Source organism: Calliphora vicina, chromosome 3 (genome assembly GCF_958450345.1).
Source record: "Calliphora vicina chromosome 3, idCalVici1.1, whole genome shotgun sequence".
Taxonomy (NCBI): domain Eukaryota; kingdom Metazoa; phylum Arthropoda; class Insecta; order Diptera; family Calliphoridae; genus Calliphora; species Calliphora vicina.
Window position 1 is genome coordinate 23,848,400 of NC_088782.1, and position 72,089 is coordinate 23,920,488.

Sequence of the window (72,089 nt, forward strand, 5' to 3'; positions counted from 1 at the left end):
CATTATATAACGAATTCCAAAGAACAATTAAAACTGCGGTACTTCTCGAAATATGATTTTGAAGGTTAAAGTTTTAAAAAATTATTAACAAAAAAAAAATAGTTTAAGAGCCAGACCATAGAAGGTATTGTAACTCATAACAAATATTTACTAATAAAAGCGTAACCACTATTTTTCTTACAGATTTAATTGACCCATCAGTTAAGCAAATAGTCAATAAACAGCAGAGATGAGTGATCCCGTGATTTATAAATCACTGTTTTTTAAACAGTGACCGTGATCACGTCTATGTTTAGCAAAATAACATTTTTGTTAAGAAGAATATATTATATATTATTTTCATTCTTAAATCTGCTCGTATGTTAACCAAAAAATAATATTTGCTGATTAAAAAACGTCTGTTAAAAAACATAGGAAAATAACAGAATTAAGCTAATGCAACAGAATTTTAAGAGAACTAATTGATATGGTACTTAAAATTTTATTTTATTTTATACACTGTGTTGGAGATATATCGAGCCATAACCGCCAAAAAGACGTAAGCGCCATGATTATCAATTTTCGTTTTTTGATAAATATCGATAGTTCTCGATCATTCGCATCATCTCATAAAATACCATCGCTGTATAATGTACCGTTATGATTTAATGTACCGTTATGAAGTAACTGTGCATACATACTCAATTTCACGGTAATACTTAGACTTCAACCAAGGATATTTAAAAAAAACCTTCCCCTATAAAATTTTGTTTTTGGCGCTTACGTCTTTTTTGCTGTTATGACTCGATATGTAGCAGTGTTGCCATTTCATAAATGAAGAAAAGCGTCAAGTGTATAATAAAAACTGGTAAAATGGGTAAAAAAATTACGAAAAAAAGGAGTAAAAAGCGCCAAGAGAAAAAAGTAAAATTTTAACAAAAAAATTTGAAAATATATTTTTTCACTTGCAAATAACACAAACAAAACGGGTAAAAAGGGTAAAACTGGCACTCAAAACAATGATAAATTTTTAATTAAATTATTTATTTTATTATTTAGTTAGGAGTAAACAAAACCTTTAAATAAAATAAAAATAAAAACGAAATAATACATTTCAAATATATCTTTTAAATAATTAACATCATCACCGGACCACAAAACGATTTTAATGAAATACTCAGGGGGCAAATTGTCCCACTAGTAATCGAAATAAATTTCGAACGCAATCATTATAACTGTCTATACATTTTATTCGATATCAAATAAGAGAATACCAAAAATTAAAAAATGCACATTCGAATAAGTATCTGTAATTAGCATAGTTGGGGGTAGTGCACTAAATGTTGATTGAAATCAGCATTGCACTATCACTCACTAAAATTGCCAAAAAATTAGTTTGCACTATTTTTTATCAGCTTTAGTGATAATGCTTATTTCTTAACTAGAACTAAAAAAAAAATAGTGATAGTGATAATTTTTTAACTATCACTAAACGAAGATTTAGTGCAAAAATCTGCACTACAATTAATTAGTGCAAAATTTTAGCCTGCAATCAAAAAAGGCTGCATTAAACATACTATCACAAAATTTTCGAAAATGAGTAGTCATGAAATTATTGAATCCAAATTCGAAAAATAAAAATTTTAAATATTTTTTGTTATATTTTGTTATTTGCTGCTAATTTTCAACTCAGCACTAAATATGAACAAAATGATTGCACTTATTTTGCACTATCACTAAGTATTAGTGCAAACTGCAAAATTAGTGCACTACCCCCATCTATGGTAATTAGCCCCCAGATCTTTTATAAGTTTGATTTGTTACAAAATCACATGGTTTTAACAAAAAGTTCCAAACGCGCCACAAAATATGGAAAAAGCGTCAAAAAATGTCCTTTTTTAAAAAAGGGTATTTGGAAAAATAAAAGGGTAACGAGACCAAAAAAGCGTCATAAAATACCCGAAAAGCGTCAAAATGACAACACTGATATGTAGCTATTTCATGCATTTATGTATAAATAAAATTATGCGCCTAAAATAGGCAGTAACTGTTGTTACCAGTGAATGTTGAAAAATATAAAAGAACGACATTTAACAGTTTGTTGAAATACGTAAAAGAACGATATTAAAAGTACCTGTTACTTTATCCATTTGTTACCAGTGATTTTTTAAAAACGTTACCAATGAATGTTGAAAAATATAAAAGAACCTAACATAGAAATTCATAAAAAAGTATGTTGCCTACATAACAAAATTTTTATAAATGTAAATAACAGGGCTAGGATAATTCTCAGCGAATTGTTAAATTTTCCCTAATTAATTTGCCACGTAAAAAACATAATGTAGACATGTTATATATCAATGGATAGAAGATTTTGTCTACTTTCCAATAATGTATATAACTTTTGACAATGAACAAATTCATGGAATATTTGTTTGAAAAATATGACAAAAAATGCTTTTTATTGAGTTTTTGCATAGATAAAAATTTTTCAAATTGAAATTAAATTTTTATTTATGAATATTTTTTAATGAAATTTCACAGTTATGTACATGATAAAAATATAGAAGGTAGTTTCAATCAAAATTTTTTTTTCAAATAAGGTTTTTTGAAGTTTCCTTATTTTGTGAGCATTATAAAAAGCGTTGCCACATTCCTAAAAATTATTTTTATTTTAGAGAAATTTTTTACAAAAAATGTGTAATTTATAATTTAGTATTTAAATAAAAATGTATTAAGTATGTTGTGTTGGAAGTTAATGATTTAATTCCTAACATTCGCTATATAATTTGGGCTACCTGACAAAGAATTTTCATTAAATTTTAAAAAAAATTAATTTAAACGTTCCAAAACTGGTGTTTGGTTTGTATAATCCACCCTCTGACAAGTTTTACATACATCCAGCCACTGTTGAAGTTTGTTAGGTAATGTAGGGACTTTAAAAAAATTTACATTTGAATTTTTGCAAAAATATTTGGTATTTTCGCAGTTGGGGAAAATGCAACTCATGTTTGTTAAATCTTAAAATAATGTTCACAAATTAGCTTTGAAATATTTGAAAATGAAAATCTTACCTTTGATCCCAATTTGATAGTAAATATTTTTTATATTTTTTTTAATATTCTTCAAATTAATGAAAATTATGTATTAATTTTTTCACCAACTTCAAAGAATATATGGGAAAATTTTTAATTAATATGGTATTACTATTTTAACGAAAACGTCAAAATCCTTAAGCATGTCAGACGTAGAATTTTAAAAAATAAAGAGAGAATGAAACTACCTTCTATTTTTCTACTATGGTTATGTATATTTTTCTATTTAAAATGGAAAAATAAAAACAAATTTTGAAATTTATTATCAAGTATTCCGCAATTCCCAAAAAAATCTTGAAAAATCCCAAAAATGGGTTTTTTCGTTTTTTGGCTATAATATCCACACAAGGGGCGGGGTTATCGAAACCCTTTACAAAATAATTAAGAACATATTGGGCCATCGAAAGTGGGTTACTATATTTTGATATCGACTATGCGATTTGAGAATTTTTGCCCTAAAGTTAAATTTTACATAAAAAATAGGCGTTTTTTGAATGGAACTGGTCCCCTCGGTATCAAAAATTATAATTTTTTTTCATTTAAAATATTTCTTTATACATCCTCTTAGAAATTTTTTAGATAACTTAAAAATAATAAAAGTACTTTTTTCCCAAAAAAAAATAGCGAAAAATCGCCTTTTTTATTTTTTTAAAATTCCAATGGATGTAACTTTAGAGTCAGTCATGATTTTTAAAGAATTCTTTCTTTATTTCATATATACATTTATTGTTAATCCTACAAAAGAAAAATGGAGAAAATCGGGAATTATTTGGAACCGCGGTCATCAAAAAACTGGATTAGGGTGGGTAAAAATTTTGAAAATTTAATTTTCAAATGCGAATATCCCCTAAGCTATAAGAGCTACGACGATGTTTTATATAGTGCTCGTTTATAAGATTCTATATATGTTTCATTTATCATTTTTAAAATTGAACATACCCGAAGTGTCCTACTTTGGGACCCCTGGCCCAGCGCCTGGTGGGCTCGTGAGGTCCAAATTCAAAACACTTCCTCTTTGCGCATGTGAAATTTCATTCAAATCGGACTAAGGGTTTAGAAGTTACAGATTTATTTCCCTCTTTTTTTTCTCATACCACTGTGCGATATTTTACAATATGTTGAAAAATGTGAAAGAATTATATTAAAAGTACCTGTTACTTATTACAGTTGTTCCAGTGATTTTTCAAAAACGTTACCAGTGAATGTTGAAAAATATAAAAAAACGACTTAAATGTACCTGTCACATGCAATATTCAGTAACTGTTGTTACCAGTGATTTTTCAATCACAGTGATTAAATCACAGTCATGGAAATATCGCTCATCTCTATTAGACAGTCATTGTCACTAATGTCTCATCACTTGGCTAACACAACTTGATATGTTTTGGGGTCATTTGTCACGTATGTGCTCTTTATAGTGCAGAGAGAAGACAATTGGTTATTTTATGCATCCCAGGTAATCTAACGTGAAGTCAATTGTCACTTTAGTGTCTCCAAGTAAACTATAGAGTAGTAACTTTAAAGGTTTACTTTGTACTACACTTTAGAAAGTAGTTATTTTGCACACCAGAAGTTATCTATTGGAAAGTAGTCCGAGAAAAGTTTGTTTTACAAGCTATCGGTTATTGGAATGTCTATGATATGTCGTTTTAACAGACTATTTGAGATATGATTTTCTATGGAAAGTACTGTTATACAGCTATAACATTATTTAAATCAAAAAGGGTAAATTGGCATTCTGCTTAGGACATACACGTGTTAAAATAACTGGTAACGAAGCTAGTTATGTAACTAGTTGTTGCTCTGAATTGGTAAAATTACTAGGTCGGGACAGCATCCTAGAACAGCTAGGAAGTGTTTTGTAAAAGCAAACATCACCAAATAAAATAAAACTAAATATTTGTTGTTGCCCTTAGTAGTTACGTCTTTTCGTCAAATATATCACAGGAGCGATCGTATCTAAAGAATAAAACTAATTAAATAAAGTAGAAATCAACTCAGATTTTGAGAAAAAAATTACGTCATAATAGTTACTAAAATTAAAAGGAACTACCATATTTATTTATTGAAATTCATAGTAATATAAAAAGTCCCTTTGGAACAAAATAACATAGTTAAAATACCTGAATAACAAAATATTTATAATAATTTGTATGCAAATAAAATTATATTAGATTTCACTTATGTATAACTTAAAAATACTCATCACATTTTAATAGGAATGATTTAGACACGAACCGGATGATACACGTATGAAACTATAAATTAAATAGAGAAAAACTGCGTTTTCAGTTTTTCATTTCGTGATCCTGTTTCCTTTTAAAAGGACTTCAAATTTTCAGAGGAGTACATTTTTAAAAATATATTTTAAAATACTTCTGATCATCGTACTATGCCAAATTTAGTGTCAAATGGTCAAGAAGAGTTGTAAAATATGTATTTCGTATTATTTTTATTTTATCCAGTAAGGATCAAAAGATGCCAAAAATGTCCTTTAAAATTTTTATCCTCGAATATATAAAGTTCAAATTGAAATATTAAAAAAAAAATATTAGTATACAAAAAAGTTTTATCAAGAAAAGTGCATGTAACCTACACCACCATAGTGGGAGAGGTATAATGGGTTAGGACTGATGTTTACAACATACAAAAACATGGTCCCAATACCCACCATAAAGCATATCAAACTGCTCAGGATAACTTTCTGCGTCGACTAAGCGATGTCCGTCCGTCTGTCCGTCTCTCCATGTGAACCTTGTAATCAAACTACAGGTCGCAAGTTTAAAGATAATTCAACAAAATTTGGCACAAACCTTTATATTGCCCCAAAGCCTATCGAATTTGGTTAAAATCGGTCCATTATTTCTCCTAGCCCCTATACGATTGCAGTATTTAAAAATAGTTAAGCTCTCATAAATATCTTAAAACCAAATTCAGCACAATTAAGTTTTATATAAGCCGAACTCTCACGACCAAATTTTGTGACGATCAGTCAACATTGTTCCATAACTCCCATATAAGCAACATTCTCGAAAATGTCATTAATATACATAAATATCTGAAATATTAAAATAAAATATAAAAAATCAAATTTAAAATATTATTTAACACTTAAGTAGTGAAGATAGAAGGATGGAATTTTGGCATGTGGTATTCAATATTTGAATTTAATTCTTTAATTCACTATTTTTTGGAAAAATAATTATTGGAAATCTAGAAGGATATTCAAGGATAAAAATTTGAAAGGACATTTTTGACATATTTTGATCCTTAAAGGATAAAATAAAAATAATTCGAAAATAAATTTGGCATAGTAGGATGATCAGGAATATTTTAAAACATTTTTTTAAAAAAGTACTCCTCTGAAAATTTGAAGTCCTTTTAAAAGGAAACAGGATCACGAAATGAAAAACTGAAAACGCAGTTTTTCTCCATTTAATTTTTTGTTTAAGACGTATATATATATATATATTAGACGTTCGTGTCTAATATTGAGTGTCGTATGGTGTAATCATATTAATAAACAAATCTTTCCAAGTAAATACGAATATTTTCTTAGGAATTTAGAGAACATTTTTTGAAAAAAATATGGGGAATTAGGATCGTTTGGTCCTTATCAACAGCTTGATCGTCTTAGAATTTTTCGATATGTTACAAAAGGAATGACAAAATATAAATATTAAAAATAAAAGTTGTTAGCAGACTTTTTGCTTATACTGTATGTTTACTTTCAGTGTAAATAAGTACAACTTTGTTAGTCAAACACACACGTATAAAATGTGTGTAAATATTATAAGGAAAACAATAAATAAATTAACTAAATATTAAACAAAAACAAATAAAAACAAATCATTCATGCTTGAATATAAATTAATAAAGAATAAATTTAATCAATTAAAAATAAATATTTAAAAACTAGCTGAATTCTCATTGTTTTCGCATAAGTTTTAGATTTGATGTGTTTCCGATTTTGATTTTGAGTCAATACTTAAAAATGTTTACCGCTCATAATTGTTATAAATTATTGTGTAAATTGAGTGATCAACAGCTAACTGTCTGTAGAAGATCCGTCAACAAGAGACTAGATTGTATGTGACACACATAATAAATATGACAAAAAACACAACACACACATAATTACGTTTAAACATTAAATTATAAAAAATTTAAAAAAAAAAACTAAACTTACGATGAACCAAACGAAAATACAAAAAAAAAAATAAAACTATAACGATTGGTCATTTATATAAAATGACTAAACGAAAATTCCATTCTATATGATATTTTGTTTTCGTTTTCCATAAAACTAAGAAGAACTCTACAAAAAAATGTGTTAAAAAATCTGAAATAACAAAAAAACCATTTTAGTTAAATTTCTTGGTAAATGTCAACAATTACATTGAGATAAAAAAAATATTACAATACAAACTGCAAACACTTAATTTATAGCATATTAATTGATTGTTTTTGAATTAATTTAATTACATGCACAAGGACGTGTGGGCATTCTATAAATAAATCGATGAAAAATCGTGAATACTTATTATTAGAAATAAATTCATATGGAAACTATAACACTTGTTTTATCAAATGGTCTATAACACTATGCAACAAATGAAGACTTTTGGAAAAACACAAGATCATTATAGTATAGGTTCGACTCTACTACCAAAGGGTAGTAAAACCCTATACTCAGTTTGTCCATTTTGGTGACCGATTTTTTTTTATGGGCCCCCAAAGTTTCTGAAAATCAGTGGGCCCTCTAAAAAAGGTGTCATCAGTTTTGGGTTAACAGCTAATTCAGACTTTGTGTTACGGCTTAACTTTATATGCCAATAATATAGCTAAGAGTCCGCCAAATAAATTTTGTTAAAATCTGTTTCCAAAAAATAGCTTTTTCGTGCACTTTTGTTGAAAAAATATAGGAAGAAAAATTTTTTTTTTACTTTTTTTAGAATAACTTCCAGGGACTATTAATTTTTCAATAACAATATTTTGCAAAGTTGTAGCTCTGGTAAATCTGAATAACTCTTGTGAACATATCAATGCAATCCGAACATATCTAGGCATTCTAAATAGCTGTCAAAAATCACTTTGTAGCTTAAAAATTTTAGTTTTTTACTATTTTTCGACTCTAAAACTAAAATTTTTTGTTAAAAATGTATGCTCGAGTGTATACTTCTCTATTGTGCTGGAATAACGAAGAATGGGTAAATCATTATCGGTATAATTCGGGCGCATCACTTTATCCAATCTTGATCACGCAAGACCGGCTTGATACAAGATATGAAAAAACATTAAACATTTTTAAAGTGGGCATGGTTTGTGGAGCTTCTGAAGAGTAATTATATGCTTTTTATATAAGTTTTTGATATCGGTGGAAACCTTGTGACTTGGAGATTGACATTTTAGTGAAATGAATTAAGTTTGATTTTTTTCGGACGTATTTTACCTTAAAAACTAACTATATTATAAAATAGTGATTTTCCATCAAGAAAAATAAAAACATTGAATTAATGTAAAATTTGAACAGTTACAGACATCACAATAAAATTTGGAAGTAATGTAGATCTAAATGATCTTAAGTCAATGGCATCACTACTGTTGCCATTCTTTGTTTTCAAACATCGAAATTACCAAAACGGGGAAATGTGTTCCAAAAACTGAGTTTTTTTTAAAAATAGCCCACTTTGACGTTATTTACAGTAAGATAGTAAAAACGTTTTGTAAGTATATAAACAATATATATGGCTATACAAATATGACGAGCTTTTGAGGATCGGTGCTATGCGTTTTTAGAATTTTTTACTCAAACCTAAAATTTTGTTTCAAAATTTGCCAAGTTTGGATAGGGCTGGGGGGTACAATGTCCGCTTAAGTTAGTCAAATTTTACTTTATACGTTTTTGCATTAAGTTCTCTTTCCAGATCATAAAAAAATGTGTATAGCCACGAAGAAAATTAGTTTTTTATAAAAGAAAAAATATGGGGACTTTTTTGGGAAAAAACTTAAAAAACACACGCCTACAAAGTTGAAATATATAAAAAGATGCTTCAACTTTGGATGCGTGTAACTTTTTATAGGGACGAAATAATTGTTATCAGGTTGATTTTATTTTCTTTAGAATTTTATCGCAAATATACGTCGTATATAAAAAACAAATTTCGACCTTTCGTAGGCCCATCATATATAAAATACAAAAAAAAAGATCGAGCAAAATTTAAAAAAAAAATTAAACTTAAATATCTCTTGAACTAAAAGAGATACCTACAGCTAAAAGCATATTTTTGTAGATCTTCTCAAGGACTATCTACATTTTAAATTTCAGCTCATTCAGATCATAAATGGCTTTTTGGCGATTTTTTTTTAAATGTGTGACATTGAGGGTCCACTCACTGATCCCCATTCCGAACACCTCAGCCGAGAAAATAATACAGCACAACATAGAAGTGTGGACTTGATCATACTTTTTTAATAAAAAATCTTTGTTTTAGCGTAAAAAAATAGTAAAAACGAAAATTGTTAAGGTACAAAGTGATCTTTATGTGCTATTTAGAGTGACTAGACACGTTCAGAATGCATTGATATGTTCTCAAGTGTTGTTCAACTTTACCGTAGCTACAACTTTCCTAAATAGTGTTAATGAAAAATTAGGAGAACCTGGAAGTAATTCTAAAAAAAGTAAAAAAAAAAATTTTTTTTCCTATATTTTTTCAACAAAAGTGCACGAAAAAGCTATTTTTTGGAAGAAAATTGTAACAAAAATTATTTGGCGGAATCTTAGTTATATTATTGCCATATAAAGTTAAGCCGTATCACAAAGTCTGAATTAGCTGTTAACCAAAAACTGATGACACCTTTTTTAGAGGCCCAACTGATTTTCAGAAACTTTGTGGGCCCATAAAAAAAAATCGGTCACCAAAATGGACAAACTGAGTATAGGGTTTTACTACCCTTTGGTAGTAGAGTCGAACCTATATAGTCATGATCGTGTGTTTTTTTCACTGTTGCACTGTGTAATTAAATGAGAAATATTAAAAAAAAAACAATTTATCGTAATAAGAAACAGTTTAACTTCCCCCCACAGAGGTGAGTGTGTTTAAAATTCTTTTCCCTTTTTTGAATTTTAGTTGAAATAAGTATGAGTATTATTTAGACCGGATTTTTAATAAATGATTTATGCCGTTAATTGCTTTAGAAATTATACAATTTAATAATTTGTGTGAATTAGACAATTTTGTTGAGAAATTTTTGAGGTGAGTAGCTAGCTGTAATGTTTTTATTGGGAAAAGGTACTTTACATTATTAGAAAGTAAAATTTTTACGCAGTTGTTAAATATTTGAAAAATTCTAATAAAAATTTGTGTTAGTTAGAAAAAATAGTTTTGAAAATGAGTTTAAATTTTTTAATAGTGACGAATGTTGTACGATTGTGTACTTTAATCTCAAATTGGTTTTAAATGTCTCAATTAAATGTTCACATTATTTAATATGTTGAAATTAAAAATTTTTACTGATACGCAATGTGTTTAGAGATTTATCTAATAAATTTGTAATAAACAGCTATTTTTAAATAAACAATTTTAAATTGTTGGATATTTATACCCTGTGGGGAGGGTATAATGCGTTTGTGCAGATGTTTGTAACGCCCAAAAATATTAGTCTAACACCCACCTTAAAGTATACCGATCGACTTAGAATCACTTTCTGAGTCGATTAAACGATGTCCGTCCGTCCGTCTGTCTGGTCGGCTGGCTGGCTGTCCATGTAAACCTTGTGCGCAAAGTACAGGTCGCAATTTTGAAGACATTTCGATGAAATTTGGTACATATTATTTTTTCGGCTCAAGGACTAAGCCTGTCGAAACTGGCTGAAATCGGTCCATTATTTCACCTAGCCCCCATACAAATGTCCTTCCGAAATTGGACTTTATCGGTCATAAATGTTTAATTTATATATGTATCTGTGTTTTACATACACAAAATTCATGTCACCAAATTTTGTTACAATCGGTCCATAATTAGTCATAGCTCCCATATAGACCCGCTTCCGAAAATCACTTTAACGTGCATAAATCTCTTAAAAATGTTGGTATATACACAAAATTCCACATAAATAACTTTCATATAGACATAAATCACACGACCTAATTTCATGGTGATCGGTCCATAATTGGTCATAGCCCCCATATAAGGCCCACTTCCGAAAATCACTCAAAAATATAAATTATTGAAATTTTTAAAGAAAAATGTTTTTGCTCTTTTACTTAGTGTAGGGTATTATATGGTCGGGCTTGACCGATCATACTTTCTTACTTGTTTTTTAATATTTTAATGCTTCTGAAAGTGAAGAAACAAATGTTTTTGTTAATTTTGGCCATGATTAGTTTTATTATATTCAAGTTTTACTTTAACCATTATATTTCTCAAGATATTCTATTAGAACTATTTTCTTTATATGAGAGAGGCCTGCCACTAAGCCGATACCGACCATTTTCAATCAAACTATGTATAACGATAAAAGAGCTATTCGGACAAAGTTTGAAGAATCTTGCAATTATAGTTCTCAAAATATTAAGAAATAACTATTTACTTTGTATGGGAGATGACTCACCCCCTGGTTCCATCCCACCCATTTTTGTTTAAACTTTATGCAGTGATATGAAATTGATTCGTATACAGTTTGAAGACTGTAACAATTACAGTTCTGCAGTTATTCGAAAATAACTATTTACGTTGTATGTGTGGTGCCACGCCCACTTATCCACTCATTCCCATTTTCCGTCAAACTACGCACAATGATACCAAAGTAAATCCTGCAAAGATTTGCGGCTTTCACAATTTTATTTCACCAGATATTCCATAATAACTATTTACTTTGTATAGGAGGTGCCACGCCCTCTTAAAATGAAAATTAGCCTATTGTTCCTTGTTCCTTACACATATAGAGGAACAAACAGTAAAAATTTCATTACAAACAAATAAACAGACATATGAGGAACAGCAGAACAAAAGGTAATTTTTCGAATTTTTTTATAAATTGATTTTTTGGTATTTTTATAATATTTGGGTTGAAATCTTTTAGAAAAAATTAATTTCCTAAAATTTTTAAATTTTCAAAAAAGTACCTTTTCTTTGTGGCTTCTCATATACATGTATTATTTTTTGTATATATAGAAGGGAGATCTAAAAGAATAATTCACTATTGAATGCATTTTTGGATCATTCAGAATGAATTGTAATTATACCCTGCGTCACCATAGTGGGGAGGGTATTATGCGTTTGTGCAGATGTGTGTAACGCCCAAAAATATTAGTCTAACACCCACCTTAAAGAATACCAATCGACTTAGAATCACTTTCTGAGTCGATTAAGCGATGTCCGTCCGTCCGTCTGGCTGGCTGGCTGGCTGGCTGGCTGTCCATGTAAACCTTGTGCGCAGAGTACAGGTCGCAATTTTGAAGATATTTCGATAAAATTTGTTACATATTATTTTTTCGGCCCAAGGACCAAGCCTATTGAAACTGGCTGAAATTGGTCTATTATTTCACCCAGCCCCCATACAAAGTCCTTCCGAAATTGGACTTTATCGGTCATAAATGTTTAATTTATATATGTATCTCCACAAATTTCGCTCCAAATAAGTTTTATATATACAAAATTCATGTCACCAAATTTTGTTACAATCGGTCCATAATTAGTCATAGCTCCCATATAGACCCGCATCCGAAAATCACTTTAGCGTGGATAAATCGCTTAAAAATGTTGGTATACACACAAAATTCAACATAGTTACTTTTAATATAGATATAAATCACACGACCTAATTTCATGGTGATCGGCCCATAATTGGTTATAGCTCCCATATTAGGCCCACTTCCGAAAATCACTCAAAAATATATTATTGAATTTTTAAAAGAAAAATATTTTTGCTCTTTTACTTAGTGTAGGGTATTATATGGTCGGGCTTGACCGACCATACTTTCTTACTTGTTTTTTGAATGCATTAATTTTGGCAAAAAATACGAATTAATTTTGAATTAATTCATCTTTAATTAAAAAATGTTGAATGCATTAATTTTAACAAAACAATGAATTGAATTAAAATATGAATGAATTATCATCACAGTATGTCAGATGTAAACAAGTTTGATATCAGATGACACAGTGTATTTCAATTAAATTACCATTACGCTTTGGAAATTAATTTCATTGCCCACTATAACTAAGAGATTTTAGCTGATATAGAACCGAAGCATTAATCTCGATGGATTATAATTATTAGCTCATCTCATGCCCGTAATTGACTTTAATCTCAAAACAATATCTGCGGGTGAAAATTACCAAATATTTTTACTCCATAAGTAACAAAGCACTGATATATATTAATTTGTTGAAATTACGGGCATTAGTCAATCGCATCATAAACCTATTGAAGACTCCCTAATAAACAGGTAAGTGTGTTATATTCGGCAGTGTCGAATTTTATACACCCACCATCAATATAACGGACAACGTTTTTCATATATTTGTATCAAAACAAAAAAAAAAAAAAACAAGTAAGAAAGTATGGTCGGTCAACCCCAACTATATAATACCCTACACTAAGTAAATGTGCAAAAACATTTTTCTTTTAAAATTTCAATAATTTGTATTTTTGAGTTATTTTCGGAAGTGGGCCTTATATGGGGGCTATGACCAATTATGAACCGATCACCATGAAATTAGGTCGTGTGATTTGTGTCTATATAAAAGTTTACTATGTTGAATATTGTGTATATACCAACATTTTTAAGAGATTTATGCACGTTAAAGTGATTTTCGGAAGCGGGTCTATATGGGAGCTATGACTAATTATGGACCGATCGTAACAAAATTTGGTGACATGAATTTTGTATATATAAAACTTATTTGGAGCGCAATTTGTGGAGATACATTTATAAATTAAACATTTATGACCGTTAAAGTCCAATTTCGGGAGGACATTTGTATGGGGGCTAGGTGAAATAATGGACCGATTTCAGCCAGTTTTAATAGGCTTGGTCCTTGGGCCGTACCAAATTTTATCGAAATATCTTCAAAATTGCGACATGGACAGCCAATAGCCTGCCAGCCAGCCAGACGGACGGACATCGTTTAATCGACTCAGAAAGGGATTATAAGTCGATCGGTATACTAACGGTATTAGACTAATATTTTTGGGCGTTACAAACATCTGCACAAACGCATTATACCCTCCCCACTATGGTGGTGTAGGGTATATTAATAAGAGGTTTATGCATATTTAAGTGATTTTTGGAAGTGCAAACCCCAAAATCTTGAGTTGCCCGTAACTATGTTGAATAACAGTTGATTTTAAGTGGATTTAGAAAGTAGAAATTGAGGCCTTTAGAATGTTATATATTCTTTGTAGGTAACCTTGAGAAATCTGAACGCATTTTAAAGCAAACATTTTTATAGTTTTTTATAAAATAATGTGTAAAAACCTCTCCAAATTGGGAATATTATGAAAAAATTACAGAAAAAAATATTTCTTAACCCGTTTCAATTCAATTATTTGTCACATATTGAACTGGTTTCAATTATTTCATAATTAAATCAAGTATTCATTTGCTCAAATTTCAACAAAATTTCTTGATATTTTCTATTGAATTTTTAGTTTTGAATTTGATTATTTTGACAATTGAATAGATAATTTTCGTAATTGAAACACAAAAAATAACAAAAATGTGTTTTCAATTACGAAAATTATCTATTCAATAATTTTTGTATTTGAAATTCAACCAATAACGAAAATTGTATATTCAATTGTCAAAATAATCAAATTCAAAACTCAAAATTCAATAGAAAATATCAAGAAATTTTGTTTTTGAGCCAATGAATACTTGATTTAATTATGAAATAATTGAAACCAGTTCAATATGGGATAAAAGTTTGAATTGAAATATAATTGTTTCTGTGTAAAAAAATAAGATTTTGATCTATGTTCATTTTTCAATATTGGCTGCAATAAGTAAATTCGTGTGCCCGTTTTGTAATTTGATATGTAAATTTCCATAAATAAATTGATTTTAACATCATGTCCTCATAGCCCAAATAATTGCTGCAATGACCGAAATGTATTTTGTTAAATTTGTGATGAATACACAGTCAAAAGCTTTAGAAAACATATAACAGACTTAGCCCTATTTTTTCAATCTCTAACGATATACTAACAATTAATAAAATTTTTGTATGAAAACTGTTAGTATATCGTCACGATAAAATATAACCAGAAATTGAGAAAATGGAGCTTAGTTAGAAACACGTTTGAGATAGAGATTAAGGCCCTGAATAAGCCTTGGGAAGATTTACGTCTGTAAAGTGTGCTGTAAATATTTGAGACAGTGGAAAAGCGGTAAAATTTGTCGGACACAGAAAGAAAAGGCATGTTTTGCCCTTTTTTCGAGAAAGTTTCCAGGTTTGAGAACAGAAAAACTATAACTATTACTAAACTATAAATAAGACTTTTAATACATTCTATTAATAATTTAGAAGCAGCGGCTTGGAAATCTTAAATCGTTCAGTGAAGAACGTAAAGAATAACGTTTCCATCAAGATTTAAAACAGATAAAAGTATCCTAAGGACCTCCACCGTAAAAATTTAAAAAAAGAAGCCTCTAATAAAATGCTGCAAAATCGTTTTTTCGAGAAATTATAGGGTATCGAAGACACAGAGAAAACAGATTTGTTTAGCAACCGATAGAATGCTTCGGTTGTACACATAGAATTTTTCGGTTCTATCAACAGAAAGTTTGTTGAAAATGAAGAATTTCGGTTAAAGTAACCATACTTTTATTATGCCTTTTAAAATTTTGTAGCCACAATTGTAAAATTCGGTCCCTAAGGTAGAGTCATTCGATTGGAAACAAATTCGGTTGCTATGACGAATCTGTTTTCTCTGTGTATATTTAAAATTAGTAGACCTGTGCTATTAGAATTTCTATGTCTATTTTAAAATACTTGTAAGTTTTATATCTTTTTAATTACAAACATTAAAAAATGAAATACATATTTAAATTAAAATCCTACTAATTCTAACGCACCACAAACTTAGTATGTACCAAGTGGTGCTTTAAAAATAAAACAATTTTTTTGTTAAAAAATTACGTCTATCAATGTTATCTGATAAATTTCAAGGACATTCTCATGTTTTGAATTTTGATTACTGCAAATTTTGAAAATTGTAACAAAGCCAAAATTATTTTGAATTGTACTGAAAAAATAATTACGTTTATAATTCGCAAACAATAGTCGTTTCATATCTATATTCAAAAATATTATTTGTAGCGGAATCATTATTTTGGAGGAATAAATCTTTAATACTGATAAATAATACTATATCATATACATATATTAGACATTTCAATTCATAAATTGAAGGTATAAGTTAAAAATGCGGGATTCACAACAGATGGCGTATCATATGAACACGGTTTTTGTTTTTAATAACATTTTGAAGGGTGTATATCTGTCATTTATTCTCACTTAAGTAAGAGATCTATATTCGGCTATGCCGAATCTTATATACCCTTCACAAAATTATACTTCAAAATAAAAATTTTAAATATTTTTAGGTGAACAAAATTAATTTTTTAATTTTTTGCAAAAAAAAAAATTGTTTGAATTTTTTAAAATTTTTTAAATTAAAATTTTTTTTTTTAAATTTTAAAATTTTTTTTTTAAAACAATTGTTTTTGTTTTTTAAATTTTTTTTTGGGGGAAAAAAATTTGGATTAAAAAATATTTTTTACGATTTTGACCCATTATAGGTCCAATTTACTGTGGTCTTATATACGTCGTTGCAAAGCTCTTTGAAATATCTAGCATTAGATATCTATATTGTCTATATTAATGACTTAGTAATCCAGATATAGGTCAAAAATAGGTAAACAATCGAGGTTGTCCTGGTTTTTTCCCCATATCTCGCCATTTGTGAGCAGATTTTGCTGATTTTAAATAGCAAACTTCTCGAAGGCATGTCTGACAGAATTATTGAAGATTTGGATCCCGAGGATATCAGGGGTCTTCAGAAATTGATTTCAACAGACGGACAGACGGACAGACAGACAGGCGGACAGACAGATAGAAAGACAGACAGACATGGCTTATTCGACGCAGCTATCTATAAGGATCCAGAATATATATACTTTATAGAGTCGGAAATGAAAAATGTAGAAATTACAAACGGAATGACAAACTTATATATACCCTTTTCACGAAGGTGAAGGGTATAAAAACAAAACTTTCTTTTTGCATTTAAAATGTCGAATTTTGTACCAAGAAAGCGAAGTTTTGCTTTTCTTCTTTAATTGGAAAAAAAGTGTCACTGAAGCATACCGATTGCTCACCAAAGCTTATGGTGAATGTGTTCTATCGGTTTCAATGTGCGAGATAAGATTTATTAGGTTCAGAAGTGGTGGTTTTGATACGAAAAACAAAAATCGCCCAGGCCAGATAAAAAAGTTTGAAGACCAAGAGTTGGAGACATTACTCCATGAAGATTGTCGTCAAACTCAAAAGAAGCTTACAAAATCTTTGGGAGCTACTCAATCAGCAATTTCAAGATGTTTGAAAACTGTAGGATTCATCCAAAAGCAGGAAAATTGGTTAACATACGAATTGAAGCCAAGAGACCTTGAAAGATGATTTTTCATGTCTGAAATGCAGCTTGAACCACATAAAAAAGGAAAATAATTTTTGCTACGAATCATTGCTTGCGATGAAAAATTTATCCATGAGTATAACCCGAAGCGTAAGCCCAATCCACACCTAAGCCAAATATCTATGGCACTAAGGTAATTGTTTGTATTTAGAGGAAGCAAAAGGATCCTATATATTATGAGCTTCTGAAATCTGACCAGACCATCACAGGGAACCTCTACCGAACACAACTAATTTGTTTGAAGCGACCATTGGCCGAAAAATGTCCAGAATATGCGGCCAAATATACTCCATCATGACAACGCCCGACCACATGATGCCTTATAGCCCAGACCGTGTTCCGTCCGACTATTATTTGTTTCGATCGATGCAAAACACTTTATCTGGGATACGCCTTACACAGAAATAACTATTTCTTAAACCGTTTCAATTCAAATATTTGTCACACATTGAACTGGTTTCAATTATTTCATAATTAAATCAAGTATTCATTTGCTCAAAAACTAAATTTCTTGATATTTTCTATTGAATTTTGAGTTCTGAATTTGATTATTTTGACAATTGAATATACAATTTTCGTTATTGGTTAAATTTCAAATACAAAAATTATTAAATAGATAATTTTCTTAATTGAAAACACAATTTTGTTATTTTTTGTGTTTCAATTACGAAAATTATCTATTCAATAATTTTTGTATTTGAAATTCACTCAATAACGAAAATTGTATATTCAATTGTCAAAATAATCAAATTAAAAACTCAAAATTCAATAGAAAATATCAAGAAATTTTGTTTTTGGGATAAATGTTTGAATTGAAATATAATTTTTTCTGTGTACAGCTAGGTACTCTGTTCGTGCGAAATGCTGTCAAACTACATATAAAATATTTGGAATGAAATATATGCGAAATAATTTCGCAAAAGTTGTACTCTGATTTTATTGTGAAAAACATGTGAAATACATCTGGCAACCTTATTTTTCCACACGAAATAACATACGCAGCACTTCTTTCGCACGAAATTAAAAGCAACAGCTAGCTGTCAAACAGCATATAAAATTTTTCGCATGAAAAAACCATGATTTTTCGCAAATATGAACAGAGTACTAGGCTTACTTTGGAACATAGTATCCGAAAATTTCTTTATTCGTTCTTGGCCTCAAAAGATGAACAGTTCTTTTGGCTCGGAATCCATATGTTGCCAGAAAGATGGAAAAAGATTATAGCTAACAATGGCAAATACTAATATACATATTTATATTGTACAAATGTTTAAAAAAAGCTAAAATTTTTAAGAAAAAAACCCATATTTTTTAAATCTAATTTCTAATATTTTTTTATATTATCCCCCTACACAGTGCGTGTGAACTGTAGCTACTCCACCCACAAACGTGAGCTAAACCTACAGTAGCCGCAATATGCAAATTATTCTAAAAGTTATGCAAAAACTTCCCTTAATTAAAAAAAGCGTTTTAAGTGAGAACAGTGCAAAAAAAAAAACAGCAACCAGTTCAATTAAGATGTTCATATAAAAAGCTACAGAACTTAAATAAACGTTAGTAGTAGCACGACACAACAGCATACGTTCATACGTACTTAACGACGATACAGAAAATCAAACAGAAAAAAACGTGTTAAGTTTAAAACAAACGACTACTAGTATTTGCTCTACCACCACTAATAAATACTTACTTGTACTACAAATACAAATAAAACCTATTCGAGTTTTATTTTGGCCGTCTAGCAGGCAGGCAGGCAGGCCACACAACGCAAAAAAGCTTCTTCTTAACTGATGTGAGAAATTTGAAAACAGTTTCGAAATAAACGCGTGCATGACCACAACGAGAAATATAAAACACGGAAGGATTTCAAACAAAAAATAATTTTATTTGGCCTAATATTTAGGGAATTGTGATATTTAAACAAACAAAAATATATATAATACTCGTAAAAAAAGCAAAGTGTTTTAAGAAAATTTAATCAGAAATTGAAATTCAGCAAAAAATTTAATTATCTTTAATTAGCACTTCAAAGTGAACAAAAAATAAAATATTTATAAAAAAAAGAAAAACATATAAATAAAACAAAATGAATTTATATATAAGTTTGGCGGTAATTGTTGTAGCGTGTATTACAACCCCCGTTTTGCCACAACGCTGGCAACGACAGCAGCAGCAGCAACAACAGCAACAAGGTAAAAATCTAAAACAAACAACTCGACTTCAAACTTTGAGATGCTTGTTTTCTATCAAACTCATAACATCGTTGTTATTCAAGTGAAATTATAAAACAAGCCATAAATAAATAATATGATATGATATTTGCTTTAAAATTATACACATGTTTATTCTCAAATTATAAAACAAACAACAGCAAAAAAAAAAGTTCTTAAAAAAAACAGATAAAAAAATCAGCTAAATTAATTAACTTTAACTTTAGAACCGGTTTAATTTCATCTCATCATCTGAATAAATAATTTATGACAATTAAGTGTTTAACTAATAAAATTTGTATTTTTTTAAATTTTCAAATTTTGTATTGTAACTGTGACTTTTTGCTAGATATTCAATTTGATTAAAAAAAAAAATGATTTTTGTACATTCGCCAGCATGTGTTCTAAATCTTTTGTTTTGTATGTCAGAAAATGTGACTTCTTTTATAGCCACCATCAAAAAAGATGGGGGGTTTAATGATTTTGTCATTTCATTGTAATATAGGGAAGTATTGGTCGCAGACCAGCATTATTAAATATTTGTTGGATCCTCATGAGATTCATCCGTCTCCCTGAATGCTGAAAATACGATAGGGCCCAAACGAAAAGAGCTAGCTGGCTGAAATTTTTCAAAAACACTCTCTGTTTATGAGATTTGTTTGATACTGATGGGTAATATCTTTCCATGATTAGTGCACTATCTTGACATTCAGGAAAAACTAGCTTGATTGTGAAAAAAATATCTTGACAATTTTAAAATGCATTTGCATTGGTAAAAAGTGAATTTTACTGCATTAAAAAAAATAACAACAAACAATGCATTAAAAGCATCAGTATTCTTGCTGTAATGTATCTTATCAGCATCGTAAAGTTGATTCATATTTTTCGAAACTTATTCAGTTCAAATATGAATAAAAACTCCGCGGGAGTTTTTACCCTTTTCCCATTTTCAACATTGAATTTGAATAGGAAAAATGGGGAAAGGGAAAAAACTCCCGCGGGTTTTTTTATTCATAATTGGGCTGATTGAAAACGTAAATTGTTTATATTTTTTCAAACATATTAACCTTGTAACCAATTTTAACAGTTTATATATTGTATTTCTACTCCAATTAAATTTTTTATTGAGTGTGTGACTTAAAAGTGCGGGATTTTTTCAAACTTTTAGCTTTTATTTTGAAACATTTGTACAATATAAATTTAATCATAGTATTGACCACTGTTAGCTATGGCCTTTTCCCATCTTTCTGGCAATATATGGACTCCGAGCAAAAAGAACTGCTCATCTTTTGAGGCCAAGAACGAATCAAGCCAATTTCGGATACTCTAACTATTTCAAAGTGAAGCATGTCCCAGAAAGAGCGTTCTGCATCAATCGAAACGAATAGGATGGACGAAAAGGTGGGGCAAAAAAAAATATTTAGCTCATAAAAAATAACAAAAATGTGTTTTCAATTACGAAAATTATCTATTCAATAATTTTTGTATTTGAAATTCACGCAATAACGAAAATTGTATATTCAATTGTCAAAATAATCAAATTCAAAACTCAAAATTCAATAGAAAATTTGCTTTTGAGCACATGAATACTTGATTCAATTATGAAATAATTGAAACCAGTTCAATATGTGACAAATATTTGAATTGAAACGGTTTAACAAATAGTTTCTTCTGTGTACAATTTTACTGTGATAGCTTGGCGGCCATATTCCAGCAGCTCATAATAGATATGACCTTTTTTGTCAGAGCATTACCGTAGCGCCATGGATATTTGGTGTCGATTCGGCTAGTTGGCCTGGCTTCACCTACGATCACCTACGATCACTTACGCTTCGGGTTATCGTAATAGATCCATTTTTCATCGCAAGTAATGATTCATTGATTAATGCTTCTGCAAGCTCATGTTGAGTTTGACAAATATTTTCATGGAGTAATGCCTCCAATTTTCATCTTCAAACTTGTTGGGCTAGCCTGGGCGATCTTTGTCTTCCATGTCAAAATCACCAGTTCAGAAACTGAATGAATTGCATATTTTGAAGATTATTTCTTTCACTTTTAACTTTATTTAACGGATGCATGAATGTGTTATAGAAAAAACTAATGATGGAGGAAAGTACATATTACATTTTTATATGAAAATCACTCAGTTTTCAAATAATTTTTGAGTGTTTTTCATATAAAACTTTGAAAAATTGTTTTCCGGCGGTGTTTCCAAATCAGACCCATAATTCTGTTTTACAAAACCTCTTTTTCATTTTTGGATTTCCTCCAATATTCTCCATATAGCTGTCCCAACACAAACATTGTAAACATTTTTTTTCTCCATTACGCCTCTTGGGAGCATTTGGCTTCCACAAAGCATCTTCCATCTTATACGATTTGTTTGCAGTTGTTTTTCGCATATTTCCCATGTAAGATTGCACTCCTTGTTATTGTAGTATCGTGAGTCTTCATGTAGAACCAGACTGTTGTTATTTTTGTATCAGTTTCGTTAAACGGTTCTTGTTCCTGCTAAGTAGGTGATTGGTCTGCTGTAGCGGGTCCAAGGATATATGTAGAATGTTGCCATAAGATCCAGCCTATTGCTATTTTTTCCAACTAAGTAGATGATTGGTCTGCTGTAGCTGGACTAGGATAATTGTGTTGCCATCTGTCGTGGCCTAAAAACAACGCCCTCTGTGTATTTGGTGTAGTGGTGGGGAACCTTGCTAATTTAATACTTTGATTCCTACCTTTTTTTCCCAGGGGGTGGTGGTGATTTGCCTGACCTTTATCATGATGTTATCCTCTTTTCCAGGCGGAGGGGAGGTCAGGGTCTTCTTGGATGAATTGTTTAGAGGGGGGTTAATTTTTAATAACTCGAAAACCATGATGAACATTTTTCGTCCTCTGCCAGGGATCGAACCTGGGGTGCTTGGTTTTGTAGGCAAGCACTTTAATCACTACACCATGCCGCCACTCATTGTAAACATAAAATCAAAAATTTAAATATGACAATTTAATTTAAGGTTAATTTGGAAATGGAATTATTTTCTTAAATTTCTTACAATTTCCTAAAGTTTCAGTCATCAAATTAAAAATATTTCCAACTTTTATAGCCTTCACCTTCGTGAGAAGGGTATATATAAGTTTGTCATTCCGTTTGTAATTTCCACAATATAATTTTCCGACCCTATAAAGTATATATATTCTGGATCCTTATAGATAGCGGAGTCGATTAAGCCATATCCGTCTGTCTGTCTGTGGAAATAAACTTTCCGAAGCCCCAAAATAACTTACATACACGATTCATACATCAATATCTCCGGAATTCTTCCGGCTCGATTGCTATTTGAAATCGAAAAAATCGGTCCACAATGGGTCAAAATCGGAAAAAATATTTTTTAACCAGATTTTTTTTTTCACCAAAAGTTTATTTTCCATAAAGAAAACACATAGAGCGGAAACTCTCCTGTCAAAGACCTAACTCAGTTGTTAAAAACCTAAGTGGTGAAAATGTATTAGTAAAAAAAAACTATGTGAAAACAAAAACAACACTCGTATGTGTAACTTTTTTGAGTAATTTTTTTGTTTGAGTTTTTTTTCGAGTTTCCGCTCTATGTTATTTTCGCTAATTATAAAAAAAAATTTAAAAAAGTAAATTTTTCTTTTTAAATTAAAAAAAAAAACAATTCGAAACATTTTTTTTTACAAAAATTTAAAAAAAATTGGAAAAAAAATAAATTTTATTTACCTAAAAATATTTAAAATTTCTATTTTGAAGTATAATTTGGTGAATGGTATATAAGGTTCGGCACAGCCGAATATAGCTCTCTTACTTGTTTTTTTTTAAATATTGTTCTATCTTTAAAATATCTTAAAACATGACTACAGTAAGTGAGAATTGAAATCATGAACATTTTTTCTACAAAATTTCTATGAATCATATACTTCTTGTTATTTGTTTTGATAATTTATTAAAAATTTAGCAATTTTGTTTTTAGTGAATTTTTGAATACTAGTTGTTTATTTTTGTATTTAAAATATTTTGTGGTTTTGGCCATTACTGCGGTTTTCTAGATTTTGTCTTAGAAACAAAAGCAGACTACTTCTGGTTGGTAAAATAACTACTTTCGAAATTGGAATACAAAAATGTTTAAAGTGACTTCACCTTAGATTACTTAGAGACTATAAAGTGACAATTGACTAAACATTAGAGTAGTGTTTGCATCAAATATTTTTGTAACGTGCAAAAATATTATACATCCACCTCAAAGTATACCAATATGCTCAGGATCATTTTCTGAGTCGATTAACGTGTTATAACGATCGGTCTATAATTATTCACATCTCCCATATAATGCCCGCTAGATTTTTTTAAAAATTTTGGTATTCAAATAAAATTCAACACAAATAATTTTCGTATATACAGAAGTCATGCCACCTAATTTTATGGCGATTGGTCCATAATTAGATTGGTATAGGGTATCATATGGTTGGGCTTGAGCGACTATACTTTCTTACTTGTTTTTTTATTCCAATTATGTACAAAATTGTTTCTGTGTAGAAAAGTTATCTCATTGGAATTTTTCCAATATTATATGATAAATTTATGTTAACTTAGACGCAATTAAAAAAACCGCAAAATAAACTTTATTAATTTCTTTAAAATTTAAATAAATATTTCATAGTTATCACCACAAATTTAAAACAAAAGCGGGTATTTATTGTTGTTATTCTAAAATAGATTTATTAGCAAAGTCTTTTGTTATTTTTTTTTAGCATAATTAATGATGACACATACCAACTAACTAATACGTTAATTTTTACGTAGTTTTGAATTAAATTAATGATGGCTTTGTCTCTTTGAAAACTTTATTACAAAACAGATAATAAAATTGTTCAAATTGTATAACAATAAAAGGGATAAGAGAGAGTAAATGTTAACTACGAGAGTTAATTATTTAAACATTTTTAGGAGATAATTACATAGTTTTTGTCAGACATCATCAAAAACCATTTAACTTTATAAATGTCTGTTCAAAGTAGAATTTTTTTTAGACAATTAAGGAAAGACATGATAATTATTGAATTGTTTTGATTTGTAAGGGGAATTACCTAGACAATTGTTAAATGTTTGCTTAATTACAATTTTAAATATGTTTTTTTTTGTTTACTAAAATTTTGACAAAATTTTTAAAAAAGAACTCTGTTTTATTGAACTCTGTGTTAATTGGTTTTATTATTGAATTGGGTGAATTTTTGATTTAAAGAACCTGTTATTTTTATTGCAAAATAATTGCAAATAAATATAGAACTTCTGTATTATTACGGCCATCTGTATAGATCATTGTATTTGCGGGAGTTTTTCAAATTTTTAGTTTTTATTTTGAATCATTTGTACAATATAAATTTATTCAAAGTTTGGGCCATTGCTAGCCATGATCTTTTCCCATCTTTGAGCCAACAGAACTGCTGAGCTTTTGAGGCCAAGAACGAATCAACCTAATTCCGGATATTGAATTGAAGCATATACAAGAGAGGCGGTAATGAATCGATCGAAACAATAGTAGACGGTTGGGTCACAGTCTGCACTCCCAACCACTCCATTCTAAATACATTTTAACAGGTATTGCAACAGAAAAAATTATATTTCAATTCAAACATTTATCACATATTGAACTGGTTTCAATTATTTCATATTTTCTATTGAATTTTGAGTTTTGAATTTGATAATTTTGACAATTGAATATACAATTTTCGTTATTGGTTGAACTTCAAATACAAAAATTATTGAATAGATAATTTTCGTAATTTAAAACACAAAAAATAACAAAAATGTGTTTTCAATTACGAAAATTATATATTCAATAATTTTTGTATTTAAAGTTCAACCAATAACGAAAATTGTGTAATCAATTATCAAAATTATCAAATTCAAAACTCAAATTTCAATAGAAAATATCAGAAAATTTTGTTTTTGAGCAGATGAATACTTGATTTAATTATGAAATAATTGAAACCAGTTCAATATGTGACTAATATTTGAATTGAAACGGTTTAAGAAATAGTTTTTTCTGTGTGGCAGATCCTTGTCATGATGGAATATTACGGTTTCATGTCTGGCCGCATATTCTGGACATTTTTCGGTCAATGCTCGCTTCAAACGAATTAGTCGCATTCGGCACAGGTTCCCTGTAATGGTCTGTTCACATTTCAGCAGCTCATTATAGATAGGAATCTTTAGGTCCCACCAAATACAGAGTTACCTTAGCGCCATGAATATTTGGCTTTGGTGTCGATTCGACTGGTTGGCCGGGCTTCACATACGATATCTTACGCTTCGGTTTATTGTAATGGATTAATTTTTCATCGCAATTAATGATTCGATGTAAAAATTATTTTCTTTTTTAGCGTTCAAGCATTATTTCGGACATGCAAAAGGTGTCTCAGCTTCAATTCGTATGCTACCCAATTTCCCTGCTTTTGGATAAATCCTGTTGCTCGCAAATGCTGCTTTGAGTAGCTCACAATGATTTTGCAAGCATTTGTTGAGTTTTACTACACCAATTCAGCACCAATTCCTTCAAACTCTTTTGGCTGCCCTGGGCAATTTTTGTCTTCCGTATCATAATCACTATTTATGAATCGCTTAAACCATCTCTCGCATTTGTTATCAATTGATGTGCTTTAGCGGCATTTTTTTAAAATTATGTTGATACAAAATTCCACATTTTCGAAGCCAAAAAAAACTTTCTATTTTTCACCATAATAATCAATAACTAATTGAGAATAAATGACAGATATGTACCCTTAAAATGACGGATAGGACCACAAAAGATCTTCAAAAATCCTTATAGCCTGAGAGATTGCACAGCTATCAAATTGAAAAGAGTGCAATTAGTTCTCTTTTACGTATGAAAACAAGTTTTATATTTTAACACAATTATTATCTTAATTTCCAACCACATTATTTTTATAAATCCACTCTCATTTCTCCTTATTTAGTCATTCTATTACGTTTTGACAATTACTTTCTCTCTCTCTCTGCCAGCAAATGGGTATTTTCAATAAAATGTCGGGCAAATCTAAATGTTTGCCTATCAAAGTCATTTTTAATGCAATATAAAATTAACTAAATACTTAATTGATATTCTTAGCACAAAATTATGAATGATGTGAAAAAAATTAACTCATTTTATTCAACTAGTTTTAATGATAACAAATTTTTATTTTTGCTTTGATGACCATCAAATGGTATTAATAATTACACGTAAAACTTTTACTTACTATTTGTAATTTGCAATTAATATTCTCTACAGTTATGTATGATCTTCATAGATCAATGATCTCTATGGGGAATAGTGTTAAACATTAAATTTAGCAGGTTAGTTTTCAATGAATTAATTTAGAATTCTAAATACATTCAATTGCTGATTTTTTAAACAGGGTTTTTTATAAAGAAATTTTAATATTAATTACAAAATAATGATGTAGATATTACAATTTATGATTAATTTTGTAATACTTAAGTCATAGAATTTTAAATATATTTATAAAAGTTAAATGGGGGATTTTATAGTATTTTGAGAACCCATAGAGAAGTAATGAGTTCATGAATTAAATACTTATCATTAGTACCGATTTAAGAAGTTTTTCTTAAATTTCCAAACCAGTATTATAAAACATAAAGGATTAGAACATACACTTGAACATATGGACGAGTTTTTTTATTATTATTTAGACAATTATTTCCACTGTGTTTAATTTGTTTTTTGCTCTATTATCCATTGTTAAAAACGTGTATGAAATTATCAATTAACTTTTTTACAATCATTTAAAAAAACATTTAACAAATTCATTGCCAAGGTTAGATTTTAGTCATACAGCTACCCAGAAATTTGAGATTAAAATCATTAAATGCAGCTTAAATTTATAATTTGTAATAAATTTAACAAATTTAAATCTATATTTGTTTACAATTATGACAAAATTAAACAACATCTGTTATATATAACAGTATTTATATAATTTTTAGAAAATCATAAAAAATACCTGTCTAAATACATGTTTTTCTGTTAAAATGTTAATTTTATTTCATAAACCCAGCTACTCATTTAAATTTCTTTAATAACACGGAACACTTTCAATAAACCATATCGACCTTGAACACATTTAATGTATAAAATAATTTACAAGTGCTTCTTGGATTTTAACTATTGTATTTAATCCAATAAAAAGCTGTTTTTGCAAGTTGCCATATTAATATGCAAGGTGGTCAATAATAATATTAATAATAACAGAGAGTTGAAATACAAACAACACTCAGTTCATTGGTTTTGTAAATATACTCAATTTTATATAATCAATACACAGTTTTTTTTTCTTGAGAGTGTTTAATTTAAGAGAGCAAAACAAAAAACTGAAGAACTAAACTTTGTTTACAGTTTTAGGTTAAAATAAAAACAACACAAAAAGGTTATCAAAACAAACCTTTTTTGGGAGAGTGTCTCACTCACTCATTTATTTAAAGAACTCAATTTAAAATACTAAACTTTGTTGTTGTTTTTGTATAAAGGTTGTTAATAAACCAAAATAAACATTTCAGAGAAATTTAGATTCTCATTTAATTGAAAACAAAACAATAGAACTAAGAATTGAACTCTATTTAGAGTCTAAATAGAGTTCAATTCTTAGTTCTATTGTTTTTTAGACTCTAAATTTTAGAGGGTCACATGTTGTAGAAGGCTGTATTAGATTTTGTTTAAAACATTCATAGTTTTTGGGGAATTCCACTTTGTTTAAGATAAAACAAATATGACGTAGTTTTCAAATTATTTTTACAATAATTTTTTTTTTTGTAATTAGTTTTTTTTTAAAGAATACAACAATGGAATTTAAATAGTTCAAATTAATAATGAAATATTTAAGTTTTAATTACTTACTAATTAGAGAAAATAATGTATATGAGAATTAGTGTAATTATAAAAACAATAATGTATAATTCATTATATGGTTTGAGTTCAATCAGACTAGTAAAGGAATAACTTAAACATTTTGGTGTTTTTTGAAATTTTGTGCTAAAATTTTGTTTTATTTTGTAATTTTATAAAATTTAAGCCATAAACTATATATAGTTGTCCAATTCACAATTGGTGTCATAGCGTTGTATCGTTGTATGTCGTAGTTTTTTTTATTAAGGTTTTGTTTTTGTTTCGAAAAAATTGTTTGAAAAATATTTATGACATACAACACTACGACATCAATTGTGATTTAGGCAAATATATCATCTGTTGACAAATTTCCAAAATGGGTATATTTTTAAGCAATTTGGCAATTCAGTTTTTTTTAGATTTTTTTGCTAAAATTATATTTGACTAAAATTATTAATTTGAAACATTTGTACCATATAAATTTATTCAAGATATTGGCCATTATTAGTTATGATCTTTTCACATTTTTCTGGTAAATTATTCCGTTTGAAGTGAAGCGTATCCCAGAGAGATATGATCGAAACAAATACTATTCGGACGGGGCACGGTCTGGACTATAAAGCGGTTGAGGCAAAACTTCCCAACCACCTTATTCAAAATAATTTTTAACGGGTATTTTGCAACATGTGATCGAGCGTCATGATGGAATATTACGGTTTTATGTCTAGTCACAAACTATTCAAACGAATCAGTTGCGATCGCTATAGGTTCCAGATTCCAGCAGCTCATAATAGATAGGACAATTTTGCTCCCACCAATTACAGAGAATTACAATAGTGCCATGAATATTTAACTTTGGTATCGATTCGGCTGGTTGGTCGGGCTTCACATACGTTACGATCTCTTACGCTTCGGGTTTTTGTAATGGATTAATTGTTCATAGCAAGTAATGAATGATTCGGTTCGATTTTCTTTTATAACGTTCAAGCGTCGGACGTGCAAAATCGTCTTTGAATTTCCCTGCTTTTGGATGAATCCTGTTCCTCGCCAACTTTTTGAAGTTTCTGCTTGAGTATCACCCAATGATTTTGTAAGCTCTTATTGAGTTTGACAACAATCTTCATGGAATAATGGCTCCAATGCTTGTTCTTTAAACTTTTTTTTCTGAACCGCACAAACAAACTCTCGCACATTGATACCGGTAGAATACATTCACCATAAGCTTTGGTGAGCAATCGGTGTTCTTTAGTGGCACTTTTTGCAAATAAATGAAGTAAAGCAAAACTTCCCGCATATCTTCTTATATATAAATAGGCCACACGTTTTTTTGTGGTACACTTTTAAGTATGTTATTGTCCACCAATATTGATGAAACATATATGGTTTAAAAGGTTTTTTTCTCTAGATGTGCACAAAATAAAAGTGGAAAAAAGCATTTTTAAAGTGGTCGAATTTCGGCCACCAGGCGATTCTAGTGATAATAATTCCGCGTTCAAAAGATACTCCATCCAAATTCCGCATTTTTAAGTCATACACCCAATATTTTGTAATTTTATGAAATTTTGAGTCTAAACTGAATCATTTGACAGGTTCTAATTCCCAAATTGGAATTTTTTATACCTAATTTGGAAAATCAGTTTTTTGAGATTTTCTGCCAAAATTTGGGTTTATTCTGGAATTTTATAAAATTTTGAGAAATAACAATGATATGTTATGATTTGCTGAATTCCCAAACTGTGCATTTTTTATACCCAATTTTAATGTGTAATACGTCGTGTATTGTTTGAGATTCTTTTGAGATTTTTGTCAAAAATTTCATTAAAACTATGTATGTAATTTTATGAATATTTTTTTGGAATCCAAAATGTTAGTTTAGTTTAATCCCAAAATGGAATTTTTTGTCGCCAATTAGAGAATTTAAGTTTCTGATATTTTTTGTTTTCTTTAGTAATTTTCAGCCTAAACTGTATAGTTTGGGAGGTTTAGTCATGTGCATTTTTATACTCAATTTGGGAATTTAGTTTTTTGAGATATTTTGCTAAAATTTAGTTTTATTGCGAAATTTTATAAAATTTTGAAAAACACCTAAATAAGATGTCATGTTTTCTTGAATTTCCAAACTGGGTATTTTTTTTTTTTTATTTTGTTTTTATTTTGTAATTTTATTGATTAAATTTAAACTTTCAAACGATTGGGGAACTAGTGTTCAATATTTCAAGAATATAACAAGAATTTGCTATACATTTGGTCAATTCACAAGGTCTCTTATCGTTTCATATTTTCATAATGTCCTAATATTTCACAATGGTTTTTATTGTTTTTCGAGCAAAAAATGTCCTAAAATAATACTACTCTGTATGCTATGTTTATTGTGTTATCGTAACCAACCAGCAGAGACCTGCGCCGAATGCCTAAGAGTCGGTTGAGCCGAGCTGCCGAGTCTTGATATATTAGAACATTATGACAATATGAATGATAAGGTACCTTGTGAATTGACCAATTGTATACAAAAGTGCTGAAAACTAGCCTCAAAAACAATCACTTTAACACAGGCTTATCTTATAATGGACATTCTTTACAAATTCATTAGATTGTAAGTGGTTTTCTTTATTTCAAACAAATTGATTTTTAATATGTTTCCAAATAAAGATGTATTTTTAATTTTCCTATACAAACTAAACATAAAAGAAACTTTTTTAAAATTGTAGCCTAAAACATTTGTCTATTTTTCTATTTGCAGCTCAATATTGTGTTACACCCGAAAACTACTATGGCTCCTGTGTCACACTCAGCTATTGTCCACAAATTGCCAATGTATTGCAAACAGGCAATCAACGACAAGCCCAACAATACATAATACTGTCACAAAGAGCCTGTGGCACTAGAAGCGTTAATGGAGATCCTGTGGTGAGTTAATTACTTTATTGCAATACCTCTAAAACACATTTAAAATTATTATAAATTCCTTCTACTTAAAGGTCTGCTGCACCCGACCTCTAACAGTGCCACAAACCACATCGCGTCCCCAAAGACAAACACAAAATCCTTTTCCACCTCAGCAACAAACTACACCCAGCAATATCTTCTTTCCTAATACACAGACTCAGACTAATCCCAACAATCCCTTCCTTAATCCAGCTACCAGAGCTCCAGCGCCACAGCCACCACCAACTAGTGCCCCCACCAGGCCACCCACACAACGTCCCACTACCAATGCCAACATAGTAGAGAATAGAGCCACCTATTGTCGTGGTCCTGATTCACGAGAAGGCAGCTGCCTACCCATCAAAGATTGCCAACCTTTAATCGCTGAGCTGCAAATCAAACAAACCGATGAGACATTTGCCAGATTCCTAAGAGCTTCGAATACAATTTGCGGCGGTGGATCAACAAATGTCTGTTGTCCCAGCACAAATTCTCAGCAACGAACCACCACCAATGCACCTTTAATTAGAAACTCAAATGAAATTCCCAGACGTTTGCCCACGGTCGAGGAGGGCTGTGGTTTCAGTAATAATACCTATAAGAAAATCGTGGGCGGTGAAGTAAGTAAGATAGGAGCTTGGCCTTGGATTGCTTTGATCGGTTACGATGATGATTTCTCGGCATCGCCTTTTAAGTGTGGTGGCGCCTTAATAACAGCCAGACATGTCGTTACCGCCGCTCATTGTTTGAGAAGAGATTTGTAAGTGTAAAATAGTTAATGCTCAAGAGGATAATGAGAGTGATTTTCTATATAATTTTGAATTGTTTGTTTATTGCAGATCTTTTGTGCGTTTGGGTGAACATGATTTAAACACCGATTCGGAGGCTCGTCATGTGGACATCAAAGTAGTTAGGGTAAGTTTTATTTGCAGTAAATGTTAATCGAAGTTAATTTTTTATTTATTCTTTTTTTAGAGTGAAAAACATCCTGATTATAATACCCGCAATGGTCACAGTGATATTGCGATTTTGTATTTGGAACGCAATGTGGAATTTACAGGTGAGTTAAACATACTTTCATCATAATTTCATATTATAACATTATTCTGGATTTTGTTCTTGAAAAATTCTGATACAACATGTTCAAACATGTTATTCTTAGTTAGTACTTTCCCTCTTATTTTGTAAAACATTTCGCACAAAGTGTCGTAAAGGATTTACCAAATAACCCCTTTGATATGGTTTGTTCCACTACTAGTCATATTTGCTAGTTTTTTAGTCAGAATTCTGATTGAAAAAACAAACAAATGTTGAAATTTTAACTAATTTTCTCTAAAACCTGCAAATCTGGCAAGTACTGGATCTATAAACAAAGCTATTATTATGATTTTTAAACTAACTTATTATTAAGTGTTTTATTGTCTCTAGAATAGAGCTGTTTATAAAAGATTTATACATTTTAAAGTCAACAGCGATTAAAAAAAAAAACAAGAACGACTATATTGATTATAATATACAGTTTAAAAATTAAATAGAAGTGATTATTAAGACAGGTTTTGAAACTATGTACTTAAAATGAAAACAATTAAATGTTTTTGTTATAAAATTAAGGCTTTTTTTGCATTTTAGTAGAAATATTCTTAATTTAATGTTATTGAATTTGAAAAACACAAGTGAATCATCTGACAGACACAGTACCTCAATTTGTGGTATCTTACTCTAAATCAGTTTTAGAAACATTTTAGTTTTCATTGCCTTGGCTTCAAAAGATACCGCAGTAGCTTCTCGACATATTAAGTACATTTTCATTCGGAATTTAAAACTTTTGAAAAGCATTATCTAAAACAAGTAAGAGAGCTATATTCGGCTGTGCCGAATCTTATATACCCTTCACCAAATTATATTTAAAAATATTTTTTTTAATATTTTTATTCAAACAAAATTAATTTTTTTTTTAAAAATTGTTTTTAAATTTTTTGTTTCAAATTGTTTTTAAAATATTTTTTTTAATTTAAAAAAAAAAAATTCGGAAAAAGAATTTAGGAAAAAAATATTTTTTTTGGTGAAAAAAAATTCGGGTTAAAAAATATTTTTCCCTATTTTGACCGATTGTAGGTCCAACTTACTATAACCTTATATACATCGTTGCAATGAACTTTGAAATATATATCATAAGATATCCATATTATATATAATAATGGCTTAGTAATCCAGATATAGATCAAAAATAGGGCAAAAATCGAGGTTGTCCCGGTTTTTTCCTTATATCTCCATTTTTTTTCCTTATATCTCCATTTGTGGGCCGATTTTGTTGATTTTAAATAGCAAACGAGCCGGAAGAATTCCCGACATATTGATGTATGAATCATGTATGTAAGTTATTTGTCTGTATGTTGATTTCTACATACAGACGGACATACGGACATGGCTATATCAACTTCGCTATCTATAACGATCCAGAATATATATACTTTGTGGGGTCGCAAATGAAAAATAAAGAAATTACAAACGGATTCACAAACTTATGTATACCCTTGCCAGTCATGGCGAAGGGTCTATATAATGATGTAACGTAATTGATACATCAACATATCGAGTATAGTCCTGGTTCGGTTGCCATTTAAAATCGAGAAAAACGGCCAACATAATGCTGAGATAAAAGCAATTCCGTTTGAACCTTCTACATTTTTCATTTACGAACTCACAAAGTGTATTGTATATATTCTGGATCGTTATAGTCAGCTACATAGCTATGTCCGTTTGTCCGTCCGTCCGTCTGTATTTTGAAATCTACTTTCCTTAGCCACCAAATTACTTACATGCATGATTCATACATCAATATATCCGCTATAGGCCCGTTCGAAATTCAAAATCCAGAAAAATCTCAATTTTTTCCTATTTTTGATCTATATATGGATTACTAAGTTATTCATATAGACAATATGAATATCTAATGATTGATATTTCAAGACCTACAATGGAAAATTTTTTTTTTTTAATTAGCATTTTTTTTTAACAATTATAATAAAAAGTTTTTGGACTAGGTGGTCCTTTTTTAGAAGGTACTAATTAATACCTTTCCACAGGCCGAAGTTCTTGACAGTTGGTTGGAGTTGCCTTATACCGTTATACAAAATTGATATTATTTTTTGAATGCTATTAAAGGTATTTATGGACAGCAATACTGATTATTAATATTTGTCAAAAACTCAAGTATCATAATATAATTCTGTGGAGTTTGGACAAAACATCTTAAGTCGAGATAAGAAAATATCTTAGTTTTTTTTTTATAATAAAACTAAATTTTGAAAACGCTCCGTTTACACTAATCTGCTTCTTCTTACGAATATTAGTTTCTGAGATATCATAAAAAAACAGATCAACTTGTTTGGAGTTGTTGTTGATTTTTTTTACAAAGCAACATAATTCGCAAAAACTGTTGAATTTATAGATAATTATTTAATTATTTATCCTTTGTATAATTCTTTGAGACAAATAATAAAGTTCTTCAAGGACAAATAATAAAATATTGATCGATAAATTCAACAGTTTTTGCGATCTCCAGAAAAATTTTAAAATTCGACATAAGTTGCTTTGTCAAAAGTTCACAGAACTTTATAGTCTAAACAAAAATTGTATTAGGTTTTCAAAAAATACCGTAAATCAAAAAAATCATATTTTTTGAAAATCTAATACAAATTTTGTTTAGACGAGGAAATGATACTTGAGTTTTTGACAAATATTAATACTCAGTATTGCCGTCTATAAATACCTTAAGGGCTTTTTTCCATAGTGGCATGATGCCAAATCGGGCTAGAAATATGAAGGTACTTTCTGCTGTTTTAAGAAAGGTAAAAGGACACTCTGTAATACATATATATTTCTATGTTTATAGTGTCTGATGTCTCGAATGAATGGCTTCTTTTGCACAGCTGCAAATGCCTTGCCACACAAGAAACTTTTTGGGGAATTTTGTTTGTTCTTTTGTCTGGTATTGATCCTGAACATTTCCTCGTCCATTTTTTTTCTCCATTACCCCACTTGGGGGCATTTGGCTTCCACAAAGCATCTCCATCTTATACGAATTGTTATTGTTTGTATCAGTTTAAACGGTTGTTGTTCAAGCTAAGTAGATGATTGGTCTGCTGTAGCGGGTCTTCGGATACATGTATGATGCTGCCATAAGGATTCAATCGATTGTTATTATTGCCTTGTGTCAGTTTCGTTAATCGCCATCTGCCATCTGTCGTTGCCTAGAAACAACGTCCTCTGTATATATTCGTCCATTAGCCACATAAAAATCTTGAAAATCGGAAGTTGTGAAAAGTCTGCCAGTACATAAGTTTCAACATCTATCACACAACAGATGTAAATATTTTTATATAAAATTTTAATTAAATTATTTCACTCGTTCTTTTGCTTCTAAGTTCTTTACGGCATTGCGATCAGGTACTTTCTGAACTTTATACGACTTCAACCCAGCATTAGCTTTGGCTCTGCGCTGCTTTCTGATATAATTTTATGGTGATTTAGCATTCCAAATTTCTGTTAGACCTTATTTTCCTCTTGATACATGTTTTCTATCATTGTTCAAGTATTTCATATACTGTTTAATGGCTTTTGAAACATTCTGATCTTTTGCTATTTTTTTGGTAGTCCATATTGGTTTTTTTGAAAAGTTTTAATTATTTGTTCACGTACTTTTTTTCGGCGACAATTTTCACCGAAATATGAGTTGAAAATTAATGTAGAATATTATAGTATAAGTTTCGTAGAATATTTTAATCCTTAAATGTCCTTTTTGAAAGGACTTTTTTTGATTTCTTCGAAGAAAGGGAAAAATTGAACCATAGATGGTTAAGATCTTCTACAAAAATAATCCTCATAAAATTACACAATATAACTCGGACAATAAGAATTCTATCAAACATTAACTAACAATCTTACAGTCTTAATTTGTTGGAGAGTGAATAATTTAAACAAATTTATTGAATAAATTAAAAGCTCTGGATTAAAGAAGACAGTTTCATTCATTTCATGCAACACATTACTTATCAAACATTCATTGAATCAATTAAAGTTTTTGATAAGAAACCTGAATTGATTAAATTTCTTTAGCTGATAAAAGAGTCTTTTGTCCAGAAAATTAATATTAATTGAAAAATGTATTTAAATTAATTAAAAGTTTTTGCTAAAAACCATTTCTCGCATTCTTATGTACCAGAAAAGTATTTAAAAATAATTTTTCTCTCTCTTTTCCAGAATCCATTTCTCCCATTTGCATACCCACTACACCAGATTTAAGGCAAAAATCCTATGTACGCTATACACCATTCGTTATTGGTTGGGGCAAGACTATGGAGGGTGGTACCTCCTCGAATGTGCTGCAAGAACTACAGATTCCCATTTATGAGAATCAAGTGTGTCGAGACCGTTACAGACAACAAAACAGACTCTTTACCGATAATCAATTCGATAAGGCAGTATTGTGTGCCGGTGTGCTATCAGGTGGCAAGGATACCTGTCAAGGAGATTCTGGTGGCCCTCTCATGATACCAGAGGTAAGTTAATTTTCTTATATTAAATATAGGCAAATAAAAATTAAACTTTTTATTTTGAATTTCAGCCTTATGGCAACAATGTGCGTTTCTATTTGATTGGTGTGGTGTCGTATGGTATTGGTTGTGCCCGTCCCGAAATACCCGGTGTCTATTCGAGTACACAATATTTTGTAGATTGGATTAATCAAAAAGTAGCTGATACTCCTTAATTTATATTTTAAGAAATATTTTTGTAAATGCGTGTTTTTTATTATTAATTTTAAGTCTTAATTGTAGCACCAACAATAGATTGAGAGATTATTTATACAGTTTTATGTTTTTTAATTTTGTTTTCATTTTTATTTTTTTCAAATAAACCATTTAAAAGTATTTATATGCAATTATGTTTTACTAAGTACAATTGTTTGGTTATTTCTTTTGAAAAGGCAAAAAGGGTTGTTCTATTTGATTTGTTGTGGTTGATTAACATCTAAATATTACACTTTTCTTTCCATGTTTAAGTTAAAGAAAGTAAATTTAAATCCTTTCACCTTTATGTGTACAGATGTTGCATGAAATTATGCAAATTTGTGGCTTATAGTACCTTAAAGAAAGATTTTGTTTAAAGATTGTTGAAAATCTGTATTAAACAAATGTTTTGTGGTGCAAATATTATAATATGCTTTAGAAACGATCAAAAGCAGATCACCCGCGCTTTATATTTATAAATCTTATTATTGTGATCTCTTGAAGATTTTAAAAACATTTACTTTTTTGGTGGGGGGATTTCTATGGCAGATGTAATTTATTATTCTTTAGCATCTGTGATTTGTTGTGCAATGGAGCCAAGATGTGGTAATATTTACTTGTGAATAAACAATAGATAATATTTACAAACAATTTGAAAGTAGGTACATTTCTATTAAACACATTTGAATAAATAACAAATGGAATCCTTTGGAAATGTCCAAAGGACTCTAAATTACCAAAAATTCGCGATTTTATTCATGATTTAATTTTTTTTTAAAAATCAAGAAAGTTTGATTGGGCTTTAACTTTAAATATTCGTATCTTACGAAACTGATGTCCGATTTGATTTATTTCGGATACATTTGAAAGATATGTGAAGATATGAGCTGTTTGCTGCGACCGTATATTCGAATTCAAATATTCAGTTAAAGAACATTGTAGAAAGTACACCACAGATGACGTATGTATTAGTAAGATCTAGAATATTCGAGCTTTGACAGTTAAAGAGCAATCTAGAGTGCAGATGGCAGTGTTATAAATAGTGGCAGAGGTTGCAGTCGTCAGCAGCGTTGCCGTTTTGGGCTTTTCCTACCAAATTTGGTAGGATTTTTTTCGTTTGGTAGGAAGGTAGTTTAAATTGATTTTTGGTAGGTTGGATCAAAAAGTATTTATTTAAAAGATAGATTTATCGCATTATTAGAGATCACTAAGGCAGATGCAGTTTCAATTTTCCAACTTATAACAGATTTCTTTTCGGCACATAACTAGGGTTTTTAATTTCCCGACCTTTTTTGATTCCCGGGAATCGGGAAATTTTTTTCTACATTCCCGGGTACCCGGCTATTCCCGAAATATATAATGATACTGTAAATTAGGAGTATTATAGCCAAATTTCATATAAAAACTTAGTGTTATAATTATTAAATATCAGAGCTTCGAATAATTAATAAAATTTGAGCTTAATTCACTAAAATCTTAATCCGTAATTGAAAAATGTCAGCCTTTTATTCCATAAATCCCTTCCTAATATTTAATTTTTTAGATTCATTCCAAAGCCTTTGTTTAAACTGAATTAAATTTAAAGTTAATTAATAAGAGAATTTATTCAAACTTTGAATGATTAAATTTTTGTTAAATCAAATCATTTACAAAATTAATTGAAACAAATTTTCTTAAGCCTTTTTGTACTAGATTTGAATTGAAGAAAAATTTAATCAATTAATAAATTTGAGAAGCTATTTTGTTATGGATTTGAAGAAGAAATTTAAAGGAATTAGAATAATTCAATAAGAAATAAATTCTATAAATAATGAATTCACTTTTTAAATTTTCATACGAAAAACCACAAATAAATAATAATAGTAAGCGATCTATTATTGCCGAGATATAAGCAAAAAACTGTAAAAAAAACTTTTCACTGTTTGTTGGCGAAAAAAATGGAGTTCTTAGTTGTTTTCAATGTATTTTCGTCAGTTTTTAATTCCCGGGATTCCCGACTAAAAATCCCGGGAATCGGGTAGTGAAAAATTGGCAAAATTCCCGGGAAATTTGTACCCGGATAAAAACCCTACACATAACGTTCCTTTGAAAAACTTGATCGGATTGGTAACAGACGGTGCTAACGTTATGGCTGGTGACGTTACTTACTAATGAAACTGACTTGTTTTACATTAAGTGCACATGTCACTCACTCCAACTCTGCTCCAGTTATGCATGTAACTTGTTGCCAAAAAATATTGAGCTTCTTTGTGGTAATATATATACTTTTTTCTCTCATAGTCCCAAAAGAATTAACGAGCTTAAAGAATTTCAGGAATACTGTTCTGTAAAATCTCATAAAATATTAGGTGTTTGCCAAACAAGATGGTTATCTTTAGAAGGTGTTATTGCAAGAATTATAGAACAATGGGACAGTTTAAAATTGTATTTTATATCACGTTTTTATGACGTAAATGGTATAAGAGCAGCAGAACTGGCAGAAAGTATGTCTAATAAAATCAAAACTTATTTTTTATTCTTGACATACATATGTAGGTTTAAAACGATTTTGGTAGTTTTTTGACAAAAATTTGGTAGGAATAAGATTTGTTCAGTGGCAACGCTGGTCGTCAGTGAGTTTATCAGAGACGCTTTTCGAATAAACATCAACTGAGTGCTGTGTTTTTCAACTGAATTCGTGTACATTATAAAGTGGTCTGTATTTCTGCGAATTTATAAACGTGTATAAAAAAACATTGAGTGAATATTTAATTCTGTTGTTGTACATTTTAAATAAATAAAGAGTTGTTACAATTTTTATTTGCAATCAAAAGTATCCGGTTTATTTAAAGGAAATAAACCAACGTTTTGAAAAGGTTAAAACGTAACAATACTATGGGAACTCTGCACCATAAATTTCAATTGCAAAAAAGGGCTTTATTGAATTTCGTTGTGGCCGTACAAGAACGGAATATGCAGAATGTTCTGGACTCTCAGTTGAGGTCTCTATAACCGAAACAATTGAACAAAAATACGATATGGTGTTGGCCGATCGGAGATTGAAAGTACGAAAGATCATGGAAGTCATAGGCATCTCACATGGCTTAGTGGTTTCAATTTTGAATGATCTCTTGGGTATTTTCTTTCAAGATTGAAAAATTACCAGAATATGCGGCCGGCTAGACATGAAACCGAAATATTCTATCTTGACAACGCTCGGCCATATGTTGCAATACCTGTTAAAAATATTTAGAAAGAAATGGTTGGGAAGTTTTGCCTCACTCACTTTATAGTCCTGACCGTGATTCATCGGACTTCCATTAGTTTCGATCGATGCAGAACGATCTCTATGTGTTACGCTTGATTCGTTCTTGGCCTCAAAAGATGAGCAGTTCTTTTGGCTCGGAATCCATATGGTGTCAGAAAGATGGGAAAAAAATAGCTAACAATGGCTTATACTTTAAATAAATTTATAATTTTACAACTGTTTCAAAATAAAAGCTAAAAATTTGAAAAAAAAACAACCGGCACTTTTAATTTATACACCCAATATGTACGTATTATTCCTAATATTTTCTATATTATTCACCTACACTGTCAACTGTAGCTGCTCCACCCACAAACCTGTGCTAAACCTACAGTAGCCGCAATATGCAAATTATTCTAAAAATTATGCAAAAACTTCCCTTAATTAAAAAAAGCGTTTTAAGTGAGAACAGTACAAAAAATCAGTAACCTGTTCAATTAAGATGTTCATATAAAAAGCTACAGAACTTAAAACAACGTAAGTACGTACATACGTACTTAACGACGATACAGAAAATCAAACATACAAATAAAGATGTGCTAACGTCTAATATTTTTTGCTCTACCACCACTAATAAATACTTACTTGTACTACAAATACAAATAAAACCTATTCGAGTTTTATTTTGGCCGTTTAGCAGGCAGGCAGGCCACACAACGCAAAAAAGCTTCTTCTTAACTGATGTGAGAAATTTGAAAACAGTTTCGAAATAAACGCTTGCATGGCCGCAACGAGAAATATAAAACACGGAAGGATTTCTAACAAAAAAATTATTTAATTTGGCAAGAAATATAGTAAATTGTGATATACTCGTAAAAAACAAAGTCTTTTAAGAAAATTGTAGTTAAATTTAAACAGAAATTTAAATTCAGCAAAATTTAATTAGCACATCAAAGTGAAAAAATAAAATATTTCAAAAAAAAAGTAAAACTTATAAATAAAACAAAATGAATTTATATATAAGTTTAGCGGTAATTGTTGTAGCGTGTATTATAACCCCCGTTTTGCCATACAGCTGGCAACAACAGCAACAAGGTAAAAATCTAAAACAAACAACTTGACTTCAAACTTTATGATGCTTGTGAAATTATACAAAAAATATTGGCAAAAGAAAGTTCTTAAAAAAACAGATAAAAAAATCAGTTAAATTAATTAACTTTAACTTTAGAACCGGTTTAATTTCATCTCATCATCTGAATAAATAATTTATGACAATAAAGTGTTTAACTAATAAAAAGTATATTCCAAAAAGTATATATATTCTGGGTCCTCATAAGATTCTAAGACGATCTAGCTATGTCCGTTCGTTCTGTCCGTCTGTCTGTTGAAAACACAAAGGAACTAGCTGGCTGAAATATTCAACAAACACCCTTTATTTATAAGATTTGTTTGGTATTGATGGACAATATCGGTTCATGACTAATTCGATTAGTGAACTATTTTGACATTCAGGAAAAATTAATTAGATTTTGAAAAAATATATTGAAAAACCTAAAATGCATTCGCTTTGGAAAAATGTAAATTTTACTTCATTAAAAACAAACAAAATAAATTTGTTTAACTGTGTAAAGCATTAAAGGTATCAGTATTCTAGCTTTAAGGTATCTCATCAGCATCCTAAAGTTGATTCATAATTGTAAATTGTTTGTTTTTTTCCAAACATATCAAACATGCGACCAATTTTAACAGTTTCTATATTGTGTCGACAGTACATATCGCTCAATTGCTGCAACTTCGTCATTACTCAAAAAAAATTATTTATCAAGAGACGCATTTTTAGTTTTTAAACCGATATATAGATATTTCAAATTTTTTAAGGAAAATAACATTATGGACAGAATTGATTAGATAACATCTGGTTAAAACGTTAATATGAGCACACAAAAGGTGTCATGTGACTTAAAAATACAGGATATCTTTTAAAATGTTTAGCCTTTATTTTGAAACATTTGTACAATATAAATTTACTCAAAGTATTGGCCATTGTTAGTGATGACCTTTTTCCTTCATTCTGGCAATATATGGATTTCGAGCTCATTTTTTGAGGCGAAAAACGAATCAAGCCAATTTTGGATACTCTGTTCCAAAGTGAAGAGTATCCTATAGAGAGCTTTCTGTTTAGATCGAAACAAATAGTAGTCAGACGGTGCAAGGTCTGGACTATAAAACGGGTGAGGAAAAACTTCCCAACCACTTCATTCTAAATACTTTATAACAGGTATTGCCACATGTGGCCGAGCATTGTCAAGATGGAGTATTACTGTTTCATGTCTGGCCGCATATTCTGGGCGTTTTTCGGTCAGTCCTCGCTTCAAACGAATGAGTTGTGTTCGGTACAATTTCCCTGTGATAGTCTGTCCATATTTCGGCAGCTCATAATATTAAAAGTTTTTTTCCTAGCATTTATATCTGGAACATTTTTGTTTAACGTTTGATGTTATTAGCTTGACGGCACTAAATTGAAGAAATCAAAGACTGCCTTTATCCCTCGTATAATAACACTAATCTTTGTACACAGAAAAATTCCATATCTGTAATGAATTTCTACATAAACTGTATGAATTGAACATGTAAATTTATTCACAAAACTTTTTAATTTAGAACATGAATTTGTACATACATAAGTATTATAAAATTAAACATAAGGTAGTTTTTGCATGTAATTTTTATTCGCATTATGATTTAAAAAATTTTGTTTCTGTTTCTTTAATCGGTTCTTAATTTTTTTCTATCTGGAATTTCATCAAAATTATATAATAAATTTATCTTACTTAGACGTAATTAAAAAAACCGCAAAATAATCTTTATTAATTTCTATTTGAATAAATATTTCATGGTTTTCACCACAAATTTAAAATAAAAGCGGCTAGTTATTGCTGTTATTCTTAGAAAAACATTTTATTTTTTTTTTGCATAATTAATGATGCTATGACGCAGACCAACTAACTAATACGTTAATTTTTACGTAGTTTTGAATTAAATTAATGATGACTTTATTTTGAATACTTTATGTCAAAAGAGATAATAAAATTAATTAAATTGTATAACAATAAAGGGTTGAGAAAGTGAGTGTTAACTACGAAAGTTAATTGCTTAAAGAGTTGTGGAAGATAATTAAACTGTTTTTGTCAGACTATAAAGCGGGTGAGACAAAATCTTCCAACCCCATGATTCTAAATGCTTTTTAGCAGGTATTGTAACAGCTGCCGAGCGTTGCTATGATGGAATATTACGGTTTCATGTTTATTTTTCAAATGAATCAGTTGTAATCGGTACAGGTTCCCTGTGATGGTATGCTCAGATTTCAGCAGCTCATAATAGATAGGACACTTTTGCTGTTACCAAATACAGAGCATTACCTTAGAGCCATGGATATTTGGCGTTGGTGTCGATTCGGATGATTGGCCGGGCTTCACATATGATACGCTTTGGGTTATCGTATGGATCCGTTTTTTATTGCAAGGAATGATTCGGTGCAAAACTGATTTTCTTCTATAGCGTTCAAGCATCATTTCGGACATCATTTCTTTCAAGGTATCTCGGCTTCAATTCGTATGGTAGCCAATTTCCCTGCTTTTGGATGAATCCTGCTGCTCGTAAACGTTTTGAAATTTCTGCTGGAGTAGCTCCCAATGATTTTGCAAGCTCTTGTTTAGTTTAGCAACAATCTTCATAGAGCAATGCCTCCAATTCTAGGTGGTCTTTAGCGATACTTTTTCCAAATTAAAGAAATAAAGAAAAACTACCTGCATATGACGCTTTGTTTGCACAAAATTCGACATTTTCGAAGCAAAAAAAAACTTCCTAGTTTACACTATAATGTTCAATAACTAAGAGAATAAATGACAGATATTTACCCTTCAAAATGATAAATGACGGAGAAGGCCGCAAAGGATCTTCAAAAATTCTTTGAGTCTGAGAAATTGCACAGCTATCAAATTGAAAAGAGTGCGCTTAGTTCATTTGTACATTTTGAAAACAAGCTTTATATTATAATATATTTTTTATTTTAATTCCCACCCACATTTTTTTTTTAAATCCACTCTCATTTCTCCTTATTTAGTCATTCTATTTAAATATATATTACGTTTTGACAATTACTTTCTATCTCTCTCTGCCAGCAAGTGGGTATTTTCAATAAAATGTCAGACAAACCTAAATGTTAGCATATTAAAGTCACATTTATTGCAATAAGCAATTATCTAAATGCTTAATTGATATTCTCAACACAAAATTATGAATGATGTGAAAAAAATTAATACATTTTATTCAACTAAGTAGTTTTAATGATAACAAATTTTTATTTTTGCTTTGATGACCATCAAATGGTATTAATAATTACACGTAAAACTTTTACTTGCTATTTGTAATTTGTAATTAATATTCTCCACAGTTATGTAAGATCTTCATAGATCAATGATCTCTATGGGGAATAGTGTAATAGTGTTAAACATTAAATTGCTAAATTTAGATTTCAGTGAATTAATTTCGAATTCTGTATACATACAATTGTTGATTTTTTAACCCTCCGTTAGTCGCAATCATTTTCAATCTAGACTAGTCGCAATGTATCAAATTGATATCCTTAAAAAAAAGGCGCGTTTGAAAATAATCTCTTCACTTTTTATTTCGAAAACATAAAAGCAATATTAAATGCAATGTATTTAATAGGCTAATACAAAAAAATTGCAGTAGAAATATTATTTTATCAAAAAATAGCTTAAAATTTATGGTGTTTAAAAAAATTTACAATAAAAAAATGTTTGCCTGTATCAACCAGATCAGTTGCGAGTAACGGAGGGTTTAACAGGGTTTTTATAAAGATATTGTAATATTAATTACAAAATAATGATGTAGATATTAAAATTTATCATTAATTTTGTAATAAGTTATACAAATTTATATACAACCTAAATGGAGGGTTTTTCTTATTTATAATACTGCTAAATACACAGGTTTTTAACATAAGCTTGAAAATATGAAGATTTTTTTATTATTATATAGACAATTGTTTCCACTGTGTTTAATTTGTTTTTTGCTCTATTATCCATTATTAAAAACGTGTATGAAATTATCAATTCACTAAGAGGGTTTTTACAATCTTTTAAACAAATATTTAACAAATTCATTGCCAAAGTTAGATTTTAGTCATATAGATACTCAGAAATTTGAGATTAAAATCATTAAATGCAGCTTAAATTTATAAATTCTATTAAATTTAACATATTTAAATCAGTATGCAAATATTTGTTTACAATTATGAAAAATTTAAACAACATCTGCTATTTCTAGAAAATCATAAAAAAATATCTGTCTAATGCAGGGTAACTTATCAAAATTTTAAACGTAGTGTTTAAAATTTTGATAAGTTATCCGGCCTAAAAACATGTTTTTTTTAATATTAATTTTATTACATAAACCGAGGTACTCAGTTAAATTGTTTTAATAACAGGGAACACTTTCTGCTTCTTGGATTTTAACAATTATATTTAATCCAAGCTGTTTTTGCAAGTTGCCATATTAATTGTTAAAATAATACAAATAAACTCAATAATATATTAATAATAACAGAGAGTTGAAATACAAACAATACTCAGTTCATTGGTTTTGTAAATACTAGGGTATTCAATCGATTAACCGTTAATCGGTTAACCGATTAATTTTGGACGGTTAACTGTTCGAATAATTTGAAATTGCCGATTTTCAAATAACAAATAAACCGATTAATTTGTGTCGATTAACCGATTAACCGAAATTCCTTTTTTTTGCACTTTAAATTTTGTTTGTATTTATTTTTCCATTTCAATTCAAATACAAATTTCAAATTAAAATTAGATATTTTTTCAGCATCCAATAAACATGTTTAGTGAGTATATGTAACAACTGACATATTTAATTTACATGTATTTGAAACTTTGTTTGTATTTACATGTAAACTTTTTTTTTTGAAATGAGTCTTTTATCATAACTGAACGAAACTATTAAATTAATCAATATCCAAAAAGGAATATTCTTGATTTCTCCAAAATATACAATCAGCGAGAGAGATTTTTCCAAGAAAAGTTTTATAAAATCTAAAGAAAAAAATCGTTTAAATTATATTCTTTTTATAAAGGATTATTTCAGAAGATCTCACTAAAACTACAAAAACTCACACATCGCTCATTTGCTGCAACAACATCATAATTCAAAAAAAGTCGTTTCGAGAAAATCATCTTTGAATATTTTATGACATTTTACTATTTCTTAAATAAATTTTCAACAAGTCATGCGATTTCAGAAATTTAAATAGGAGATTTTAATATCTTTCTAACCTGTATTTAACCCAAATTTTTACTTATAAAATATACGAGAAAACATGAATTTTTACAATGTTTACAACAAAAAAACTCCCTCACACAAAAAATAATTTTTTTTTTGAAAACTGATAAAACTATATGAAAGATTATAGAACAGCGCATATTTTGTATTACTCAGTTCAATAAACACTAAATAGGCGATATGTTTACAAAAATGATCTCAAATACCTTATTTGCCATTTTTATGTTTTTGTATACAAAATTCGTTGTTGTATTTTCAATTTGAAATGAAAATATAAATTATTCGGTTAATCGAATAATTTCAAATTAACCGATTATTAACCGATTAAATCTAAACCTCGATGAATTATTTGAACGATTAACCGATTAAACCAGAAACCCGATTAATTGAATACCCTAGTAAATACACTCAATTTTATATAATCAAAACAAAGTTTTTTCTTAAGAGAATTTAATTTAATTACTACTCGTTTTAATAATGAAAACAAAACGAAAAACTGAAGAACTAAACTTTGTTTACAGTTTTAGGTTAAACTAAAAACAACACAAAAAAAGGTTATCAAAACAAACCTTTTTTGGGAGAGTGTCTCACTCACTCATTTATTTAAAGAGCTCAATTTAAAATACTAAACTTTGTTGTTGTTTTTGTATAAAGGTTGTTAATAAACCAAAACAAATAGTTCAGAGAGATTTAGATTATCATTTAATTGAAAACAAAACAAAAGATCTAAGAATTGAACTCTATTTAGAGGGTCATGTGTTGTAGAAGGTTGTATTACATTTGGTTTAAAACATTCATAGTTTTGGGGAATTCCACTCTGTTTAAGATAAAACAAATATGACGTAGTTTTCAAATTGCTTTTACAATAATTACACGGTGCTACGATGGAAAAAAACTTGGAAAACGGCCTAGCGTGGGTTATAGGTCTTGCTGAGTACACTACAAATTGTCTCTAAAAATTTCAGAAACACCCTCAAATTCAGAAGTTATTCTGAAAAAACCGTTTTCAGTGATGTTCGTCGACTTATCGACCTGTAGCTTAGTGAGTTTTTGTCCGACTTTAAATTTTTTAACGGTTTTGTGAAGAAAACTGATTACGCATTTTTTGATACATTTTTAAGTTATAAGTAGGGGGCGGATTTTCATGCATTTATTATTGTAAAATATGCGCCTAAAATATGCTTAAAAAAAATCAAGATATGACCTAAAACTTAAAATTTATGCGCTTATATTTTAGTACATAAAGTAATTAACTATGATTCGCGCAATGTTCAAAAAATACACAACGGTGTTAACAACTCTTTAAATTATAGCAGGAATTAATATGGCTAAACTTTAATAATTGTTCTTCTGAGAAAACGACAAATATATTAATTAATCTTGGTGTGAATGAATGAATAGATCCTGATGTAAAGTAGCATCCAATCTTAATTTTGATCTCAGTTAAGAAAGTAGTAAATGTTTCCCTTATAGACAGTAATTGTCACTAATGTCAGCCAAGTGATCAGACTCCAATTTATATATTTTGGGTAATTTTTTATGTGCTATTACATTATATATCCCATGTTATCTAGCGTAAAGACAATTGTCCCTTAAGTTTCTCTAAGTAATCTATAGTGTAGTCACTTTAAATTGTGTACTGCATTTGTCTCTAAATTATCCAAAAGGGTTAATTAATTCCCATCTTACGATATGCCAGTCACGTAGCTAAATATGTAACCGGTTGTCACCCTAAATGATAGGAAAATCACTAGTTCAGGACAGTATCCTAGAACTGCTGGGAAATGACTGTACTGGGAAAAAACTGATAGAGAAATGAAGAACTTAACGCCAGTTTCTCGATGTCGAAAGAAGTAAGTCTATAACATTCAATGCTATTTCTATAACAAAGTCGACAAAAAAAATCTTTTGTCCAGACAATATATTGCCCATTGTCGACAAAAAATTATATTTTTATTAAAAACTTGGATAATATGCATATAAATATGCATTTTGAAGTAAAATATAACAAAATATGCATTATCAATAATATATGCAAAAATATGCACTAACAAATCGATGCCATTTTACAATAAAATGTGCGATTCGTATAGATAATTGGTATACATTGTATTTGGACATTCGAGAAAAAACATGCATTTGCATATAAATCCGCCCCCTAGTTATAAGTATTGTTTTTCTTAAGAATATCTAAAAGAAAAACAAAATTATCAACTTTTTTGATTTTAGTTGCTTTTCATTGCTTATTTTGATATGAAAGTTCATAAACATTTATACCAACATATATAGGAAATTTAGTTCTTGTGTCGGCAAGAAACCAACCAATTGTAGTAAGGAAATGTAAGAAAAGATAAATCACGGTTTATTGTTGGTGTTTTGTTTAAGCTTTGATATTTTTACAAATAAAGCTTGAGTGTCTGTAATTCTCAAACACTCTATAGTTTTATTTGGATAATTTCTTTAGTTTTTCTAAAGCCTTTTGGGAAAAGGTTTCCTGATGATCTGGCCTAAGCAACCAGTGAAATGCTCATAGGAACTAGCTTATCCCCCAACAATAAATCTCAGTGAATTTATCAAATTAAAAATTGGGAATTTAGCATAAAACAATTTTACTAAAAAACATGGTTTTAATTATTCAAATCGGATGAAAATGCTAAAAGTTATTCAACTTTTAATAAACACCATTTTTAGTATTATCTCCCCTAGCGTATATAAATAAAAATAAACAAAAAACTGTAGAAAAAAAAATATTTGTAAAATTTTGAATTTACAAGGTAAATTTTTTCGAACTTTTTTCAAAATAGTTTAGTAACTTTTGCAAATATAATTTAACAAGTAATATCTCATTTTCCCATATAAAGATGTCTTTAGAACACTGTGCAAAAAAGAATATGTTTTCGAAAAAAATTAAATTAACTATTGTTGAATATGAAAGTTACCAAAAAAAAAAAAAATAATAAAGCGAAACTTTTTATAAAAACTTTTATATACATTTTGTTTAAAATTTTGAAATCGGTCTAAAAATGAGTGAGTTAGAGCTACTAATGTACTACGACCTACCCTAAAACAGTTTTTCCAAAATATCTCAAAATTTTGAGGGTGTTTCAAAATCTTTGAAAACGGTTTTAGTATGTCCACACCTAGGCCTACAACCCCCATTAGGTCGCCTTTCAAGTTCAGATAAAAAGTGTCATTTTGTAGCAGAGTGTTATTTTTTTGTAATTATGTAGTTTTTTTTTTTAAAAAAAATACAATAATGGAATTTAAATAGTTTAAATTGATAATGAAATATTTAAGTTTTAATTACATACTTATTAGAGAAAGCAATATATATGAGAAGAAACTTAATTATAAAAACTACAATGTATAATTCATTATAGGGTTTGAGTTCAATCAGACAAGTAAAAGAATAACTTAAAATTGTTTGATGTTTTTTGAGATTTTTTTTGCTAAAATTTTTGTTTTCTTTTGTAATTTTAGAATATTTAAACCATAAACTATTGGGATGTACAATATATGGCGTATCTTTTGTATGTGGTATTGGTTTTTAATAACTTATAAGTCATTTTGAAAGGTATATATCTGTCATTTATTCTCACTTAGTTATTGAACATTATACACGCAGAGAAAAAATATAGTTGGGCATGGTTCTGTAACCATTTCAATATTGTTACCTATATTATAGTCACAGTAACCATTTACATGATTGTGGTAACCATAATATGGTTAATTTACAATTCACATGATTGTAGCAACCATATATATGGTTACAGTAAACAAATATATGTTTGTGACAACCATTCATATGATGAAGGACTTATCATATTATGTTGCTCTCGGCTTAAGGCTTATCATAATCTGCTTCGAAAATGTCGAATTTTGTACCAACAAAGCGCCATATGTGCAAAGGTTTACTTTACTTCTTTAATTTGAAAACAAGTAAGAAAGTATGGTCGGTCAAGCCCGACCATATAATACCCTACACTAAGTAAAAGAGCAAAAAAATTGTTCTTTAAAATTTCAATAATTTATATTTTTGAGTGATTTTCGGAAGTGGGGTTATATGGGGGCTATGACCAATTATGGACCGATCACCATGAAATTAGGTCATGTGATTTAAGTCTATATTAAAGTTAACTATGTTGAATTTTGTGTGTTTACCGACATTTTTAAGCGATTTATGCACGTTAAAGTGATTTTCTGAAGCGGGTCTATATGGGAGCTATGACTAATTATGGACCGATCGTAACAAAATTTTGTGACATGAATTTTGTGTATATAAGACTTATTTGGAGCGGAATTTGTGGAGATACATATATAAATTAAACATTTATGACCGATAAAGTCCAATTACGGGAGGACATTCGTATGGGGGCTAGGTGAAATAGTGGACCGATTTCAGCCAGTTTCGATAGGCTTGGTCCTTGAGCCGAAAAAATAATATGTACCAAATTTGATCGAAATATCTTCAAAATTGCGACCTGTACTCTGCGCACAAGGTTTACATGGACAGCCAGCCAGACAACCAGACGGACGGACATCGTTTAATCGACTCAGAAAGTGATTCTAAGTCGATCGGTATACTTTAAGGTGGGTGTTAGACTAATATTTTTGGGCGTTACAAACATCTGCACAAACGCATAATACCCTCCCCACTATGGTGGTGTAGGGTATAAATAGTACCGCTGAAGCACACCAAAGCTTATGTGCGAAAGATGATTTGTTCAGTTCAGAAGTGCTGATTTTGATACAGATCAACCAGGCCATCCAATAAAGACGAAGAATTGGAGCCATTACTCCATGAAGATTGTTGTCAAACTCAACAAGAGCTTGCAAGAGTTCATTTGGAAGCTACTCAAGCAGTAATTTGAAAATGTTTGCGAGCAGCCGAATTCACTCAAAAGCAGGGCAACTGGGTATCATACGAATTGAAGCCGAGAGACCTTAAAAGACGATTTTACATGACCGAAATTATGCTAGAAGGTTATAAGAGAAAATCGTTTTTGCACCTAATCGTTACGATAACCCGAAGCGTAAGAGATCGTATGTGAAGCCAGGCCAACCATTCGAATCAACATCAAAGCCAAATATCTATGGAGCTAAGGTAATTCTCTGTATTTGGTGGTAGCAAAAGGTTCCTATCTATTATGAGCAGCTAAAATCTGAACAGAACATCACAGGGAACCTGTACCGAACACAAATAATTCATTTTAAGCGATCAATGGCCAAAAAATGCCAAGAATATGCGACCAGATATGTAACTGTAATGTTCCATAATGACAACATGGCCACATGTTGCAATACTTGTTAAAAACTATTTATTATGAAGTGGTTGGGTAGTTTTGCCTCACCCGATTTATAGCCCAGATCGTGCCCGTCTGACTACTATTTGTTTCGATCAATGCAGAACGTTCTCTCTGGTATACGCTTCATTTCAGAACAGAGTATCATTCGTTCTTGGCCTCAAAATATGATCAGTTCTTTTGGCGCGGAATCCATATGTGGCAAAACTTCATAGATAATAATGGATAATACTCTGAATAAATTTATATTGTACAAATGTTTTAAAATAAAAGCATTTTTAAGTCATACACCCAATACACTAATATGTCATCTTCAGACAAATTCCCAAAATGGGCATATTTTTACCCAATTTGGGATTTCAGTTTTTTGAGAGTCTTTGCTAAAGCTTTATTTTATTTTATAATTTAAAACGGAATTTTTTATATCCAATTTGGGAATTCTGTTTTTTGAAATTTTTTACTAGAAATATATTTTGTTTTGTTATTTTATGTAATAATCTGTAGTTTAGTCAAATTCCCCAAAATGTAATTTTTTATATCGAGTTTGGGAATTTAGGTTTTTGAGATTTTTTTGCTAAAGTTCTTTGCATATTATTTAGATAGCAAGTTGTTCTATTTTATTTGAAACAAATTGTTTAAAGTCATTGTAATTTACTTTCCAAAAAATTATTTTTAACATTCCCATAAAAACTAAACATAAAACAAACGTCCCACTACCAATGCTAACATAGTGGAAAATAAAGCCACCTATTGCCGTGGTCCTGATACACGAGAAGGCAGCTGTCTACCCATCAAAGATTGCCAACCTTTAATCGCCGAGCTGCAAATCAAACAAACCGATGAAAGATTTGTCAGATTCTTAAGAGCTTCACATTCAATTTGCGGCGGTGGATCCACAAATATCTGTTGTCCCAGCACAAATTCTCAGCCACTAACCAGAACTAAAGCACCTTTAATTAGAAACTCAAATGAAATTCCCAGACGTTTACCCATGGTCGAGGAGGGCTGTGGTTTCACTGATAATACCTATAAGAAATTCGTGTTCGGTGAAGTGAATAAGGTAGGAGCTTGGCCTTGGATTGCTTTGATCGGTTACGATTATGAATTGTCGGCATCGCCGTTTAAATGTGGTGGCGCCTTAATAACAGCCAGACATGTCATTACCGCCGCTCATTGTTTGAGAAGTGATTTGTGAGTGTAAAATAATTAATGCTCAAAAGGAAAATGAGTGTGATTTTCTATATAATTTTGAATTGTTTGTTTGTTTATTGCAGATCTTTTGTGCGTTTGGGTGAACATGATTTAACCACCGATTTAGAGGCTCGCCATGTGGACATCAAAGTAGTTAGGGTAAGTTTTCTTTGTAATAAATGGTAATGGAAGTTAATTTTTTATTTATTCTTTTTTTTTAGAGTGAAAAACATCCTGATTATAATACCAGTAATGGTCACAGTGATATTGCGATTTTGTATTTGGAACGCAATGTGGAATTTACAGGTGAGTTAACATACATTCACCATAATTTCATGTTTCCGGATTTTTTTTCGACACAGCCAAATATAGCTCTCCTACTTGTTTTTCACTAATAATTTTAAAAAACAAAAAAAAAATTGAAAAAAACTTAAAAAAAACAATTTAGAAAAAAAATTAGAAATTTTTTTTTATTGATTAAATTTCTTATAAATTAAATTATTGATAATACGTAATATGCACTCAATCAATTAAGTTTTAGCTATTGAAAGAGGCTTTTTTATTATTAACTGAAAAGTTTATTAAATTATTAAATAGTTTTTTGCTGAAACTAAACAATTAATTCTTATACTCCAAATATTCCAAAAATATTTTAAAATAATTTTCCTCTCTCGTTTCCAGAATTCATTTCTCCCATTTGCATGCCCACTACACCGGATTTAAGACAAAAATCCTATCTAAGCTATACGCCATTCGTTATTGGTTGGGGCAAGAATATGGAGGGTGGCAAGTCCGAGAATGTGCTGCAAGAAATACAGGTTCCCATTTATGAGAACCAAGTATGTCGAGACCGTTACAAACAACCAAACAGACTCTTACCTGATAATCAATTCGATAAGGCAGTATTGTGTGCCGGTGTGCTATCAGGTGGCGAGGATACCTGTCAAGGGGATTCTGGTGGCCCTCTCATGATACCAGAGGTAAATTCATTTTCTTATACTTAAATATAGGAAAATAAAAATTAAACTGTTTTAATTTCAGAAATATGGCAACAGTGTGCGTTTCTATTTGATTGGTGTGGTGTCGTATGGTATTGGTTGTGCCCGTCCCGAAATACCCGGTGTCTATTCGAGTACACGATATTTTATGGATTGGATTATTCAAAAAGTGGCCGATACTCATTAATTTCTAGCAGCCATTTATATTTTAAGAAATATTTTTGTAAATGCGTGTTTTTTATTAAAAATTTTAAGTCAATAATAGAAGTGATAGATTATTTATACAGAGTTATGTTTTTTAATTTTGTTTTCGTTTTTTTTTCAAATAAACTATTTAACACTATTTATATGCAATTATGTTTTATTTAGTATAAAGTACAATTATTTTGTTATTTCTTTTGAAAAGGTCAAAAAGGGTTGTTTTATTTGATTTGTTGTGGTTGATTAACATCTAAACATTACACTTTTCATTTTGTGTTTAAGTTAAAGAAAGTAAATTTAAATCCTTTCACCTTTATGTGTACAGATGTTGCATGAAATTATGCAAATGTGTGGCTTATAGTTCCTTAAAGAAAGATTTTATTTAAAGATTGTTGAAAATCTGTGTTAAACAAATGTTTTGTGGTACAAATATCATAATATGCTTTAGAAACGATCAAGAGCAGATCACCCGCGCTTTATATTTATAAATCTTATTATTGTGATCTCTGGAAGATTTTGAAAACATTTACTATTTTTGGTGGGGGGATCTCTATGACAGATGTAATTTATTATTCTTTAGCATCTGTGATTTTTTGTGCAATGGAACCAAGATGTTGTAAAATTTACTTATGTATATACAAAATTAATATTAATATATTATATAATAATATATTAGGACATTATGACAATATGACCAAATAGTAGACCGTGTGAATACCCCAAATATGGATATCTAATCATAGATATTTCAAAGACATTTGCAACGACGTATATAAGACCATAGTAAGATGGACCTACAATGGGTCAAAATCGGAAAAAAAAATGTTAACCCGAATTTTTTTTCACAAAAAAAAGTTTAAAAAACAAAAAAAAAATTTTAAAATTTAAAAAAAAAAAAAAAAAAAAATAACAATCGAAAAAAATTTTTTTTTCAAAAAATGAAAAATACTGGAAAACAATTTAAATTTTGTTTACATAAAAATATTTAAAATTTTGAAGTATAATTTGGTGAAGGGTATATAAGATTCGGCACAGCCGAATATAACACTCTTACTTGTTTTTTTTGGGTTATCGATGTTCATAAAGTCTAAAATTGTTCTTTGGTATCTAGAAACCAAATACTGAAAATTTTCAGCATAACTGGTTAATTTGTTAAAATTATTTCTTAAAAATTAATTTCGTTGGCTATTTTCTAATATTTAATTTCAAATTGTTTCTTTGGGTTGCTTGGGTTGTTTCTGGGTTCAAATTTGTCCAAGTACTTAGAAACATTTATAATAATTTTTTGGAGAATTTATACATGAAAAATAAAATCATTGAATTTCCCGGTTCTAAACTGAAAGGCCAACACTGCTCCTGTCAACATTGACTCCTGTCAAAATTTGAACAAGATGCGATAGCAGACTACCTAGTGACTTGAGGAGAAATTGGAAAAAAGTGAATTTTGTCTGCTTTTTATTTTATTTTTAGCGGAAAAAACGTCATTCAAATGAAGGATAATCTTGATAAATACTATGGGAACTCTGCACCATCAATTTTAATGCCAAAAAAGAAGTTTACTAAATTTCTTTGTGGCCGTACAAGCACTTAAGATGCAGAACGTTCTGGACGCCCAGTTGAGTTCCACCGAAACAAATGAAAAAAATCAATCCTGAAATCGTCCTTTTACCCTCTGATATGAAATACTGGAGCAAGGTGTTTAAAAATGTTGAAAATTTAATTTTCAAATACGAATATTTCGTAAGCTATAAGAGATAATTGATCGATTTTGTTATAGTGCTTGTCGAGGAGATTCTTTATATGTAATATTTTGAAATCAGAATCCAAAAGAAGAATAGTGCGCTGGTGGGTCCATGAGGTCCAAACTCAAAACTTCAACTCTACAAGATTTCCTCTTTATGCTCAAATTTCAACAATGTTATGAAATTCATTATCAGGCTACATGAATACGCTGACATGTACCGTTATGTTTTTATTCAAATATTATAATGAACTCTTAAACATGGTTTAGGGGTTATTTGGATAAGAAATTGCATTGAAAATAAAGAAAATACGAAAGTTTGAAAATTGTTGGGACGTATTATCCAAACAATTTCTTAACTTGTGCAAAATTAAAATAAAATTATGTGCTGTTTTTCTATAGCGAAAGAGTGCTTTGAGTGGACGTTTTACAATAACAAAACACATGTTAAATTTCCACTCAAAGTAATCGTTCGCTATAGAAAAACAGCACAAAAAAACTCAAACAAAAAATTACTCAAAATCCATGGTAGGCGTTCATATTGTTCAGGTTACGAAGATTTTCGTCAAACAACCCGAATGTGAACAAAAGAGCGTAATGAGAGTAAAAATACACACATTTCATTCAGTTGCTTGATGTTGTTGTGGATATTTTATTTTTTACCCAAAAGAGCACACAAATTAAATGCCTCTTTTTGCCTACCATTGCTCAAAATAATAACACACGAGTGTGTTTTTTGTTTTCACATAGTTTATTTTACTAATACATTCTCAACACTTAGGTTTTTGACAACTGAGTTAGGTCTTTGACAGGAGAGTTTCCGATCTATGTGTATTTATCTATGAATGCTGACTTCAAAAATGTAAACTATTTTATGTTCGAAAATGTGACTTTTGACCTCCGATAAAAGCTTTCAAATGTAGAACAATTTATAATAGTTTTCTTTTATTTATTCTAAAACTGAGTCATTAAAACTGAAAACTATTTAAAATATTTGACGAATTATTATCTAAAATTTATTTTATATTAAAAAATGCGAGATTTTTTCAAATTTTTAGCTTTTATTTATACTTTGAATGAATTTATATTGTACAAATGTTTCAATTTGTACAATATAAATTCATTCAAAGTATTGGCCATTGTTAGCTATGACCAACATATAAATTCCGAGCCAATAGTACAGCTCATCTTTTGAGGCCAAGAACGAATCAAGCATTCAATGAATTGCATCTATGGCTTTCAAGCTACTGAAAACTTTTTTTACAATAACATTTTTAAATACATTCAATCCAATTTTTTTTCAATATTTATTTAGATCACAGTGCCATATATTATTTTTTTATTTCATAATTATGTACTTAAAACGAAATAATTAATTAGTTAATTTAAGTTTATATTTATTTAATTTATTTTTTTTTAAATTATTTTTTGTACAAAAGTTTTATTAACAAAATTTTATATTAAAATTTTTTCAAAGTATTGCACTTTTTTAATTTGTTTAAACAAACAATTCTCCCTAAACACTACAATTCGGGTGTATGATTTTCCCTCTTCAGGGCAAGACTCTCATTTAGAGTTGGACTCATGACCAAGGCAGGATTTGCAACAGCTATAATGTGATTGCCAGCAGCCGATATGACTTGAACATCACCCGACAAAGGTAGATGTGAGACTTTTGAGGGGGTACTAGATTCAGTTATTAAAGGACTCTGACAAGAGGATGATAAATCCATGGAGTTATTAGTGGTGCTATCAGATTTTACAAACGATTTATCCAGTAAAGTGGCAGTATTAGGAACCTCCTCTTCCGGACCCGTGTTCTAGAGTAATATGCAAAGATAAAATGCCATTAGCTACAACATATTTTTCCATTTGTAGTGATATATAATAAATTTAAAAACACATACTCACTGGTATTGAAGGAGAACTGGAATTGCTAAATGAAAAACGAGATTCCTGATCTTGTTCCTCAAATTCGGTGGGTTTGTTTAATCTGGGGAATGGTTAGGTTATTAAATTTGAGTTTTTTTGCTTTGATATAACAAAAATACTTACGTAAATTTAGCTATATCGGCCAAATCAAATGGTGGTTTTGCCGCAAATTTCTGATACATGGCAAATAAATTGTAGCGTGGATCTTCCAAGGAATCCTTTAAATGGGTTTTTGTTTATATTTATAATTTATTTTAGAATTTTATGTTCTTATATTGTTTGGAAAAAATTTTGAAATAAATACGCAGCGGGTTTTTTTTTGGTTTTCATTTTATAGCAAAAGTGTATATTTTTATTTAGACTGTCAACAGATAAAAAGCCAAATACAGAAAATCTTAAAACAATTAATAGCAATAAGTTCAAAAAAACTAAAACAACTAATAAATAACGTGTTCTAAATAATTCAACAAAAAAAAGTATTAAATATAACAAACAAATAAATAAATAAAAAACAAAACTATTTAATTTATATACAAATCTAAAAAGAAAAAACTATTAACAAAAAAGAAATTAACAAATTTAAATGGAAAACAAATTAACTACATAAAGGAGTTAGTGTAAAACTTTACTAATTATTAAAGTTTTAATAATTAAATTTGATTAATTTTTAGGCTGTAGGATTAATTTTAAAAATAGTCAAGTATTAACATTAACAACTAATGAAAATATATTAAAAATACTGAGAAATAGTTTAAAAATTAAATTATTTTACTAAAAACAATAATAGTTTTTCTTTTAAAACGTATTTATGAAGCATAATATTAAAAACAAAAGTAACAAATTAATAAATCAGCTGTTTAGTAACTATATTTTGCAACGCTGTAGCTAAAAATGCATAATTTTTACAACTATGGTTTCATTTTTTGAAGAAGAGAGAGAATTGTAAATAAACAAAACAACTGTACAAGATGTTGTGTTGTTGTATTTCGTTGAGTAATTGAGGGAGAAAACTAGTTTTTTGGCCATTTTAAGTAAAATTAAAACATTCAAAACAATCAGGATCAGTGAATCAAGTCGATTGTATTTTTTCGTTGGAGGCTGAAGGGGTAAATTTCGTCTTATTGGCTTGACCTCGACTTTTTATCGGCTTATAATTTTTTTCGGCTGCACCAAGATAAAATATCCTGATTCAGGATATGCAGACTGAAAATTGTTCTAAAATTACTTAACAATAAAACATCCTCATCCACTCCGAAGTTCCAGGCTGTCCTCATCAGGATAAATAAGTTTTCCTTGGCATTTCTATGAAATTTAAGTAATTTTAAAGAAAAACTTACTCACTGGATCCACCATTCCAAAATGCTTGTATATAATAAAGCTCTTGAATTGTTAAAAAGCTCACAAAAACAAATTGGATATTATAAAAAAATTCATCTAAATAATTCCCTACACAAGTAACAGCATCAAAGCAACAACAAACTAAAAGCGAACAATAAAGAAGAAATATAAATAAAGCTTTAAATTGAAGCTTCTAAATAGACATATAAATAAAGCTTTAAATTAAAGCTTCTTTCACTTAACATTTCACCCATCTGAAAAGAAATACCCTTTATACACCCCAAAAGCTGCAAAGCAGAGATATATATTTTTGTTTTATAAAAAGCCATTACCATATTAAAAGCATACAAAGCTTAAAAGCTCAGTTGTTCTATTTAGTGATCAGACTTTTTATCTCTTACCCGATTACTGTCGGAATTATTCAACGAAGCATCCGACGAAGACAAACGCTGTCTCTTCAATGGTGTCAAATTCGTTTCGCTAGACTCACAGTCCAACATGGCGGTAGCCGAGCGGGTTTGAGGTGTTGAAGTCTGGGCTTGAGACATTTGTGTCAGTAAATTACCATAACGAGCTATTGTGGCAGAATGACCAAAACCAGCATCTTTAACGATTTGACGGGCCAGGGGAAAGAGTTCATCGCGGCGTGTTAAGAGAGCTGGCACCAAACGGCACAGCTGGGCAGCGGCCTCATTGACGCAGACCTCGTGCAAAGTCAAGGGTTTTTCGGGACGACGTTTGCAATCGAAACGACCATAAATGGCGGAGTACTTACGGATTTCATCCATACGTCTGGGATCATTTTCACTCATGGCAATCACTTGTTCCAATTCACGGCTGGTGCGTTTCTTGGAGGTATGGGCACGTGGCTCACGCTGGGGCAATTGAGAGGCAATTTTCTCGGCTCCCAAGGTAATGCGAGCCACCTGCATTTCACTTAACACAGGCGTCAATTGAGGTGAGCTGGAGGTTACCTGATGGGCTGTATTAGAGACAACTGTCAAGGTGGGATTGGTAGCTAAAGCAAGAGGTCTTTCTTGTGTGGCTAAATGTGGAGTGGGAGTTAAAATGTGTGTGGGATTGTGGGCGGGTAGCGAAGGTAATGAACAAATTTGTGACAACAAATGGGCAGAAGGTGCTGGGGCATGGGTATTTATTAAGGGTGTGGGATGGAAAGAGGATGTGGCATTAAAGGCAGGGAATTTGGCACGTACTGCAGCCACCGTTGCAGGGGCTTCTAAATTGAAAATTGGGGTATTTTTGGCGGGTGTATCATATTGAGCTGCAAAGAAAAATAAACATAATAAATTTTGTTAGTAATTTGTTTTCTTTTTATTCAAGAATTTTATTAAAAATACTTACCGGAATTACTAGCCAGACTTTGGAATTGCGAGGGATTTAAGGCCCATTCGTGTAAAGCCTTTTGTAAACGTCTAACATGCAAAGGCTTAGAGGCCATGCCCACCAAAGCCATTATCTCTAGGAACTCTTCTTCGCCAGCTTCATACAATTGCTGTACATCATCACCACCCATCTCCAATAAAGTATCATAGTAAGCCAACAAACTGGCTTTTTGCAACACACGATATAATTGGATTTCAGCTTCATTGCTAGGACGGGAAGTGGCCACCACTAAAAAGGAAATAAAATAAAAAACAAAATAATTAAAAACCAGTTCATGATATATTTTGTGAAATAAAATTTATGGGTAAAGTAAAAAGGGTTAAAATAAAGCAGTTTTTTTATAAAAAAAGCTACACATTTTTTTTCTTAAACAAATCTAAACCCTTTTATTGAAAAAGTAAGCAAAAAAAATTAAACCTTAAAAAAAATCTTTTATTCAAAAAACTGGCCGTCTCACTACCCTTAAACAAAAGTAAAAAAAACTAATCTGCATAAGGACATGTTTCATGATCCTTTTTTACTCTTTACCAACGTCCGTTTAAAATTTGAATATTTTTTATTTATATGTGTATGAGGATATTTTAGTTTTAGGGGAGGTTTGAGATTTTTTTTCCTGCATAGTGATCAGTTTTTTTTTTTATATATAAAAAAAGGTTCATCATTTGTTATGGCTATGGTATATAAAGTTTTTTTATATCACTTTCAATTTTTTTCTTTAAAAACCTGGTTTTTTGGGAGATTTTTTTATAAAAAAATGAATTGTTTATTCAAATTTTTAAGCGTGAGAACGTTTCATTTTATTTCATAGATTTTTGAGGATTTTATTAAGTTCTATTAAATCTTAGGTGGTCTTACTCAATGTCTATTTTTTTTTATTTTTTTATCTGTTTACGTGGTAATTATGTGAGAAGATTTCTAGTTAAGTTTTGATTGTAGTTGTTTTTCTTTTAAATTTTTTGCGAAAAAAAAAGTTGTTAAGCTGGCCTACAACAATGTTGCCTGTCGTCGTGTTGCAGGAAAACTTGTGTAAGCTGAAGTATGTGAACATATTAATTGAACAAATCAGGGAGTCTTAACGAAGTTTTTAACAAGAATAGTATGAAAATATATTTGAAAATTTAAATACAATGAAAATTTTTTTCAAATTTTAAATTTGTTTTTGTAAAAAGTACTTAATGTGAGAAAATAAAAAAAAAGTTAAATTTTTAAAAAGTAGTAGATTTTGAAATAGTGCCAAATTTTAAAATAAGTACTAATTACGTTTCTTAAATTTGAAACATATTAAAAGAACTACAACAGTATATTATAATAACTAGAATTCAAAAAGTACTTTTTAAAAATTTTGAAAAAAGTAGTAAAATTTTAAATAACTAAAATTCAAAAAGTAGAATAGGATTTTAAATAAAAAGCTAAATTTTTGTTATAAAATATAAAAAATTTAAAAAAGTAGTAGATTTTGAAATAGTGCCAAACTTTAAAAAAGTACTAATTACTTTTTTGAGATTTGAAAAGAATTAAAAAAAAATACAATATTATTTTATAATAACTAGAATTCAAAAAGTACTTTTTAAAAATTTTGAAAAAAGTAGTAACATTTTAAATAAATTTGAAAAAATTCTAAACTTTGCAAAAATATATGTAGTGAAAACATTTAGTTTACAGTTCTATAATATGAAAAATGCAAATTTTTTAAAATAGTAGGAAATTTCAAAAATGTAGTAATTATTATTTTTAAAATTGAAAATTATTTCGAAAGAGGTTTTATTATTTAATACAAAGCATTGTTCGAAAATTAATTTTTTTTAATTAAGTACTTTTTAAAAATTTTGAAAAAAGTAGTAAAATTTTAAATAAATTTGAAAAAAAGTACTAAAATTTTAAAAAAATTTATAATGAAAACATAAAAATATAGTAATTATTTTTTTTAAGATTTGAAAATAATTTGGAAAGGCGTTTTATTTTTTACTAAAATACAAATTTGTTATAAAATTAATTTTTTGTAGTTAAGTACTTTTTAAAAGGTTTAGGAAAAAAGTAGTAAAATTTGCAAGAATTTACTAAATTTTATAATGATACAAACATATTTTGGAAAAAGTAGTAAATTTTTAAAAAAAAAAAAGTATTATTTTTGTTTCAAATGATATGAACATTTCGATAAATGTTTTATTATTTTTATATTTAACACAAAAACAATTAAATTTTTAATTATATAGGTTTTAAAAATATTTTAAAAAAGTACTAAATTTTGTGAATTTTTTCCTATTTTTTAAAAGGTATTCAAATTTTTTTTTTTTTTAAAAAACTTCAAAATAATACCTGACACAAAGAAAAATTTGTTTAAAAAGTTTTTGAAAAAAGTATTAAAATTTTGAAAAAGGTACTAAATTTAGTAAAAATATAAAATATATTATGAAAATGATTTGGAAACTATTTAAAAATGAGTCATTATTAAATACAAAGAAACTCTACACCAAGAGTAGAGTATCATTTTAATTAAGTACTTTTTAAAAAGTTTTTGAAAAAAAGTAGTAAAATTTTAAAAAGTACTAAATTTTGTAAAAATTTTAAATGTGTTCTGCAATTGATTTGAAAAATATTTTTAAAAAAAAATCAAATTTTGAAAAAGTTTTTGAAAAAAAGTAGTAAATTTTGTAAAAAATTTAAATGTGTTTTGCAATTGATTTGAAAACTATTTTTTAAAAAAAATCAAATTTTGAAAAAGTTTTTGAAAAAAAGTAGTAAAATTTTAAAAAGTATTAAATTTTGTAAATATTTTAAATGTGTTCTGCAATTGATTTGAAAACAATTTTTAAAAAAAAATCAAATATTGTAAAAGTAGTAAATTTTTTTAAAAATGTAATTTGTAGAAAATCAAAAATGTTAAAAACTGCAAAATGTATCTATTATCTATCAAAGTTAACATAATTTTTTTAAAAAATACAAGAGTAGTATTTTAAAATTTTTGAAAATTGGTATTAAACTTTTAAAAAATATTTTGATATATAAGAAAATTTTATAAAAACTGATTCTTATAATATAACAACTTATTTTTTATGTTTAAAAAATTACTAACAAATTTTAAAATTCTCAAACTAGAAATCCATATTATTTTAAACTTTCAAAAATAACGTCTAAAATACCAAACTTCTTTATCATCAGCAAAAGCACTTGTCACAAGGGAAATATTAAAACTATGCCTTGTACTTTAAACCAATATATGAAGCTGGCACCTTCCAGCCAATAAACACTAAATGCCCTGCCATATTTAGTCCAGCCATAAAAACTAACAACCCTCTAAATATTTTAGAGTTACAAACAAAAAAAATTGTATTTATTTTGCTACTCTACACAAAACATTTCTCTTGCCGAGTGATGAAATGTATTATTTTGCAAACAAAAAAAAAAAATAAAGCTAAAAAAAACAGAATGTATTTTAGCAGCAATAAATAAATGATACGTGATTTCAATACTTAAATAGTTTTTTTAAAAAAAGCTGAGAAAAAAATACAACACTGCAGCAAAAATCTCAAGCATCAAAAAACATTATCATGTACCTTTGCTTTGGTTTTTTTTTTCTACTTTTTTTTATCATGATGATGATCATGATTATTGGTTTCATTAAAATTTACTATATAGTAAGATTTTTTTTAATTTTTTTTTTGTTTGTGGAACCTTCATTATTTTATAATACTTGCAGCAGAAACAGCAACAGCTACTTAATGTTTTGCTGTTTTGTTGCAAACATTGTCATTTACTAAATATGCTGGGGTTTTTTTCTGTGGGTTTGTGGCAACCAACATCTACTGCTAAAATGTGAAAATGAGCGTAAATAAACCTGGTAGGCCCCAATATAGAAAGCTACACACTCAAAAAAAAAAAAAAGCCAATAAAAAACTACAAACACTCTAGAATCAGCTTCTTAAACACTTGAAAAGTTAACATGTGGCAGAAGTTTAAAGGAATTTATTGATTTAAATCAAATTTATAAAAAAAATATAAATAAGAGGTTTTAAGAAAGTCGCTTTTATCAATTCACTTTGAAATTTGCCCGTTTGTTTATATCAAAACCTAATAGATGCCATAGTGAGAATGAAATTGCAAATTATTTCCTGCATTGCCAATTGCTTTTGTAAATAAAATATTGAAAACAGTTGGTAACTCGATTTCGACATTAACATTTGTTCCAACCAAATTGCCAACATGAATTTACTCCTTCATTTCCCTGCTAAATATTGAACTAACATTGACAACAATAACAGCAACAACAAATATCAGTATTTATAATGACATACGACGCCACATGCCTAAGTACCCGCCAACATTTAAAATGATAAAAACAAACTCACAAAAAAAAATCAATTGACAATAAAAAAAAACAACAAATTGTGTAAGAAAACGCAAACAAACTGAAACAAAACAAAAAAAAACGCAACTCAACATTTAGTATGTTTAAACATTGTTTTATATGAGAATCTCATAGTATCTGTCTGTCTGTCTTTTATGGCCATGGTGCTGATGACTGACTCTCTGCTCTGCATGTGTAATATTAAATGTGGCAACAAGTACAACAACACAACAGCAGCAACAAAAAAGAATTACCACAACGATTGGTCATTTAAAACAATTGATTATTGCCAACCATTCCTCCACCACAAAACAAACAAAAACAAGAAAAAAAAACATCCTTCTACTGCTGCTGCTGGTTTTTTTTGTGCAACTTGCAACAGCAGCAACAACAACAACTATTTTCTCATATACGCATGTTTATGTCGTTTGTGTAAATTTTCATTGTTGTTGTTGCTGCTGATGTTTGTTGTTTTTATGAGGCCTCAAATGATAAATTAAAAAAGAAAATGTTTTTCTTAAATGACCAAATTCTTGTCGATCAAAATTCCTTTAGAACCTGTACAGTAGCAGCCACTACCAATTGAGACAAAAACTACAACTAAAACACAACAACAAAAAACTATCCATGCAACCATTTTATGAGTATGTATGTGTGTGTGTTGAGTCTGCGTGTGTTGAGTATCCTTTCCATTGCAATGGTGCTAATGGCTGTGGCAAACTGTTTTTGCTTTTGTGTCTGTGTTTAGTTGGGGTGGTATTCACAAAAAGTTTCTGAAGTCCAGACAAAAAAAACTTATGCAAGAAGGACAGTTTTTCAAAAATGCTTTGGAATGTATAAGGTTTTGAAGGCAAACATTTGCCAGCAAAAGAAACTAAAAAAAACTTAATACTAAATGATACAAATCTTCTTTTTTTTATAACTTTGAAAGCTAATGAAAAATTTTGTTAAAAAAGTTATCAAGTTTTTATTGGATTTTGTTATAGAAATATTTGATAATAAGAAAAATTAATGTTTTAAAAGACAAATTGTAAAGTTAAATGTTTTTGTTAGACTCGATAAGTTATAGATTTTTTAATTTTTTTCAAACTATTTTATTGATAATTTCAAGCTGTTTCCATGCAAGACTTGTATTATGAATCTTTGGATAGAATAATTAGATTCCTTTTGAATAAGGGGGTTAGTTTGTAATCAAAATATTACCAGAAAATACTAATTTGAGTTTGGAACTATTTCATGACCTTTGACCTCTAATAAATCAGCTGCTATTTTCTTCATAATACTTTTTTCCAAAATGAAATAGTCTGACTTAAAAGATGTAACCTTTGACCTTTAAGATCATAGATCAGTTTCTTTCTACATTATATTGGAAGATTGTTGAAAACTGTAAATCTACTTCAGTCCTTAACATTAAAATCTTTAATTAATATTTAACTATTTCATGACCTTTAACTTGTCTGAATTTGATCATGTAACTGTCATAAGTTAAAATCGTTTATTTCAAAAACCAGTCAAGCAACAAAAAATCCAAAATTGAGTTATTGCGCAATTACTGTTTTGTAAAGATAAATTTATTGTGTCATGCAAAAAAATTAAATACTGATCCACTATTATGGTGAATCAAAACCGATAATTCCGTGTTTAATGCAGAAAGAAGACAAGTGACAGCGCTTAACTAGACCTACTAGGCCCTTATATATTTTTCAATGTTGTAAGTCTCAAAAAATGTGAAAAAAATAAAAGATTTTCAAGTTCTTAAACCCTACTTGGTTGGATATGAAGAGTTTTATTTTTCAATGGCCTACAACTGAAGTATAATGCACGGTAGGACGAGTGTATTTTGACGAATAGTTATTTCAGAACAAATATGTATTTATAAATCTGATATTAAACTCCTTAAAAAGTTCACTTGTCATTTTACTTTTGAAATTCCTAATAAAATTAGAATATTTCGTATGAAATTTATAAAAATGATGGTTGTTTATTTCAAAAACCAGTCAAGTAATATAGATAAAAAAAAAGTTTTATGTTAATCAAACAGTTACACATATGGATAACTTTCATAAGACAAAATATCAATTTTTAGTTTGCTAGAAAGTTTTCTTTGATTTACTCAAAATCAAAAATTTGTTGCTTGACTGGTTTTTGAAATAAACGATTCAATTGTTAATACTTTTTGTCCAAAATAAGGAATTAAATTGATATCGTTACTTAAAACGCAAAAGGCCCTAACTAAAAAAATTAAAAATCTCTTTTTTTACCAATTCCGATGTACTTTGGTTTTGAATTTTTTTTATGTCAAATAAAACAAGTGTGAACAGATTGTATTTTGTTTTTAATTTAAAAACAAAATCATTTACAATTTGAGAGCAGGAAAAATTATTTATTAGATTTATAGGCACGAAATCTGAATATTTTTGTTTCTTAAAATTTTTAAATTCTCATAATTTTTGTAAGTAAAAATTAAGGATCTTGTTCTGAATCACCCAAATTTCTATATGAAAATCACTCAGTTTTCAAAAGTTTTGAGAATTTTTCATACAACAACTGTTAAAAGTTTAAATCTTGCCTTAATTTGTAATTTGCAATCAGTGACATTTTAAAATTTCACTCAAATTCCATTTGAAAACAGAGTGTGTTTTATAACATATTCCTATAGGATTTTTAAAATCCCTATTCACACAAATCAAATTTTTTTCTTCTCATTTTCTAATAGGGTAGTTTTTTTCCCAAATACTATATTTTGAGGGTAACTTCTTTATTTTTTTTTGGCATATTACAGCCTATGAACTCATAGCATTTTTTATACAAATATTTTCAAATCTTCTTAGTTTACACAATAGAATATTCAATTGTTTTCTTTAAAACTCGTATGATTGGTTAGTTTTTCAAACGATCAAGTTTTTTTTTAAAAAGAAATTTAAGGGTGAGTTTAAACAAGAAATGTAAGATCTATGAATTTGAAAGCTTTTGTTGAACAAAAGAATTACTTAAAATTACTAAATAACGGTTGCCTTAGACCTTGAAAACTTTGTAAAAAAAGGCAGCCATGTTTGTTTGAACTTTTTTTTTAAACCATGGGTGGCAAAAGGTAACAAATTTGAATTGAATAATACAAGAAAATGTAAATATAATAGAAACTTGATGAAATTTGTAACAATATAAATTGCATTTTGTATAGAAAGGAAAAAAATACAAGAAAATAAGCAGATGTAAGTAAATCAACATAAAATTCCACATGATTTTAAAACGTTTTTATGAAAAAAGGGATTAATACCGACGGAAATTCAAGGAAAATGAAAAAATATTACAAAAAATTTCTGCGTAAAGAATATAGTTAATATTTTGATCAAAAATAATAATTTAAACAATTTTTTTGACCTTTGACCTCTACAAAATTAATTGCAAATTTCTTTTAAATATGATTTTCTAAATGAAAATATTCTTCTGTTTTAAGAACCATTACAAAATTGTTCTGCGATGTTAGAGGTCGAAGGTTAAACAAAATATTTAAAAAATATAGAAATTGATTATTGTTAGAGTTCAAAGGTCAAATAATAATTCAATTTCTTTTTATACCAGCTTTTAAACATAGTAAACAAGAAATTATTTTATATTATATGTTTAAACTTTGACCTTTAAAAATGCAGGCAGTATTTTTCAAAATTTTTTAAATTATTTGTATCAAAAATAGTTCGTTTCAAGTTAAATTTGTTATAAAAATAAATTGGATTATTGTTTGGCCTTTGACCTTTAAAAAATTATTTATAATTTAAATTTAAATATAATTTCTTTTTATATTTTCAAAATTTCCTTAACCTTTGACCTTCAAAATCACAATTTTTACATAATTTATTAAATAGAAGTTCTTTCTTATGAATTGAAGAATTGAATTTTTTGACCTTTGACCTCAAAAAATTTAATTCTTATTTTTTCTTGATACAATGTTGAAAAATGAAATATTCTTCTGATTGAAAGTGCTTTAAAAATATAATAAAGTTGTAGAGATATAAAACAAATATCAGATATTTAATATTTGATATAGCAGTTTTTTTCTACATTAAGTTGTAAAAGTTGTTGAAAACTGTAAATCCTCCCCAAACTTTGCAATGTATAATTAAAATAAATACCAGACCTTTGTGAAAAAATATTTTAATATTCAGCCCTATTTGCGAAAACTCTCTTAAAACTTTGATACAAATCTATTCAAACTTTAAAGTTTTTACTTTGTGGTTATAAATAATATTCAATACTGTAGTAGAGATTGAAACAGGTAATAAATGCTTGACCTCCTTTGATCTCAGGTTTTCAAATCATTTAGTATTGAAGCAATTGATCATAATACGATTAGCAATTCGTGAAAGTTTTAAGAAATCTAGTAATATTTAATTCTTAAATAACAAATTTAAATTTCTTTTTACCAGAGATTACAAAAACCTCCCTAAATAGAAAATAAAAAAAGTACTAGTTTGACCTCTAACCCTTTAATGCATATTGTTGCCAATTGTCTACATTCCAGTTCCACTTAATTTTAGATGAATATAAGCTTGATGCTAATTCAGATTCTAATTCCGAAAAAACAAATGGAGTACGACAATTTTCAGCTAAAGAAATTCTAAATCAAACTAAAGCTAAATGAAATATAATAAATAAAAATCAACTAAATATTTGATATTTTATAGAAAAATAAAAGTAAAAATCATGCATTTAAGGGTTAAACCCTAAATTGAACCACAAAAGTAGCAAATATTAATTGACCTTTAACCCTGAAATGTGATTTATTTAATAAAATACACATTTGCTTTAAAAATGCTTACAGAAGTTAAACTTTATAAATTAAATTGAAAAATCCAATGCTTTGAAATATTAAAAATCCTTTAGCTTTTTAGTTTAACAAAATATTTTTTTAAAATTCTTCTTAATTTATATTTAAAATAAAGAAAAATACATTGTACTTACTTGTACCATTGGCATTCCGTCCAAAAATTTTACCCGGAGGACTTAAGATCGGACTTGAAGAAGCCGACGGTGCGGCCGATAATGAACGTTGACCTTCCGATAAACCGCTGGCTAAAGACAGATTATTGCTGTCATCCTGTCTTAAGCCAGTTGTATCCAGGGGTAAAATTTGCAATAAAGGTGTATGATGAGGTTGATGTTGCTGCTGCTGATGATGATGATGATGAGCGGCAACTAAGGCAGATGTGACAGAAGGTAAATTTCCTGTAGCGGTCAAATTGCTGGTGCTGGTAATAGAAGCCGGCGAAGCATTGACAGTAGAACAAGACGCTGTTGAGTTTTGTAGCGTTGAGAGTGATAAGGAGGATGTTAGAGATGTGGTGGCGGTGGCCGCAGAAGATGTGGAAGAATTTGTATTAGAGGCGGATGTAGTGGCTGTAGTTAAACACTGAGAATTTCCGGTTGCAGATTCCATGATTTAAAATTAAAATTTACAAACACAACAAAAAAACAAACAAAAACAATCACAACTAACAAAAACCACTAAATAAAGAATTTAATTTTTGAAAGAAACCATGCAACACTCTAAACAAAAACTACTAAACACTAATTTTTATATTAATTTAATATTAACTAAACAATTTTTAAATTTAATTAATTCTTTTTGCGTAATTTTTTCAAACACGTTTTAGTTTCTTTGCAACAGTTCTTCACGTTTAACAAAAAAAAAAAAAGAGTTTTTAAAAGTAATTTCTTTTTTTTTAAATATTTTCGTACGAATTATTAACACGCTTAGCGTAAATTCGTTTTAAAAAATCTTATAGATGTTGTCTTGCTGAGACCAGACAATGTTCTGTTGAGTCGTAGTTTGGATGGACACTATCGTAACCCTTGCACGACGCTCATAACAAAAGCGTAAGAAAAAAGGTACACAGACATACACAAAAGAATCTACCTTAGAACACAACAAAAATCAAAGGAAGGAAGCAAAAACAATCTTGTAGATCTTCTTTTTTATTCACTTTAAGGGAAGAAACATCACAATCTTTAAGTTTGCAGCGCACACACATACACAATTGTATTACACTCTTGTTGCAGTAAAGATCATGCTGCCACACACTCATACAACAAACAATTGAAAAGGTGAAAGGGTTAAAAAAGTTTTTTAACTCACCTTATGACTGCGGCAACAGGAGTTTGAAAAAAGGGTGATTTTTTTCAAAAACAAAACAATAATCTTTTCCAATTGGAATTTCCTTACTCTCTCTCTCTCTCGCTCAATATATTTTTTACAGTTTTTTCCTTAATTTTACCAAAAACTCTTTTTATTTTAATACGAACTCCGCCTTTGCTTCGTTTATTTGCTTAAACGAGTTCTCATTTTTTGTATTGTTGTTTTGAATTTGTATATCCTTATTTGATCCTTGTTATTTGTTGAGTAACAGGATTTCTTAACA

At 29.2% G+C, this 72,089-nt stretch overlaps 3 protein-coding genes across 4 annotated transcripts; 2 read left to right on the forward strand and 1 right to left on the reverse strand.

Moving 5' to 3' along the window:
- The first annotated feature begins 19,406 nt into the window (after positions 1–19,406).
- On the forward strand, positions 19,407–37,758 carry LOC135954678 (venom serine protease Bi-VSP-like). The gene is made up of 7 exons (XM_065504891.1): positions 19,407–19,969; positions 31,640–31,806; positions 31,878–32,584; positions 32,664–32,739; positions 32,800–32,884; positions 37,087–37,385; positions 37,451–37,758. Exons 1-7 carry the CDS (start codon positions 19,864–19,866, stop codon positions 37,592–37,594), a joined length of 1,584 nt encoding a protein of 527 aa, XP_065360963.1. The 5' UTR covers positions 19,407–19,863; the 3' UTR covers positions 37,595–37,758.
- A 3,797-nt stretch (positions 37,759–41,555) lies between these two features.
- LOC135954679 (venom protease-like) lies at positions 41,556–55,059 on the forward strand. Its single transcript, XM_065504892.1, has 6 exons — positions 41,556–41,934; positions 53,255–53,714; positions 53,798–53,873; positions 53,936–54,020; positions 54,396–54,694; positions 54,756–55,059. Exons 1-6 carry the CDS (start codon positions 41,847–41,849, stop codon positions 54,897–54,899), a joined length of 1,152 nt encoding a protein of 383 aa, XP_065360964.1. The 5' UTR covers positions 41,556–41,846; the 3' UTR covers positions 54,900–55,059.
- Positions 55,060–58,030: 2,971 nt separating this feature from the next.
- Positions 58,031–71,146, reverse strand: nab (NGFI-A-binding protein homolog). Of its 2 annotated transcripts, none has more exons than XM_065504202.1 (6): positions 70,633–71,146; positions 61,287–61,556; positions 60,326–61,206; positions 58,710–58,804; positions 58,566–58,647; positions 58,031–58,474 (listed from the first exon to the last, which is right to left on the reverse strand). In XM_065504202.1, exons 1-6 carry the CDS (start codon positions 71,105–71,107, stop codon positions 58,178–58,180), a joined length of 2,100 nt encoding a protein of 699 aa, XP_065360274.1. In that variant the 5' UTR covers positions 71,108–71,146; the 3' UTR covers positions 58,031–58,177. The 2 variants fall into 2 exon arrangements, with proteins under 2 accessions (XP_065360274.1, XP_065360275.1); XM_065504203.1 differs by having other exon boundaries at positions 58,306–58,474; positions 58,562–58,647.
- Between the last annotated feature and the right edge of the window lie 943 nt (positions 71,147–72,089).

What these genes read in the sequence shown, in the direction of transcription:
- LOC135954678 (XM_065504891.1), top strand. Translation starts at nt 19,864, where the DNA reads ATGAATTTATATATAAGTTTGGCGGTAATTGTTGTAGCGTGTATTACA. An exon ending in GCAGCAACAACAGCAACAAG is followed by an intron (nt 19,970 to 31,639) that starts GTAAAAATCTAA and finishes TTCTATTTGCAG; the next exon opens with CTCAATATTGTGTTACACCC. An exon ending in CATTGTTTGAGAAGAGATTT is followed by an intron (nt 32,585 to 32,663) that starts GTAAGTGTAAAA and finishes TGTTTATTGCAG; the next exon opens with ATCTTTTGTGCGTTTGGGTG.
- LOC135954679 (XM_065504892.1), top strand. Translation starts at nt 41,847, where the DNA reads ATGAATTTATATATAAGTTTAGCGGTAATTGTTGTAGCGTGTATTATA. An exon ending in TGGACATCAAAGTAGTTAGG is followed by an intron (nt 53,874 to 53,935) that starts GTAAGTTTTCTT and finishes CTTTTTTTTTAG; the next exon opens with AGTGAAAAACATCCTGATTA. An exon ending in ACGCAATGTGGAATTTACAG is followed by an intron (nt 54,021 to 54,395) that starts GTGAGTTAACAT and finishes TCTCGTTTCCAG; the next exon opens with AATTCATTTCTCCCATTTGC.
- nab (XM_065504202.1), bottom strand. Translation starts at nt 71,107, where the DNA reads ATGGAATCTGCAACCGGAAATTCTCAGTGTTTAACTACAGCCACTACA. An exon ending in ACGGAATGCCAATGGTACAA is followed by an intron (nt 61,557 to 70,632) that starts GTAAGTACAATG and finishes TTTCCTTTTTAG; the next exon opens with TGGTGGCCACTTCCCGTCCT. An exon ending in CCAGTTCTCCTTCAATACCA is followed by an intron (nt 58,475 to 58,565) that starts GTGAGTATGTGT and finishes ATATTACTCTAG; the next exon opens with AACACGGGTCCGGAAGAGGA.